At 38.6% G+C, this 72,089-nt stretch overlaps 2 pseudogenes; one reads left to right on the top strand and one right to left on the bottom strand.

Annotated features, from left to right (window-relative positions):
- Positions 1-23,149: 23,149 nt before the first annotated feature.
- Positions 23,150-60,167, bottom strand: LOC149263806 (2-oxoisovalerate dehydrogenase subunit alpha 1, mitochondrial-like; annotated as a pseudogene).
- On the top strand, positions 60,166-61,191 carry LOC149263805 (protein MICRORCHIDIA 6 pseudogene; annotated as a pseudogene).
- Positions 61,192-72,089: the final 10,898 nt, after the last annotated feature.

The following is a 72,089-nucleotide window of genomic DNA, read 5'->3' as shown; positions in this document are numbered from 1 at the left end:
AGGTAACTAGAGGAAGGAGGATGCTACTTTAGGAGAAGTAGTAGAAGCTTCTATGTATAGGCAGCTTGTGGGTTCACTGATGTACTAAATGAACGCACGACCAGATTTTTGCTATATATGGTGAACTAGCTGAGTCAAGCTATGGTTCAATCTACCAAGTTGTTTTGGAAGGCAGCTAAGCATGTTTTGAGATACCTCAGAGGCACATCTCAGTTTGGATTATGGTATAGATGGTTAGAGGGACTGAAGCTACAGGGATTCACAGATGCAAATTGGGTAGGGAGTCCATCAAATCGGAAGAGAACATTAGGAGGAATTTTCAACCTTGGTTCAGCTGCAGTTTCTTGGTACAACAGGAAATAGAGGTCAGTTGCACTCAACGTAGCAGAGGCTGAATACATGGCTACAAGTCAGAAAACATGTGAGACGATTTGGATGTGGAAAATTCTAGTTGGCTTGTTTGATCAAAGGATGGATCCAACTGTGATCTATTGTGATAATCAGAGTTGTATGAAACTTTCTGAGAATCCTGTATTTCATGACAGGTCTAAGCATATCGACATTCAGTATCATCATCTTAGAGACTGTGTGTAGCGGAGGATCATGCTGTTGTCGTATATTTCAACCGAGGAGCAAGATGTTGACATTTTGACTAAGGCATTGTCAAAGTGTGAATTCGAGTTCCATAGAGATAGGATTAGCATGGTAGATAATCCCTTTCTTGTTGATAGGGAGTGTTGAAAATAGCAACAAGAAATGATAAAATTATAAATGCTAAAAATAGCATTGCCACAGATAGAATTTTAGGATATATTCCAATTTTAATTTGTCCTTGAATTAAAATTGAGAATTAAAATTCGAATTTAGTCTCACTAGCTGTTTGAAAAATAATTAATTAATTCATCTTGAGTTAATTAGTTGGAGAAATTCAAACATGAAGTCTTTGTGAAGTCATGCAATAGTTATCCCTTTGATTGAGGAAGTTATCCCTTAATTAAGGAGATAAGGATGAGTTGTACTTGAGTTGAAATTAGTTAGCTCAGTTAACTGAGTTAAGTCCAGTTAAATTAGTTCACAGTTTGAGGAACAAATTATGAGTTCAGTTAGTTAATGCATGCATGCATGCAACTAGTGTACTCTAGATAACTGAATATTATTGGATAAATAACTCAAGCGTGTCAGTTCAGATGAAGAACCAGTTGAGATTTAAGGCAGGGATAGTGTACTATCAGTTGCAATAATTTTCCTATGAGAAAATCTCTTGCATGCAAAAGGAATTCATTCCTCGAGGATTGTGTAGTTTTACAGTGTGTAAGAGTAGTGTTCCACTTGGTTGAAGGTGAATCATCCCGAAGGTACAACGCAAGGAAATAGGAGGTTTGGAGGACAGAGGATAAGGCATATGTGTTGTCTATTCTATCTGTGAACAACAGTGAGGGATTGTACTGAGAGCTGGTGTTATCACTCAGGTTGTGCTTAAGCTCCTTTAAAGGATACGACCGAGGTAACCACAAACCAATCTTTGGATTGCAGGTCCTAGCCTACCTGCAATCAGAGAGGGCTCTCTTTTTATAATGTAGCTTTGTTTTGGGTTGATTTTTAGGCTAGTTATGATTTTCTTGGGTTTTGTTTTGATTTTGATGGGATGGAGGATTCTTTCAAACAGATTTTGGATGCATAGTGTGAGAAGTTCAAACCATTGGGCATGGAGTTGTGGATTAGGCTTGCTGTTGCGTTTTCTTGGTCACAAGAGGAAGACAGAGCCGGATAGCTACACATAAAACAATATCTAGCTAGAATAAAGATGGAACGAAGGTCAGTGAATGAAAGGCAACTAAGTAGCTCTCATTATGCTGACAGAGGGAAGGTGAATGAACATTTATATAGGAGCAATCAAGGATTCCTAAACAACATTCATATATGAAGGAACTAGCGTAAATATGAGCAAATCAGTATTCATATTCAGGACTAATTCAAAGGAAAACATAGATAAATCACAGAAATTGAGAACAGAATACAACTAAGTGAGCTCTGAACTATTCTTACTTTCTGATATTTAGATAGTGAAACAATGATGGCATAAACATATAAACTATAAACACAGATAAGAAACACTTATTGGGCTATGTAGAAGCGTTAGGATTCCATAGTCACTCTTCAGACATTAAAACACAACAGTCAGATCATCTCCCAAACATTCCAGCGATCTTTGATTATAGAGACTCTCAGAAAATACAATGCAAGTCTAGAGGAAGTTATCGACCAACCAACCCTTTTTTCATAATAGAGGGTGGTTTAATTAGAAAAAATATCTACAAACAATAGACCTGAGACAGATCTCATCAAATAAATGCCTTTAACCTAATTTGTACAGAAGTAAATGGCAGAAATATCTATCTAACAGCTGCGCTAGGGCAACTGGCTCAAAAATGGATCAAAATCTGTCCTTATGGCTCTCTGCTGGCTCTTTTACCCATAAGTGTGCTTTAAATTCATTCATCTGCGCTTGCAAGTGGTTCTGCTGCCTTAAGTGGCCAAAACTGTGAGTCGGTGAGTCTTTATGGCTCAGAGCTGCTTTATTGACTTTGCTGGGAGGCTCTTTAATGATTTCCTGCTTCGGGTTCAAAATTTCCATTGAACACCTTCACTGATACACTTTGCCGCATCCTGATACACTTTGGCACTGAATCTAGGCCTTTTCTCACCAGTGATACTCTTTAAATTCTCCCATCGCCCCCTTCTGCCTTTTAATGCACAATATCTGCTGCAAATGCTTCCGTGGCCATTGGAATGCTATCGGCGCTCTGGCCGATCAAAACTAGCTTTAAACTTTGAAAAATGGTGCAAACAGGAGGAAAAAGTGTTGCCAACTGTGCCGAGGCCGATACTGGCCCCCTGGAGCAAAAACAGGGGTTGGAGCGATCCAAAAAGGTTAAGGAAACCATCATTTCCTTTATACCTGGGCAGGCACGGGCGCCGCACAGAAAACATTTAAATGGCCCTTTTATTATAAACAGGCGGAATGCCATAAAAACATGAATTTTCATTAAAAAACGGCCAAATAGCGACACTGTTCATTGAATTAAATCGTGGACGTTGGATTCGGCATGGGCCGATCCAACGGCCCAGATCTTATCGCAATATCGGCGTCGGGCGGACCGCGGGGTGGCACATAAACAATCACCAAAACTGCACGGACCCGATATGCTATAGGCCCTTCCTTTTATTTGGAATCGCATCCGGCACATCGGCGATGTCATATCGGCAGATTTACCAAAATTTGGTTTGCGGACGCGAAATGCTTATATACCATGCTTTAATGTTATTTCAGCTCCGCCATATCGGAGCAGTCCCGCTCAGCTGCACAAAGGGCCTTTCGGACCCGAAATCCCTATATGCCGAGCTATATAATATTTCGGCTCCGCCAGTAGGACATGGGGAAAGCCACGAACAAATCATGACCTTTGATCTGGGAGGGCGATCCGATGGCCGACGCTAAATCGCATCGGGGCGGACCATTGGTCCGAACACATAAAACTTCCGATCGAGCGATATAGCTTGCGGACCCGAAATGCCTTTGTGCCCATTTTTAATGGAGATTGGGTCCGAACCATCGGAACCCATCATATCGGCGGACTTACATTTGAAACGGGTCCAACGGACTCGAAATCCTTTTCAAAACTGCCCTTCATAAATTATCCGCTTCGAAATATCGGAGACCTCCCTTTTAGGTGTGCCCGGGGACCTTACAGACCCAATAGCTTTTATAAGAACCGCCCTTATAATATTTCGGCTCCGCCATATCGGAGCCAAACATAAGGGGTGATCACCGATCAAACATGGGCCGTTGATTTGGTGAAGGCGATGGACGGCAGAGATTGCATCGGCATTTTGCTATCGGCGGGGTCATGGGGCTGCCACATAGAAACGCCGAAACCCATCGGACCCGAAATATATTTATGCCGTGCTTTATTACTTTTCGGCTCCGCTGGTCGGAGCCATATGGGAGTGATGCGATTACATATGGGCCATTGATTTGGTGCCCATAAATGGATGGCTGTGATTATTTCGAGACTTCGACAATCGGCGGGGTGGAGGGCACAGCCTTTACACATTGCGATCGCCGAAACGCCGAGGGCCGTTTGATTTGGGCGGAAAGATGGACGGCTTAGATTTGGTCGACACTTTAGCTGTCGGAGCCATTATTTGCACAAAAATGCAAGGCAAATGAATTCGGAGGGGTATTCTTTATGCTTTTGAATGGTTTATAAGCCATCGGAAGGGGTCTGATGGCCCAAAAATGAGGAATTCATGCCTTGGAAGGATTCCAAAGGCACTTGGGAGGATTTCAATGGACTTGGGACAGATTTTTAGGCCTTTAAAAGGGTTTGTGCCTTGGGAAAGGTAGAAACAAGGCCAAAAGATGGTTTTTTATACATATGAAGGGAATTTATGCTTTGTGAAGGAATCAAAAAGCATTAGAGGGGTTTTATGGAGTGATGAAGGGCTTTATGCATCGGAAGGAGTCTGAAATGCATATGGAAGATGGTTAGAGGGGGGCAGTGTGGGTTCTTCCTGAGTTTCTGATAAACTTAGCAATTCCCGAGGATGTATATGGTTATCTTTCAACCAGAGGGAGGGGATAAGTATATAGGGGAGTTATATACATAGTTTAGTAGGGGAAAGGGAAATAGATAGGGAGCTACATAATAAAGTTAGTAGTTAACATGAAAAGTGATAGGAAACGCTAAGTATGTGAATCTTAGGCTATTAAGAGGGAAAATGACTCATAGAAGCAGTATGGACCTTCCTTGACTGAAGCAGACCTTCACCAAGGCAAATGATATGGAGAATGATGAAACTAAGAGGTATCAAGCAGATCTTGACCTCTTTGGGGGAAGTTAGTGAGTGATTTGGGGGAGAGGAAGAAGGGGGAAGTTAGACATGCATTTCTTGAAGTCCTCCAACTGAAAAACCGCCTTCAACTTGTGATATGATAGATATAACACTTGACAATATGAAATGGATCACAAGCCATGATTCTGCAACCACAAAGCTACCTACCCGACCTACTCACCTAGCATTTTCTCTTATTTTTTGGTTTGGGTACACTTGAACTAGCATACCCAGCTTTTCACTCTTTCTTCTTGCTGTGCTCCTATCTACTTCTACACTTATTTCAGCCAGGGGCTTAGATTAAACTGTTGAGCAGCCTTGTTTCTCTACCTATCTACAAATCTGCCAAGATTAAGCTGTTTGGACAGATATTTATTCTCTATATTCTACAACAAGAAATTGAAACCTAGGGAGGCCAAGATTAAGCTGCAAAGCCTACCCTTAACTGAAAACTGATCAAAATGGATTACCTATCAAAACTGGAACAAAGCAGTAGCATTAAAACTGGCACACCTTCATGGATACTTCTCTGGTCATCTGTAGCAAATATGGAGCATTGCAGCATGCATAGTACGACATATTTGGCATGTAAAAATGTCGATCATGAAAGATGATTAACCTGCTACAGCAGGAGGCTAACAATGGCTCCACTTGGGGATGGATTTTCCTTGTGACAAGCCAAGAACAGCAGGTCAGAATGCCTTGATCCTCTGTAGTTGCTGTTAATTGAAAATCTCTTCCGTGCTAACTGCTGAATGACTAGAACTTTAACTCCTGAATGTAGCACTCCTCCTTATCTGAAACACTATGAAAAATAAAGCATCACCTGCTTTCTTCTGCGTGCTTGATATTGCATACACTTTTGCTTGAGCACTACCTTGTAAAGTAAACACAAAAGGGAACCAACTGGAGCAACTCCTCTTAATTTTGTCTTTGAATAGGCTGTAGATGTAACACTAAAAGCAAACGTTCCTCTGTTTTGTTACTACTGACTGAAGAGCTGGAAGCATGAATGTAGCATTTCTATTTGCACCCGCTGTTATAAATAACAGCACTGCCCCTTTTACCATTGAGAGCATTTAAAGTATATCAAAACCTGCCTTGTGCACCCTTCGAAGTAAGTTCATAGCCGGGGGCAAAAATTGATGTGCTTCTCTTTGAACTTCACTTCAAAAGAACAGAGGCTTCGAATGTCACGTTCCTTTGGGTCTTTTCTTCGGGACTGCGCTCTTTTCCCAAAATCAATTCAAAGAGAGAGCTTTGAAATGGGGGACTTACGCTGCTCTGCCTCCATAACTTCGTTGCTTGGTTCCAAGCAATCGGATTGCTTATAAAAACATAAAAGAAAACGCTTATATGTACACGCATTAATATATAAATATATACATCAGAACCCTGTATCCCTTAGATCACTGGATCAAGGTAATGCTTCAGCATGCGTCCATTCACAGGGCCCTCTTCAGCTGCGCAGGCATCTAGAGTTTTGAGAAAATATGTATTGTTGCCTTGAATAGCGCTGATGACAAATGGGCCTTTCCACAGAAAGTCAAACTTTGCATGCTTTCCCTTGTCTTCTCTTCGTGAGTCCCACTTTAGAACCTTGTCGCCAATAAAGAAATCCTCAGCCTTAGTCCTCTTATCAAACATCCTTTTGAGCTTATCTTGCATAATTTGAGCTTTGTCATAGACCTGCTCTCTTTTCTGTTGCAAATGAATTGTTTGGTTTATCCTCCTTTGTAAATCATTTGGCTCAGCTTGAATTTCTTGCAGCATCTTGATAATAGGAATGCCCAGTGATGAAGGAAATCTAGCCTCCATGCCATATACTAGCTCATAAGGGCTCATCCCAATGGATTTCTTGGTTGATAATCTGTCTGCCCATAGGGCATTTGTGAGCTTTCTATGCCAGTTCTTCTTGCTTTCTTCCAAGGTCTTCTTAATGATACTGATCATGCTCTTATTGGATGACTCGGCTAAGCCATTACCTTGAGGGTAATAGACTGTGGAATGGCCTAAAGTGATATGGAATTTATGGCAAAAATTGATCATCTTTTTGGATTTGAAAGCAGCGGCATTATCAGTGATGATCTTCTCAGGGCAGCCAAATCTAGAAAGGATATTGCACTCAAGGAATTGGATAATGGTGGTGTCATTGGCTTGCCTACATGGGATGGCCTCAATCCATTTAGTGAAATAGTCGGTAGCTGTTAAGATCCACTTATGCTGGCCTGAGGAAGAGGGATGGATTTCTCCAATGAAGTCAAGACCCCATTGTTGAAAAGGCTTTTCGGTTGAGATGGGCTTAAGAGGCAAGGGCAACAGCTTTCTTTTGCCCTCAAAGATTTGGCATTTGTGACATGAGATAGCAAACTTCTTTACATCTGCAAACAAAGAGGGCCAATAGAAACTAGCCCTTAAAATTTTATCAGCAGTGGACTTCCAATATAGATGTCCTCCACAATCCCCTGCATGGAATTCTTTCATGACATTATTAGTTTCATTCATGGTCAAACAATTAAGCAATATGCCTTCATGATTCTTCCAAAATAAAGCACCATCTAAGACACAAAATTTCAAAGCCTTCATTCTTAAAAATCTCTTCTTGGTCCTGGACAATCCTGGGGGAGCACACAGGTTTAACAATACAAAGCAAATATCAACATACAATGGGGATTGTAAAAAGGTGTCACTGATCTGTGGAGTCGCCAGCTCCTGTTCATTGTCCAGTTGGTTGATGTCTAAGGCTTGAAAGTTTGTTTCAGACATCAGTTTAGGTAAACCTTGTCCCTTTATTAGCTTGGTTGGTTTTATTTCTATGTCATACTCAAGAATGTTAGCAATCCACTTGCCTCTTTTGCCTTCTAACCCCTCTTGGGTTAATATGTCTTTTACAATAGCATTTGGCACATAAGCAATCACATGTGAATATAAAATACAAATTCGGAATTCCTTGATTGCTTTAACAAGGGCATAGGCTTGCTTCTCCATGATTGGGTATTTCAGGGGTGCATCTCTTAAGGCTCGGCTGAAAAATGCAATTGGCTTTTCAGTTCCTTGATCATCCTTTTGCAAAAGGACAGAAGCTATAGTATTATCAGATGCAAATGAAAATATGATAAAGTCCCTATCAAATTTTGGACTTGTGAGGACTGGGGCTTGAGTTAAGGTTGATTTAATATCCTCAAATGCTTGCTTGGCCTCTAGAGACCACTTTACCTTGGCGTATTTCTTGAGCATGTTGTTTAGCATTCTTATTAGCTCAGCCAAGTTTGGAATAAACCTCCTTAGGAAATTGATTTTCCAAAGGAATGCTTGCAATTCTTTTATATTTCTAGGATATGGGATTTGCAATATGGCTTGGATCCTTTCCGGATCAACTCTAATACCATCCTTTGAGATGATATGTCCAAGTAATTTTCCTTCTTCAAGGCCAAAGAGAGACTTCTTGGGATTCAAGGAAATGCCATATTTCCTACATGGGATGAATATTTGCCTTAGGTGTTTGAGGTGCTCTTTATCAGATTTGGAGAAAGGGGTTAAGTCATCAAGGTAGACAACTAGGAAATCATGGATTTCCTTGGTGAATGCAATGTCCATTGCCCTTTGAAAGGCGGCACCAGCGTTCTTTAGGCCGAAAGGAATTTTAACATACTTGAATGTTCCCCACGGTGTGGTAAATGTTGTCTTGTCTTGGTCATCCGGGTGAACAAGTATTTGGTTGAAACCTGAAAAGCCATCGAGCAGGGAAATTCATGATGACCCCACTACTCTCTGTAGAATGTGATCCATTTTGGGCAAAGGATAGTGGTCCTTTAGGGAGACTTGATTTAGATTTTTGAGATCTACACAAAGTCTGATCTCATTTGTTTTCTTTCTTGTGGGAACTAAGTTTGACACCAATTCGGAAAATCTGATTGGTGCTATGATTCCTGCCTCATACATCCTCTTTACCTCCTTCTCAACCAAGGGAAGGAGCACGGGGTTGATTCTTCTAAGTTTTTGTTTGAAAGGCTTTTGATTTGGTTTTAAGGGAATGGTGTGTTGGATTACTGAGGTATCATAGGACTTCAAGTCCTCATAACACCAATCAAAGACATCTTGGAATTCTTTGAACAAATCCACATACTTTGGTTTTTGATCAGGAGGCAAAGATTTAGGCAGTTTGATCTTTTTGGGCTTCTCTGTTGTTCCAATGTTGTATTCTTCTATGGCAGTGTTTATAGGTTGCATTTTTGGCTTTTTGGGCACATCATTTGTATCAAACATGTCTTCTAGTGGAGTGAGGCCAACCGGGAGAAAATTGTCCTTATGATCAATAATCTCGGCCTCTTTTTTATCTATTTCCTCCAAATGCATTTGTTTCAGCTCTTCAATGTTTGCATTGTCAAAGACTATTGGGCTTAGGATCTGTCTAGCTATTATAGCTGTTATAGCTTGCTGATTTGCGTTTAATGCTTGTTGTTGTGGGTCCTCCATGGTATCCTCATCAATGTTTAGGCCTGCAAATTCATGCTGTAAGGTAAGAAAATTGTTTATTTGAGCATCATCCTCGAACACTTGCCAGTCTTTAATGTTATTTGGGACAGTAGGCCTATGTTTTATTTCAGCAGTGAAATGGTGATTTGGCTCAAAGGGAAGCTTGCATGTACTAGCGAAAGTGGCTAGGCTGTGAGCATGCATGTTATTGCTTCTAGAAATCTTAGCAAGTTTGGATTCAGTGAAGGTATCAAGTATTGCAGTGGCAGCAGTCCTATAAGCTATTAGCCTTCTATCATTGGTAACGAAGTTGCCCTTCATTTGTTGTATGATTAAATCAGAGTCACCTAGAATGGACACCTTTGCAGCTCCTAGAGCTTTGAGTAGTTTAAGGCCTAAAAGGAGAGCTTCATACTCTGTCATGTTGTTGGTACATCTGAAGTTAAGTCTGTAAGCATGACCCTCTACATGGCTATTATGTGTATTGTGAATCCATATTCCTGCCCCTGCTCCTAGCTTATTAACAGAACCATCAAACTCTAAATACCATGTGATTTCTTGCTTGTGGTTAACATTAAGAGTTTCAGTCATTTTAGGATTGGGCAGACCTAGGTTTTGTGCTTCATGTGGTTCTTCTTGTATGCTGGTTGCCCTGACTGTTTTGATAGTTTCCTGGGTATGGGCAACCGATTCTTGATTGATGCATGTTTCTTGTTCTAAAGGCAAAGGCCTCTGATTAGTTGGAAGACTTGTTTCATCATTAAACAAAATAAAAGAATCCATATCAGAATGGATTGAATAGATAGGGAAATTCTGGGGCTTTTCCTCATTACTTACCACATACTTCATCAATGTTTCTCTATACAGTCTCTTTGGTTTCCCAAAGACTGAAATAGTGGCATAGGAGAGGTCTAATTGGAGAGATCCTTGGAGTTTTGCCCCCCAAGATCTTGAAAATAGCATGCCATACTTTGGTGCAATGTCAGCAACCACCACATCCATGAGGATTGTCTTGTTTGGGTATTGGACTAAGGAGACACACAAGTCTTTGATGAGACCTAAACATTTGACCTGACTTGAGTCAAAGGAGAATAGATATTTGTAGGGTCTTGTTACATCAAGGTTTAGCTTCTCCATTACAGCTTTGGGCATAAGGTTGTGTGAGGCACCTGAGTCAAACATTGCATTATGTAAAACTTTATCATGTATGCGCAGACTGACATAAAACGGTAGAACAGCTCCATGTGCTGATTTGCCATCAACTTCTGGACCAAAAAGCAACTCACGTGTATCATCTAAAACATTCACATCATCCCTTTTCTCTGGCATTTGCAGTGATCTTTGGATTTGTTGCCTATACACATCATGCTTTGCAAGTTCTGAGAGGGGGATGGATATTTTAAGTTTTCCAATCTCTGCCTATAAATTAAATGGCTTTTCCAATGGAGTCTTGGTGTTGATGATGGCAGTTTTTTCTTTTTCATTTGAATTATCAGCGATTTGCTCTTGTATATCAACGTTATGTGAATTGATTGCTTGCGGTTTTTCAGTTTTAAGAGGGATTTTTGGAATGCTGTTCAAGTTCTCTTTTGAGGAAGAAGGTGGCAGAGGCTGATCAACAGAAGGTTGTATGTCTGTTATGTCCTCTATAGTCACTTGGTGTGGGTTTGGGACAATTATATCAGCTGTTTCTGTTATAATAGCCTTGCCTCTAATCTGGTTGGGCTGTTTGCCCTCCTTTGGTTTGGCATTTTCGGGCACATCTATGGTTCTTGTCCTCAGCTTATACTATTTGTGGACTTCATAAATAGCTGAATCATAACCTTGTTTAAAGTCAAAAGACTCACCAGAGTTAGTCTGAAATTGATTTATCTCATGGTCATCTTGATCTTGTTGAGTTAGGAAAATTTGTTGCTCACCCTTCAAATCCACCAAGTTCATGTGAGTGTCCTCTATGGCATCACTAGATGTGGATGCTTCTGTATAATTTTCTTGGAAAGGAGGCCTTATATCACGGTCTGGGCTAGATCTACCAGCGTTTGAGTTTTGAGTTTTCCTGAAATTTGGGTTCCTTATGGTATTGGGCTGTTGCCCTTCCTATGATGATTTCCTCTCAACACTCTCTACTCTGTCTCCCAGCCTGTGCATGCCATTGATAATAGCATCTAGCTTTTGATCTAAGGCCGAGGGCTCTTCCTTGAAGGTGGTTCTTCTCTCAGTTCTAGCTTTGTTTCTTTTGGCAATTAAATTTGCCTCCACAGTGACAGCCACGTTTTGCATGTCTGCAAGGCTGTTAGGGGCTCTTTCTTTTAACTGGTAGGCCACATCTAGGTCGAATCCATCAGGGAATTTATATAAGGCAAGGTCAGGTGGGGGTCTTAAGTTTTGTGGGATAGCATTATAAATGCTATTGAACCTTGCACAATAGTCCAATACTGTTTCTTGTGGACCTCTTTTGATTGTATCGTATTCAGCTAGTATGTGCAAGGGATCTTTCTTTTTCTCCCATCTGTTGATAAATGACTGGTATAAGGCTTCTGGGCCTGCTATGGAAATGGCTGGGAGTGCTCTAAACCAAGTCCTGACATCGCTTGTCAAACTTTGGACAAAAATCTTCATTCTCACACCATCATCGTCAATCTCATAGCTTTCAAAGTAATCCTGCATTTTCTTTGTATGCTGAAGGGTCGTGCAAGCACTTGTGCCATCAAAATATGTGATTTTAGTTTGGTAATCCTGAGGCATAGCCCCGGGATTTGCAGGCAGTTGTAAAGGTGCATATCTATTCGCCATGTTGGCAGGGATAAATGGAACAACGGGGATAAACGGAACATCTAGAACAACTGGGATAATAGGAGTAGTAGTGGTAGTATGTGTAGTGAATGGAGGTGTGGAAGGAGTGCTTTGACAGGTGGATGAAGAACAAGGGGAACTAGGGGTTGAACGAAATAAAACTTTGACAGGGGCTGGGCCACATCATGGGTGAACTGCTTCAGGACTATTATCAGCAAAATCCTCTCTTCGCTCTAGCTTCCTGAGGTTCCTTGGGATTATATTGGGATTTTCAAAAGCTGCTGGGAGATTTGGATCTGGATTTGACCTTGTATAACGTGAATTCTTTTTGGGAACCAGCTTCTAGCTTCTTTTTTGGGGATTTTTCTAAGAATATAAGGGTTATAAAGAAACTTTTGAAGGTCTGGTTCCTTCCCAGTGGAGCTTTCCACCTTGATTTGTGAAATTATCTGAGGATGTTCCCCAGTGGAGTCGCCATTATGTTATCACTTAGGTTGTCCTTAAGCTCCTTTAAAGGATACGGCCGAGGTAACCACAAACCAATCTTTGGATTGTAGGTCCTAGCCTACCTGGAATCAGAGAGGGCTCTCTCTTTATAATTTAGCTTTGTTTTGGGTTGATTTTTAGGCTAGTTATGATTTTCTTGGGTTTTGTTTTGATTTTGATGGGATGGAGGATTCTTTCAAACAGAGTTGGGATGCATAGTGTGAGAAGTTCAAACCATTGGGCATGGAGTCGTGGATTAGGCTTGCTGTTGTGTTTTCTTGGTCACAACAGGAATACAGAGCAGGATAGCTACACATAAAACAATATCTAGCTAGAATAAAGATGGAATGAAGGTCAGTGAATGAAAGGCAACTAAGTAGCTCTCATTATGCTAACATAGGGAAGGTGAATGAACATTTATATAGGAGCAATCAAGGATTCCTAAACAACATTCATATATGAAGGAACTAGTGTAAATATGAGCAAATCAGTATTCATATTTAGGACTAATTCAGAGGAAAACATAGATAAGTCACAGAAATTGAGAACTGAATACAACTAAGTGAGCTCTGAACTATTCTTTCTTTCTGATATTTAGATAGTGAAACAATGATGGCATAAACATATAAACTGTAAACAGAGATAAGAAACACTTATTGGGCTATGTAGAAGTGTTAGGATTCCATAGTCACTCTTCAGACATTAAAACACAACAGTCAGTTCATCTCCCAAACATTCCAGTGATCTTTGATTATAGAGACTCTCAGAAAATACAATGCAAGTCTAGAGGAAGTTATCGACCAACCAACCCTTTTTTCATAATAGAGGGTGGTTTAAATAGAAAAAGTATCTACAAACAACAAATTTGAGACAGATCTCATCAAATAAATGCCTTTAACCTAATTTGTATAGAAGTAAATGGCATAAATATCTATCTAACAGCTGTGCTAGGGCAACTGGCTCAAAAATGGATCAAAATCTGTCCTTATGGCTCTGTGCTGGCTCTTTTAGCCATAAGTGTGCTTTAAATTCATTCATCTGCGCCTACAAGTGGTTCTACTAACTTAAGTGGCCAAAACTGTGAGTCGGTGAGTCTTTATGGCTCAGAGCTACTTTATTGACTTTGCTGGGAGGCTCTTTAATGATTTCCTGCTTCGGGTTCAAAGTTTCCATTGAACACCTTCACTGATACACTTTGCCGCATCCTGATACACTTTCGCACTGAATCTGGGCCTTTCCTCACCGCTGATACTCTTTAAACTATCCCATTGCCCCCTTCTGCATTTTAATGCACAATAACTGCTGCAAATGCTTCCGTGGCCATTGGAATGCTATCAACGCTCTGGCCGATCAAAACTAGCTTTAAACTTTGAAAAATGGTGCAAACAGGAGGAAAAAGTGTTGCCGATTGTGCCGAGGCCGATACTGGCCCCCTGGAGCAAAAACAAGGCTTGGAGCGATCCAAAATGGTTAAGGAAACCATCATTTCCTTTATACCTGGGCGGGCACGGGCGCCGCACAGAAAACATTTAAATGGCCCTTTTATTATAAATAGGCGGAATGCCACAAAAACATGAATTTTCATTAAAAAACGGCCAAATAGTGACACTGTTCATTGAATTAAATCATGGCCGTTGGATTCGGCATGGGCCGATCCAACGGCCCAGATCTTATCGCAATATCGGCGTCGGGCGGACCGGGGGGTGGCACATAAACAATCGCCGAAACTGCGTGGACCCGATATGCTATAGGCCCTTCCTTTTATTTGGAATCGCGTCCGGCCCATCAACGATGTCATATCGACGGATTTACAAAAATTTGGTTTGTGGACTCGAAATGCTGATATACCATGCTTTAATGTTATTTCGGCTCCGCCATATCGGAGCAGTCCCGCTCAGCTGCACAAAGGGCCTTTCGGACCCGAAATCCCTATATGCCAAGCTATATAATATTTCGGCTCCGCCAGTAGGACATGGGGAAAGCCGCGAACAAATCATGACCGTTGATCTGGGAGGGCGATTCGATGGCCGGTGCTAAATCGCATCGGGGTGGACCATTGGTCCCAACACATAAAACTTCCGATGGAGCAATGTAGCTTGCGGACTTGAAATGCCTTTGTGCCCATTTTTAATGGATATCGGGTCCGAACCAACAGAACCCATCATATCAGTGGATTTACATTTGAGACGGGTCCAACGGACTCGAAATCCCTTTCAAAACTGCCCTTTATAAATTATCGGCTCCGGAATATCAGAGACCTCCCTTTTCGCTGTGCTCGGGGACCTTACGGACCCGATAGCTTTTATAAGACCCGCCCTTATAATATTTCGGCTCTGCCATATCGGAGCCAAACATAAGGGGTGATCGCCGATCAAACATGGGCCATTGATTTGGTGAAGGCGATGGACGACAGAGATTACGTCGGCATTTCGCTATCGGTGGGGTCATGGGGCTGCCACATAGAAATGCCGAAACCCATCGGACCCGAAATATATTTATGCCGCGCTTTATTACTTTTCGGCTCCGTTGGTCGGAGCCATATGGGAGCGATGCAATTACATATGGGCCGTTGATTTGGTGCCAAAAAATGGATGGCTGTGATTATTTCGGGACTTCGGCAATCAGCGGGGTGGAGGGCACAGCCTTTACACATTGCGATCGCCGAAACGCCGAGGGCCATTTGATTTGGGCAGAAAGATGGACGGCTTAGATTTGGTCGGCACTTTCGCTGTCGGAGCCATTATTTGCACAAAAATGCAAGGCAAATGAATTCGGAGGGGTATTCTTTATGCTTTTGAATGGTTTATAAGCCATCGGAAGGGGTCTGATGGCCCAAAAAGGAGGAATTCATGCCTTGGAAGGATTCCAAAGACACTTGGGAGGATTTCAATGGACTTGAGACAGATTTTTAGGCCTTTAAAAGGGTTTGTGCCTTGGGAAAGGTAGAAACAAGGCCAAAAGATGGTTTTTTATACATATGAAGGGAATTTATACTTTGTGAAGGAATCAAAAAGCATTAGAGGGGTTTTATGGAGTGATGAAGGGCTTTATGCATCGGAAGGAGACCTAAATGCATATGGAAGATGGTTAGAGGGGGGCAGTGTGGGTTCTTGCTGAGTTTCTGATAAACTTAGCAATTCCCGAGGATGTATATGGTTATCTTTCAACCAGAGGGAGGGGATAAGTATATAGGGGAGTTATATACATAGTTTAGTAGGGGAAAGGGAAATAGATAAGGAGCTACATAGTAAATTTAGTAGTTAACATGAAAATTGATAAGAAAGTGCTAAGTATGTGAATCTTAGGCTATTAAGAGGGAAAATGACTCATAGAAGCAGTATGGACCTTCCTTGACTGAAGCAGACCTTCACCAAGGCAAATGATATGGAGAATGATGAAACTAAGAGGTATCAAGCAGATCTTGACCTCTTTGGGGGAAGTTAGTGAGTGATTTGGGGGAGAGGAAGAAGGGGGAAGTTAGACATGCATTTCTTGAAGTACTCCAATTAAAAAACCGCCTTCAACTTGTGATATGATAGATATAACACTTGACAATATGAAATGGATCAGAAGCCATGATTCTGCAACCACAAAGCTACCTACCCGACCTACCCGACCTACTCACCTAGCATTTACTCTTCTTTTTTGGTTTGGGTGCACTTGAACTAGCATACCCAACTTTTCACTCTTTCTTCTTGCTGTGCTCCTATCTACTTCTACACTTATTTCAGCCAGGGGCTCAGATTAAACTGTTGAGCACCATTTTTTCTCTACCTATCTACAAATCTGCCAAGATGAAGTTGTTTGGACAGATATTTATTCTCTATATTCTACAACAAGAAATTGAAACCTAGGGAGGCCAAGATTAAGTTATTTGGCCTACCCTTAACTAAAAACTAATCAAAATGGATTACTTATCAAAACTGGAACAAAGCAGTAGCAATCAAACCGGCACACCTTCATGGATACTTCTCTGGTCATCTGTAGCAAATATGAAGCATTGCAGCATGCATAGTACGACATATTTGGCATGTAAAAATGTCGATCATGAAAGATGATTAACCTGCTGCAGCAGGAGGCTAACAACTGGATAGCTTGAAAGCTAAAGCTTTGTGTAATCCTGAGATATTTCCACTTGTATGATAATACAGATAGTGGGGTTTTTAGTTGAGGATTTTCCAAGAGTATTCTTTTGTGTTTCATGTGTGATTGATTCTTCTTCTCTATTATATGTGTTTTGTTTGATCTTGCTCAAAATCAATTAAGCTTTCACAAGTTTGATTGTAGAAGTAGATTAAGTATTTTGCTTTAGTACATTGCATAGTGAGATCAATCTACAGTGAGAATTTCTATAGTTAAGCCAATATGCCCTTACAACTTTTACCATAAAAACCAAATATTGTCATAATCAAGGTGTAGTCCTGATCAAGGCATCCTTAATAGTCAACAACAAATAATACAAAAGCTCATTCAATTCATACTTTTCATAATTATATCAAAACATATATGCGATTGTCATAAAAGGGATATGTGTACATTTCTCATGGAGAGCACTAGCATATAGCTCTCAAATCTTCAACAAGTTAATCAAGATTCTAAATGTCAAGCCAACAAATTTGTAACACCCTCCTCCCACATCTACCCAAATAATCCTCCAAGCAGGGTAAACATGTGATGAGAAGCTACTATGATACTATTTGACCTCCTAAGTCACCTTAAATAAGTGGAATCGAAGAAAACACACCATATAGATCTTCCACATTAGCAAAAGGGCTCATAGGAACCATCCCAACCTCTTAGGTAACCAACCCCTGGGTCCCACTGAGATTTTATACCATTTAACCCCAGACAGTCCCTTGATATGGGCATGCATGTGTTCAAGAGGCTTTGGATGCTCCCAGTGTCTGGGGACGTTTTTGTCCATTATTGTGCCTGTGTCCTTGGGATTTGAGCCACTTTTTCAGGCCCAGAGCCCAGGTTTCTTCCCATAACTAAAGAAGCCTTCAAAAAAAGAGAGGAAGATAATCATGTAATAATGATACAAATGCAATCACTTGAACAAGGGCTTCACTTGACCCCTACTAGCCATGATAGGGATTTTGTCAAACATGTCATGTGCAGATATGTAATCTATAGGTTTAAACAACATATATGAGCATAGGGGTCTTGTAATCATCTAAGAGTCACTAAGAAGCATTAATGACTCAATGCATTAGTTTTGGTTTCATCCATTAGACCATAGATACATTGTTAATTCATTTATAAGTAAAAACATGATGAGAGCCATACATAGCTACTTTTATAATACATGCTCATAACCAATGTAATAACAATAGAAATGACAAGGAAATTACAACCATATAATCCACATATAAACCATTACCATACTCACTACAACAAAAAATGACATAGGTGAGGGTCGCAAAATGTCACCATAAGCTCATTGTTGACGGTCAAAATATCCTTCGTCACCAAAAAATGAATGTCATGAAAGGTGGCATCGCCAAAAGTATAGGTGCTCTGGTGACATTCAAGGTCTATCACCAATAATTTTTTATAATCATGGATAGTGACCATCACCATTTCATATGAGCTATGGTGATGGACCTTAGCCTCCATCACCAATATACTGAATGTCACCAAAAGTTGCATCGCCAAAAGTATAAGTGTTGTGGTGACATTCAAGGCTTGTCACGAATAATGATTATAATGACAAATAGTGACCATCACCATTTCATATGAATAAAATTGATTTATAGTGATGGACCTTTCATGGCTGTCACTATTCATGCATATATATGGTGGCATTCATTGATTGTCACCATTTCATATTTTGGTGAGGGTCAAAAAACATCACCATAAGTTCATTGGTGATGGTCAAAAGAGCCTCCATCCATAAAAAATAATCATCCTCATTCCATATGAATATCAGGGCATGATGGAAGTGAACCACCAGCCTCCTGCTTGTAAAGAAGGTCCTCTTCCATTGAGCTAACACCTTTTCAATAATTAGCCTTTAAAAAATTATATATTGAAACTTTAGAAATTGTAAATTCAACAGCTTCTAATAAATTATAAAACGTTGTAAATTCTTGGAAAATATTTTACTAAACAGGCAAAATAACATCGAAGTTGCGAGTCCCTACCTAATGGTTATGGAAGTTATGAAAAGTGGATGGAGGAAAAAATGGTTATGTATAAGATACTCAATATGTTTAGTTGAATGCTCAATTATAAGTAAAACTTTGAAGACATTTATAGCCTATAAATTACCTGTAATTATCAAACCTAAGATCCACGATTACACCAAAGGTTGATTTATCACATTCTGAATCATGTAAATATATTGTGACAACATAAAAATATGCATCTAAAAGACTGATTTTCATTCCAAAAAGTAAAAAATAGTGAGTATATATGATGAAATTATGAATAATGAGCTACGTGCTTGAATCCCACTAGATATGGGGTCTAGAAAACTAATTGGGAGTGATTCTCATTATTAATTCAAAATGTCAAAATATAACAATCAATAATAATGATCTTAAAATGTAACCACAAAATAGAGGTTAAAATTGTAAGCACAAAGTTTGGGTAATATATATTACACCAACAAAATATCCAAGGGGCATTCAAAAAATTCCAAATCCAAACTAAGCATGAGTATCCAAATATGAAATTGCATGGATACAAGGAAGGCACTCACTACCTCTCAATGATAACTATTTCCTCCCATGAGTACTTCAACTAGCAAAAGGGGTGTGAAGACAAGAACCTCAAAGAAAAGAAAACTACAGAATACAAAAATACACTTCATCCCCAGTCCCCACCCACTTCTATATTTATAGAATAGATATAGGAGACTAACAAAAATATCCATAGGTAATAGGATTAGAGTGGAAAAAATAAATATGATAAGCAAAAAAATAACCATCGACAAAATTGGCTAATTTGAACATGTGTGCACATGTTCTCAAAGATTAAAGGAAATAAAAGAACCCAACATGATTGATTATGCACTTGATAAAATGGAATTTACTTCTTTAGTAAAAATGAAAAAACCATTGCCACTTTTCTATTGGCCTCTAAAATAAATCCTCTATGTATGGCATTGGGGTTTTGTGCTACACTCTATGCTTACTCTCCCACATTAAAATAAGAATTCCCAAATATGCTTCTACATATTTCTAATTCATTTGATTTTGGGCCAAATCTAATCATATCTTGTCAAGTTCGACCAAGATGCAATGAGCTTAATTATGTTTGCCTAAGCTATTCAAACATAACTAACCTTGACCATTTGGATAAGTCAAACTTTATTTTCCAATAAATATATATTATCCCTTTGATGAAGTCAGATATGATCACCATTCCTCTCATCCATTAGTAATGAAAGAAGTAATTTGCAGCCCTCAACATTAATTTCTTTTAGAATGTCAAAGACAATAGTCCCCCTCTCGGGTCTTAATCATTAAGAGACAAGTTCCCAAACCGTTAAGTACCCTATTATGGAATATGTCAACTTGGAGTTTGGAAAAGTCAAACTAGATCACTAATCTCATGCTTGGAGGTCCTTGGAATGAAAAATTTGAAATTTTATCCCCTATGAAGATTTTTTTCCATGGCATGTCTGAGGAGAAACCTATTGATATTTCTCACCAACATCATCTCCTACATTCACTTACACTCCCATGGGCCAAAATATAGTTTCTATAAGACGAACTTTTCTTTCTACCTATTATTTTCATAGTGCTAAAATGTCCACCTTCATTAAAAAATTCATGCTATGTACATAAATTGAAAACTTGATGGATGATAAGGAAAAGGGGTTATCATATATGCCATGAAACATCATATTCCATACTTATAATGCACCTCAAAGTGTCAAAATTGCATTTCTTAGGTTAAAATTTTCATTGCAATCTAACTTGATTACACACAACCTATTGCAGATGTACCTATAGAGAAGTCATAAAATACAGTGCTATATTACTTCTCCTTGTGAATCTCTCTACACTTCCATAATTCTAATTTACAACTTCAAGTGAGGGTACTAATCTACCAAAACAATTTGACTGATTTCATCTTTTTCTATGTGCAAGTAGTCTTTAGTTACATGCATGTCGAGGGCTCACTAAAGATCAAAGTTTGTGATTTTAAAATTTCTATGCAGTTCTTATAAAATTATTGATCTTTTTATGTCATTACAGTTTCACTTCCAATCGAAGAAGTTAGTGTGTAAAAATACTGTGAAACTTCCAAATTACACAACATGACAAACCATGCAAGGATGCCTTCAGAATTTTATATGCTACGACATACATGAGAACTTATGGTGAAATATAGAGTTTGATAGCTAGAGTATCATATGGTCTACAACCCTACACAATCAAATTCCCAAGAACAATTTCCAACTATTAGTTATTAAACATCAACCATAGCAATTTGTTTGGTTTGGGACTTTTCTCCATCTCAAGAAACAGACGTCGACTTAAAATAAATTGCATACCCTATTCTGATTAAAAATCCAAATGCCAATTATTGAAGTCTATGGTCTGCTCAAGAAACTAAACACAAATAAAAGAGGAAGATTTACATGGAATAAAAGGTATGAGAATTAATTATCTTATTTGCAATCATGGCATTACCTCAACAACAAAGAGTGCCCAAATCTTTTCACTGTGAGCTTTCATGATTGCCTTTAAAATCATAAGCCCCAAGTGTCGAATGGTGTCATATATTTCAAAGAAGAGCCTCCATTCCTTACAAAGCATCTACAATATTGTTGAAAACAAGCACAACGTAACATGACAATGTTAAACCACATTTCAAAATAACAAGAATGAGTTATTGAGTGCATATAAAAACCTTGTTAATGTAAGAATTTATCTAACCTCCCTAAGCAATTGTCGGGGATGACTCATGTTGTCGACTATGATAGGGAACTTGATGGTTTGACCACCCAATTCCACTTCCCACCTTGCACCACTTTGTAGGTTACCTTTTGAAAGAAAGCTACCATCCTTATCAAGAACCTACATAGTTTCCAAGGAAATAAATAATTATACTTGACTAACAATTTTACAGTGATATATTTTTTTAACTATTGGAAGAAGCAATTTATTAGCTAGAGAAAAGCAATCACTACATAGATGGATAATACATAAAGAAACATAAATGTAAATCCTGAGTATATCAGAATGGAAATGTAATACTTTAAAGCACTAGTAAACACCAAGAATGGAGATGAAATACTAGTGAGTATTTATCTCAAGGACTAGTAGGAAAATGCAAAATGTTTAGCTTATGCAATCCCTTAAAGCTAGATCCTTTTGGAAATAAAACAAAAAATATTAAGATTGAAGGAAGATATTATCCTACAATACTGTTGGAAGAGAAAATGAGAAATAAGATTAACACTTATGTTCTTATAAATGTTCATCTTAGTTTCTGCCAACCTGCATTGAGGAAAATGCAGAATACTCACTAAGGTGTTAGAGCTTAGGGGGTTTGTGGATGTTAGGTTAGTAAACAAGATTATGTGGATGATTGGCTATAGTTTAGTAGAATTTGTTTGTGATTATATTTGTGGATATTTATAAGTATGTAATTTCTTGTTGAATCATCCTATGTTATAAATGGTTTCTTGTGGAATCAACCGATTGCTTAAATTATTTACTATACTACTTATGTATCGAATAAGATCATATTTGTTTCATATATTAACGAGTACCGTAATAATGCTATAAAATAAAATTATTCCATGTGTTCATTGAAAACCCTAGCTCTGGATTGCACCCCAAGGTCAATCTCCCCAAAAGAGACATGACATATTCATTATGGAGGAGAGGGGGTACGAGGTGCATGAACATACCATCTGTAATATATTTCATGTTTTATATGTTATTATATTGATAACATATTCGTTCTAAATCATCGCTTTGGATTAATTAGTTTTGGATGCACAAGTATATTGCAAAGTTCCCTGAGATAGAAGGGGCATGCATGCATGAAGTTTCCCAGCTTCATGAAAGACACAAATCTCTAGGAGAGCATACTCCCATTTTGAATTTATTTTCTCTACAATTGGGTGCATTAGGATTAGGATTTCTTACAACCAGTAGAGGTGACTCTGTGCATTTATCTAGATTAATTGTACCTGTTTTCTTCCTAGTTTACAAAGCAAAATCAAGGTGCACAATTTTGAGGTTAAAGAATGAGTTTGGAGTTGTTTCTTTCAATTTCTATTTTCATATTTAATAGAAAAGTAAAGATGCTATTTTACGTGTTCAGAAGTCCATGTTTTTTGTTTTATTTTAGCAGGAGTATGTGTTTGTTGGTTAGGGCACCCTTAACATAAATTTTTATGGGTGTTTTTCAGCTTTAATGATCTATAGTTACTATATGAGTTTATAGTACACAATCTCCTCATCATGGTCTGATTTTGAAATTTTATTCAACTATGGTAGATTATTTAAGCATTTCATGATACCATTATCTAAGGGAAAGGATAATGGTTTGTAGAGTACATTGCAAGGGCATCATTCTGGTCTACACAAATTCTTCTTATCCCATAACCTTGTCCTCTAACAACTACACCATCATTTGGAAATTTCCAAAAAATAGGTTAGATAGAAAATCAAATCAGAGGGCTCTTGCAAAAGAGAGAATAATATTAGAAACAAATAGGCATACACAATTATTAAATATGCAGAGTATGTTTGAACTGTTATGAAGATGGGGTAATAATTTCCCATCCATTATTTTTCCAAATAAATATAACTGGAACGTCGATAACTACTTCAAAGTTTAAGGTAGCATGACAATCTACCTGAGACAAAAAGGGAAAAATGCATCAGTTAGAATCAATACACGTTTTGAGTTTACATTAGGAGTTGTGCCGATAAGAAATGCGATGGTTGTGATCTGAGTCTGGCCTCACTCATGCCACCATCACCAAAAAGGTTACTGCATAAGCTTTCCTCTTGTCTATTTTTAGGGAATATGTTGCACCTATTGAATGAGGAAGTTTTGTCCTAGAATATGCATAGGATACATGGAATGCAGTAAGAACTCGCAAACATCCCAAAATATTTTTAACAAAATAAAACCAATGAAAAATATACCTAATATGTAAATTCATAAATATAAAAACCATTCAAGTGGAGGAGACCCTTACACTATAGGAGATGATATATGGAAGTAATTCAATGCATTGAATTGATAATGGATAGGCATCTGCCACTCTTTTCCATAATAAGCATGATTCCCAAAGCCCTAATTTTCAAATTCTTGCATTGTGGAACTGCGTGAAGTAAGGACTCATGGTTCTCGATACTATGCACATTAAAAACAACAGTGCTTTTAGTTAAGCTTACTATAGTATTAAGTATTTTCATAGTACATTCCACCATCTATAAGAGCCTTCTAAAAGAATAAGATAGACCTGAAGGGGCTTGTTAATGAAAAAATTCACAACCCTGGTGGGGTGATGGGATTGGTTTAAAACTAGTATTGTGTTATCTATATGAAAATGTTGTAAAAACACAGTGTATAGGAATTTGGTAGGCTAGCTCTTTATTTAGAACAACCATACAAGTCAAGATTCCATTCTCAGCAAAGGTCTTTAACACTAAAGAAAGAAATTAAGATAATGTCTCAGCCAACATTTTTGTTCTCAAATTATAAACTAATGCATCTTGATCAAAGTATGTACTTGGGAAATGAACACATCATCGATAGTGAAATTTATTGCTGATGCAATATTGATGGCCTCTTCTCAATTACTTGTAAGATAGAAATGGATTCTTCCTTGCCTTTGTGCTTCATAAAATATGTTGTCCATAACTTGAATAGTTGCCATACTCTCATATGTTTTCAATGACAATTCCTTGTTAATATTTCAAACACCATAATTATGGACATTGATGTCACATATAAACTCATGATTACATTAAATAAAATCCCCATTGAAGCAATGGAGCTCATTAAATATTAATAAGAACACAGACCATGTGACTAAAACCATTAATGGAAATTTGACTCCCAACCTCATTCACAAATTTGTAGAAATGTATACGACTATAAGTTTATTTGATGAATCAAATATGAAGTTCATTTCATAATGAGCTCAACTTTCCTTATCGGAATATCTAGAAACTATCAATTAAAAAAAATATTCTGAAATCAAAATTGTGATAGTAATCATTCATTTTCTAGAATTTATATCTGTAGTTCAAAATTATAATCTACATGGCTTTGATTCTCCCTAATTTTCAAACATTTCTTCACTATGTTGATTTCATGACTACATTTGAATAAATTGGTTAAACCTTGAGCTTTCTAAATGCATTTTTGAAGTCTAAGAAGCTTTCGAAATGAATTTTTGAAGTTTGATTCAAAATGTAACAAGGGAAAAAATAAGGAAGTATTTTTACAAAACTAATTTCAAATGAAAATATGTCTAAGATAACGTTGTAATAGATAATATAAGTGTTGATGCTAAATAAGGTTTTGTAAAACCAATCTTCAATTTGAATGAGATTCTGTAGCCATCATGAAGAACTTAAACTGTAAATGTATTGTCTATAAATGAAAATTCAATAATCCCAGCATCACTGGATGTAGACTGAGAGATGAGGTGTAGCCAAATACACAAGGCAATGCACCACAAGGAGGAAACCAAAGATTCTATTGATAAAGAAAGAGAGGTACAAACCAGATTTTAGGCATGGCGAGGTGGCTTCCTAAATCCACATTATTCAGTTTTTTGTCTTCTCTTGGACTTCTACAGGTCCTTGTAATTTAACCAACAACATTCCTTCCTTTTATAGGGGTCAAAAAGGGTCAATCACTGAAGTTGTCACAAAAAAAAATTCGCACAACCTTGCAATTAAAGGTTCTTTCTGCAACCGAGTAACAAAATGCTATTCTTTCCAAAAGGTGTTCAATGGATTCCCTAAGTGTATAATTTATAGAATTTGGGGCTTGGGAGGCCCCTCCATCCTCCATGCAACCTCCTAAGATACCTCCTACCAAAAAGCTTGAAAGGAAGGTATTCTTGTGTGTTATTTGTTGCTTTGGTTGTATACATGTTGCCATGTTGGTTTTGATGCTTGTCCATTCTGGGTCACACTATTTTGGAAGCAAAACTAGTGAGCTTAGTGGTAGTTGGTGGTAGATGAAATTTTTTTAGGCTTGTCTAGTGTGAGTCACTAGTTTGGATGGAAAACTAGTGACGTTTGTGGCAACAAGTGGTAGGTGGAACTGAGGGTATTGACACTGAGGGGGATTAATTCACAGCTTTTGGTCATTTTTTAAAGTTCTAAGTTGTTGGATAGGTTCTAAATCTTCACTGGAAGCAAAAATAATGAACTTGGTGGCAGAAGGTGGTAGTTGAAATGTTTCGATTCTTTTCTAGTGTGGGATACACTGGCTCGGAATCAAAACCAATGATCTTAGTGGCAACTAGTGGTAGGTGAAACTTATGTAATTTACATTGAGGGGGAAAACTTCACTGGTTTCGGTCCTTTTTAAAGGTCTAAGCTAATAGGTCTTGTATCTTCAATGTTTGAGTGATAAGGCACTTGATGGCATCGTTAATTTCATGTAATGGTTGAAACATTAAAAGATGGTATAGGTTAGTTGACATAGTGTTAAGGACAATCTATATCATTGAAGGAGGGATATGATATGTTTCCCACTCACTCACATTATTGGAGGGTATATAAGAAAAGGAAGAGAATTAATAGCAGAAGCTTGAATTGTGTGATTGTAACATTTTCCCTCTTTTTGTGGAAAAGCTTCCCAATAAGCCCTATTAAAGTGATTTATTTGGCTGGTTTGCTTCTTTATTTTCTAAGGACATCAGTTTGTCCTCTCTTTTGTGATAGTTGTTTCACCATCACAACTTTTTTTTTGATATGCCAGGGTTAGTGGAAACTTTTTGGGACAATTTTGAAGTATTTTTTTGAACGTAAAAGATGCAAGACATCCCAGGAATGATTCCAAGGTGGTTTACGGGTTCCAAAAATGTGCTCCATATTGAAGAATGTAACTAGTATTGGTATTCATAATTGTATTTGATTCAATGAAATGTATTTGTCAAAAGGGAAGAAAAAGGAATGTTCAAAAACTGTTAATTCAAAAAAAAACTGACATCAAAATTGTAATAGTAATCATTCATTTTATAGCATTTAAATCAACATTTTAGAATAACAATCAACACAGCTTTGATTCTTCGTAATTTTCATACATGTCTTGACTTTGTTGAATTAATGACTAATTTTGAATAAATTGGTTGCAAATTCAGCCTTCTAAATGCATTTTTGAAGTTTGAGAAACTTTCGAAATGAATTTTTGAAGTCCGAGTAAAGATGCTACAGGGGCATCACATGGAAGTGTTTTTACAGAACTTCTTTCAAATGAAAATATGCTTTATCTCATCAATAGATAATAGAAGTGTTGATTCTAAAGAAGGATTTTTACAACCAATCCTCAATTTGAATAAGACTCAACATACACAATGAGGAGATTCAACTGTAAACAAATTGTCTATAAATGAAAATTCAATAATCCCACCATCACCCAATGTAGGCTGAGGGATGAGGTGCAACCAAATATGTAAGGTAATGCACCACATGGAGGAAAGCAGAGATTCTATTGACAAATAAATAGATGTACAAATCATATTTTACCTATGGAGAGGTGGCTTCAGAAATATGCTTTCTTGATTTTTTGGTATTCTCTTGGACTTCTACAAGTCCTTAACCTTCCACCAACAACAATCCTTACTTTTGCAAGGGTCAAAGAGGGTCAATCACTTATGTTCTCCTAGCAATTTTTATACACAGCCTTGTAGTTAAAGGCTCTTTGTACAACCAAGTAACAAAATATTGCTCAATCCAAAAGGTGTTTAATAGATTCCCTGAGTGTATATTTTATAGATTTTGGGGCTTGGGATGCTCATCATCCTCCATGCAACCTTCTAAGGTGCCTCCTGCCAAAAATATTGAAAGAAAGGTAGCCTTGTGTGTGATTTAATGCTTTGGTTGTCTAAAAACTATCATGTGAGTTTTGATGCTTGTCCAATTTGGGTCACACTATTTTGGAAGCAAAACCAGTGACCTTGGTGGAAACTATTGGTAGGTGAAATTTTTTTAGGCTTGTCTAGTGTGGGTGACAATACTTTGGATGCAAAATCAATGACCTTGTTGGCAGTTGGTGGCAAGTGAAACTTAGGGTATTGACAATAAGTGGACTGAACTTATTGATTTTGGCCATTTTTTAAAGTTCTAAGTTGTTGCATAGTTTATGCATCTTCACTCGAAGCAAAACGAGTGATTTTGGTGGCAACTAGTGGTAGGTGAAACTTAGGGCATTTACACTAGGGGCTGAATTCATTGATTTTGGCCCTTTTCTAAACATATTAGTTGTTTCATAGGTCCTTCATCTTTAATGCTTAAGTGATAAGGGACCCGATGGTGTCCTTAATGCCATGTAATGGTCGAAACATTAAAAGGATGGTATAGGCTAGCTGACTCAGTGTTAAGACTACACTATATTTCTCAAGCAAGGATATGATATGTTTCCCACTGACCCACATTATTAGAGGTTATATGAGCAAAGGAAGATAATTATTAGCAAAAACCTGAATTGTGGGAATGTGAATTTTTTCCTCCTGTTGTGGAAATGTTTCCCAATAAGCGCTGTTAAAGTACTTTATTTGGTTGGTTTTCTTCTATATTGTGTAAGAGCACAAGTTTTTCCTCTCTTTTGTAATAGTTTTTTCACCATCAAGGGTTTTGTTTTGATATGTTAGGGTTAGTGGGAAATTTTTGGGACATTTTTAAAGTATTTTTTTTTAATGTAAAAGATGCACAACATCCTAGAAATTTTTCCAGGGTGGTTTCTGGTTTCCATAAATGCGCTCCAGACCCACCAAAAACCAATTTCAGAGATGCATATAATAAAAGACTACTAAATTGAAAAGTGTTATGTTTTGCATCAAATATTTGGAATTAGAACTTTGATTGACACAATGTTGAGCTATATAAGTGGAGCTTTATAAGTGGCAAGGACACATCAGATGTTTAACTTCCTGATCAAGGTAATAAATCTACTATAAATAAATGAAGAAACATACTTGTATACATATCTATGTTGTTGACATGTGAATGGTTAAGAAAAATATACATTGTTGTTTATTGGTTCAGATAAACTCTCGTAATTCTGAGTGATCTAACTTAAAATGAGAAACATAGGTACTATTTTAGAGAAACTTGTTGCTTAAGTATTTGGGAGTATATACCCTTGAGTGTTCTCTGCACAAAAAAATTATATTTGAGTGGGTGTATCCTATGAACCATTTTACTGATTATGGGTTTGAATTTGGTTGCATTAGGTGATATGTGGAGGTACAAGGTTCCATAATGAGAATTATTTATGTTTTTTCTTTCATGTTTAACCTTTCTTTCCAGGTAATTGGGACTTAAAATCACAAGATGTAGGTTGAGGGAGGAGGTACAAAAAAATACCCAAGGTAATGCACCATAGGTGCCGGAGATAGATATATTCCTTAGCACGTTAGGTAAGATGCCTATAGATGTTTCTTGTCATGGCCTAATGCAAGCTTGTAATAAGAGCTACATTCACTTTAATTACTTAGCCAATACTACCCAGGTAAATGTAATAACTACTTAGAAGTAATCCCATTGTAATAACTACGTAGAAGTAATCCCATTGTAATAAATACGTAGAAGAAATCTCATTAATTCCCCTTATGCAGGAACATAGATAAATAATATTACAATTTTATAACTCTAGCAAATTACAATTATGTTTTGGTTTTAAATTTGAAATAAAATATGTAATAATATGACAAGTGGGCTTTTAAAGCCTCATTACCAATTGGTTTTCTGGAATAGGTGTTGCTTTGAAACATGTTCATTATAGGAGGACCCTTGGGAGGCTCAAGGAAAGCCATGTCCATGACCAAAATTCCTCTGCGATCATGGTTGTTGGTGGGATTTATTAGCATTAAACAAGTCCATGAAATCAACAATGAATTTTTCTGATGTTGAGATAGGAAAGACTAGGCACTAAGGACAACACTCCCGTATATGTGCACATTCTCTAAACTAAACAAAACAAAGGCAAGATGTGAGGAGGTAAAACCTTAAAGAAAAATGTGTAGAACCAAAGATAGGGTAACATCCAATGGAAAACACATTGGACAATGTAAAAGTGTTGACACATATGCCATAGGTATTTACATTTTTACAAAGGAGTATATTGCATTATGGAAAATGATTTCTTAACATAAAAGTTTTTAGAATTAATGCTAAGTCAATGGTAACATTAGTCCAGTCGATGCTGAAATTGTCTTTGTTATTTATATTTATCCTAAGTTTTCCCTTGGTATGAGACCGAAAGGGAAGAAGATATCAATGGTTGGTCAAAGAAAAAGGGTCGATGGTATAAGAATATTTCACTGGTTGGAAACCCTTCTCAGGATAATATGAGGTCAGTTACACATTGTTCCAAGGTCTACTACACGCAGATTTGGGGATTGTTTACTAAGGATTCATTTGTACATTATTTGGCACTACTCACTTAAGCATTGTGGCTATTTGAGTCTTGGCCCTAAGGGCTATTATTTGTCTTATTTGAGACACAAGACTAGCCTTTGTTTGATATTATTTAGCCCTAGAATAGGAGGTTATTCAGATCACCTGAGGCATAAACCTTTATTTTTGTTGTGGTTTAACTCATATACATTCTTCATTAGAGTATTTTTCTCTATCTGAATGGATAATTATTGATCTCTATGGAGTTTTTCTAAGGTTTCTCACACTTCTTCCTGAGGCCCATCTTGGTCCTTCTATGACAGATCACTGTGACATAAATGTGGGCTTTTGATCTCACAATACTCCTACATCCTTGAGACTGAGGATCACTTGAAACAAGACGAGAGTAAGACTCTCTCGAGTGTCATTTCAAGGACTGATCGAGTATTTTTTCATTGCAAACTTTTAGGATAGTTCTAAAGCATGTATGAAAGATTATTAGCACAAGATTATTCTGAAATATTATGGGTGATACAACATCGCTAATGGACTTAGACATGGAAGTCAATGAATTCTTTCAAATCTTGGCAAAGCCCCAACTTGGATTAGCCAAGGAAAAGCTTCCCAAGAAGATACTAATGAGGAACAACAACTAAACATTGGCACACATTCAATGGGTTTCGAATCATTCAACTTCCATATCAATTATGATCCCTATATACACAAAGAGCATTGTGTCCAAAGGTCTAGTCAGATTCTTCTATCTAAAATGCCAGATATCTTTCTATGAGAGAGCCTGAACCTAAATTCATGTGAGTTCTTACAATCATAACAACTAATCGAAACTATCCCAAGTTCATCAAATATTTTTCAGGAGTTGGAAAGTGTGTCAGGCCTTACTGAGTTGGGAACTATGTATCCTCGTGACCTTGAAAGACCCTAATTGATCCGGATTTAAGCAGGAACGCAATAGATTACAGAGATAACCATAAATACAGAGATGCGATAACTATAAAAATAGAGATGCAGCGGAAATAATACTTCATTTCATTAATGGAGAATATTGAAATATGTTTACAAATAGAAATAAACCAGCTAGGGCGATGGTAGCTTATCTCTGAGAGGAGATGTGTCGGCTACATGCCTTTGAACTGTTTCAAACTGTGTTACAATGAGGCTCGAGGGCCTATTTATTGTTGAGAAACAATGGAAAACCCTTCACATTCCAAAACCTAACCCTAGAAGATGAAACGCCAAATTGTGGGCCCCGTTTTTGGGTAAGTTGGTACATCAACTTCCCGGGGTCGCGAATTGGTCGTACTATCTCCGTTTGACGCACATGATAGCCCGTTGGAAAGATCTCTCCGAGGACTACGACGGAAAAGACAATTTTTATTAGAAAAATCACTAGCGATGGATTTCCCAAAAAACGTCGTTTAGGGTCTCAAAACGGCTCCGGAAGTTTAGGACCCGAAAAACTGCTAAAAATAGTAAACTATGCTATAATTAAGGAAACTGAAAAACTGAAAGAGACAGTTGTGGGGGTCCAAATGGGATAGGTGGGTGGCCAACACCATCCACCTGGATCATTCCTCCCCCCATAGGAAGCAATGGTCCCCATTGCGTTGAGTTCCTCCCTGAGACGAGGAAGCTTCTGCTGATCTGGGTCTCTGGTGAGCTGTTCTGCAATCTCTGATGTGTCCAGAAATGGTGGGGAGCATGGTCAGCGACGGTCCACATTGAACACTCGGTGGAAGCGAAGGAATGGAGGAATGTTGTGCTTCAAAGCATTATTTCCCGTAGCCTTCTTACTGGTGTAAGGACCATGTTGAAGTGGTCTGAGTTTCTGATGGGTTCTGGTAAGGTGCTCCCTCTGCAAATGTAACCAAACTTTGTCGTCCACCTGAAACTTGTGAGGTACCCCTCTGGGTAAGGAGAAGTTGTTCCTGTGTTCTGTCACGACTGTATCCCTCTGTTGCTGCTGCTGTGTGGAGGAACCCTTCGCTGGGGTCATGGATGTAGCAGTGATCTTCCCCTTACTTTGGGAGCGAACCAGACAGAAAATAAATTTCCTAGTCTATGAGATGAGCTTGCTGCCTTTCTAAGCAGTAATCAAAGAGGTGGCAGTAGGTGGGGCTACCTCCGGTATCCTGTATAATGAATTATCCAAAGAAATGATGACAGCACGAGGCCTTGACTCATACACAGCATGTCGCCTCCACAAGTATGGCTAGCCTAATAGTACATCACAAACATCCAGAGGTGTAACATCACACAATACCTCGTCTGTGAAGGGCTTGATGCTATAGGGAAGGTGGCACTGCTGGCGAACTTTGAGATCTCGTCCTTCGTGAAGCCAACCGATACTGTACGGCTGTGGGTGTGGTGTAGTTGGTAGGCCCAACCGCTTCACGACCTCTGCTGAAATGAGGTTCTTTTGGCTGCCACTGTCGACAATGAATTGCAGTGGTGAACCCTTCACCCACATCTGTGAGTGGAAAAGACATTCCCCCTCCTCTGGATCTTCGGGCTCATTTTTCTGGATCTTGGCAGTAGCAACAGTGGCGCTGGGATCCGCATCAATGATCTGCTTCCCTTTGTCATTCCCCTTGTCAGGTTCTAACTCAGAGTCGGAACATGCATCTGATTCAGAAGCCTTCAACTCGGCCACCAGCGACTACTTGGTCCGACACTCACTTGTGTTATGAGTGGGACTCTTGTGGAACTCACACCACTTTCCTGTGTCCTTCTTCAGCTTCATGGTGTTGTTCTTTTCTGACGGGTTGTCTCTAGTCACCTCGCCTTGGCTTTGTCCTTTGGGCTTTGGATTTGCAGATCCAAAGTCTCGCTTCTTCTGTTTGAACTTTTGCTCGATTTTGACAGCGTATCGGTATGCTGTGCCGAGTGAGGAGATGTTCAAGAACTCCATCTCTTCCTGGATGTATCTATGTAGGCAGCCGCGGTATTTCAGTACCAGATGCAGCTCAGAATCTTTGATACCCAATTATGTGCGAAGGGTATGAAAAATGTTTGTGAACTCCAGCACATCTTGGTCTCGTCCCTGCCGCAGTGTGGTCCATTTGATGTATTTGTCCTCATAGCTTTTGACATGGTAGTACTGCTCCTTGATTGCATCCCGAAAGTCATTCCAAATGGGTGCGGCTGAAAACAGTGAGCCTGTACTTTCATCCTTCTGTTCGCAGTAGGTTTCCCACCAGTCCTTGACGTGGGGGGCTGCTTTGAGAAGAGCGAAAATGATCTTTTCCCGACTTGAAAATTCATGAACAGAAAAATACCCATCAAGCAGATTTAAACATTTATCTACGGCATCTGCATCTATTTGACCCTCGAAGATGGGGATTTCAAAATTTACTTGTACCTTAAACGGTGTGGCATTTCCAGAGTAACTGTTGGAAGCTGATGCGTCGCCTCTAGGTAGCTGCTGAAGGATTTGGGCAAAGCTGTCCACCATCGCGTTCCTTTGTCGCTCGAGGGCTTCTTCGAGCAATATTCTGATAGGATCTCCTGCCCCCTCATCTTTCTTCTCATCCGCCATGGGAGGTCGTTGAGATTTGCGAGGCTGGTCTTGCAAAGGTTCGACCAATTCAAGCCCTTACTCCTTATATCCAAACCTCGTTGGGGACATGCAAAGAAAAACAGAGAAAAAGCAGACCGCTCTGATACCACTGATCCGGATTTAAGCAGGAATGCAATAGATTACAGAGATAACCATAAATACAGAGATGCAATAACCATAAAAACAGAGATGCAGCGGAAATAATACTTCATTTCATTAATGGAGAATATTGAAATATGTTTACAAATAGAAATAAACCAGCTAGGGCGATGGTAGCTTATCTCTGAGAAGAGATGTGTCGGCTACATGCCTCTGAGCTATTTTGAACTGTGTTAAAATGAGGCTCGAAGGCCTATTTATTGTTGAGAAACAATGGAAAACCCTTCACATTCCAAAACCTAACCCTAGAAGATGAAACGCCAAATTGTGGGACCCGTTTTTTGGGTAAGTTGGTACATCAACTTCCTGGGGTCGCGAATTGGTCGTACTATCTACATTTGATGCGCGTGATAGCCCGTTGGAAAGATCTCTCTAAGGACTACGATGGAAAAGGCGATTTTTATCAAAAAAATCGCTGGCTGATGGATTTCCCAAAAAACGTCGTTTAGGCCCTCAAAACGGCTCCAGAAGTTTAGGACCCGAAAAACTGCTAAAAATAGTAAACTTTACTATAATTAAGGAAACTGAAAAACTGAAAGAGACAGTTGTGGGGGTCCAAATGGGATAGGTGGGTGGCCACCAACATCCACCTGGATCACTAATAGAGAGATGGCTCAGTTTTGGGATTAGACTGGATGCCCCCAACAAACATGGGAAATAATGTTGTCACACATATTTCCACTATGAATTCATTGGATGCTGATAGGGATCATAAAAATATGGTTTTATTGATGATGATCTTCCTATGGTAAATACAAATTTAACTATAAACAATGTCAAGGAATCTATTTCAAGATTGCATTTCCAGGTTTTGGCTACAAGGGAGTTGGTAGACCTCACTCAAATAGAAAACAATGATTTGAGGATGTCGAAAACACCCTTAACTAGTTTTGGATGCACTTCTAAACCAGATAGTGTGAATGATGATGCTCATAGAAAACTTCCTGCCTAGGGTAAAGCATCAAATAAAAACTCTAATGAAAGGTTTATGGAAGATACAATAGAAGAAATCTAACCTTTCAGATTGGGATTCTAAAAAAATGTGCACCAATGCTAATGAAATATGACAAGTTAGGTTGCAATTATAGGGATCATACAGAACTGCATTGGTGGGACAATTTATAGAAGGTAAGTAGAATAGAGGGAATTCTTACGAGTATTCAGAATTTAGGGTTGAGAAGAAACCAAAAGTCATGGTGGAGTTGATGGGTAAAAGTTTTGAATAAAAGCCACAAGGCAGGGAGGAGTGGATGTGTGGGAGTATTGAACGCAATCAACAAATCAAGGAGCAGAGGAAGGGTGGGAGTTTTTAATAGAAACCACAAATCAAGCAGTGGAGCGGTGGGAGTTTTCCTTTTACCTGCAAATCTGGTTTAGTAACTCTTAATGATGAAGTTATTGAGAAACCTAACTTGAATAATATTGCATACTAGAATAGTCATTTAGATACAAAAGACAAGCCTGATTACAATAATACAGGAAGGTAACTTCCTTCTATTATAGGTTGTTGAATATCATTAAATGAAATTGGTCCACATGTGACATCCTAACCAAAGGATGATGGAGCGGTGACACTCATAGCAGTATCTCAATACCAATATCTTCCATCACGGGAAGCTACTCCTAATGATGGTATTATTTTAGTCCCTTTTCTAAAGTACCAGAGGATTTCATTGACTTCGATGATTTTACAAGGGACAACCAACATATATTGTGTTGGTGGTATTCTTGCAGATGATCAAGTGATCCGGATTTAAATAGGAACACAACAAATCACAAATATAACAATAAATACACAAATGCAGTAGAAATAACACTTCATTTCATTACCATCAAATACAAAAATATGTTTACAAACATAATGGAGATAAGACTAGCTCGACCGATGGTAGCTTATCTCCGAGAACAGATGTGAGAGCTATAGGTTGCTGAACTGTGTTAGAATGAGGATCAAAGGCCTATTTATTATTCAAAAACAATGGAAAACCCTAAAAATCCAAAAACCTAACCCTAGGAGATGAAGCGCCAAACTATAGGCCTAGTTTGGGTAAATTGGTACATCAACTTCCTTGGGTCGTAACTTTGGCATACGATCTTCATTTGACGTGCACAATACCTTGCTAGAAACATCCATCTGAGGAATACAACTTTTGAATGAGCAACAATTTCCCCAAAAAATTTCATTTAGCTCCTCAAAACGGCTCTAGAAGTTCACGACCAGAAAATTTTCTAGAAATAATAAATTGTGCTACAAATAAGGAACTGAAAAACTGAAAGAAACAATTGTGGGGCCAAAGTGGAATAGGTGGGTGGCCACTAATATCCACCTGGATCATTTCTCCCCACTTAGGAAGTAGTGGTACCCATTGTGTTGAGTTCCTCCATGAGATGAGGAAACTTCTACTGAACTTAGTCCCTGGTGAGCCACTTGCCCGGGTGAAGGAGTTAGTATGCTTTGACAACTCGATATAGTTGGATACTTTGTTGTCGGGTGTTCTTGATCTATGTGTCCATGATCTAATCAATTGTGGCTTATTCCATGTAATCTGGATTTAACTTTGTAGGTGTGAGTTTTTTTGCAATGTCTGATGTCTCTAGCAATGGTGGGAAGTATGGTCAAACGTGATCCACATTGAACACAAGGTGTAGGAAAAGGAATGAGAGAATGCTGAGCTCAAATGCGTTGTCTCCCACCACCTTCGTAATGGTGTAAGGACCATATCAGAGTGGTCTGAGTTTCTGATAGGCTCCGGTAAGGCGTTTGCTTTGTAAATGCAACCAGACTTTGTCGCCCACCTAAAACTTGTGTGGCACTCGATGTTGATCATGTCGTTGCTTGTACTTGGAATTTGATTTCTCCAGAATGTCGTGGACCTACTGGCATATATGTTGGATGTGCTCAGTGAAATTTTTTTCCTTATTGGCTTCAGACCAGACATGAGCCAAATCTTCCTGAGTAGTTACAAATGGCATGGCCACCTCAATGGAACGTAGTGGCTGTAATCCCAAGCCCACAAGAAAATAACTATTGCCAGTTGAGTTGTGGAGAGTTGGGTTATAGCTATGTTGGACATAAGGGAGGCTCTCATCCCATGTGTGTGGATGCTTGGAGTTGTACATTCACAAAGTGTGTACGATCATCCTATTAACGACCTCTCTCTGGCAATCAGTTTCGGGATGGAAAGTTGCAGACTTAGTGAGCTTGGTGTCCAACATCAACCAGAGATTGACCAAAATGTACTTAGGAATCTACTATCCTCATCTAAGATGATAAACTGTAGGATCCCAAAATGTACCCTCACTCATTCAAAGAAGACTTTAGCAGTGGCTTCTGTTGTGATATTCTTCTTGTAGGCCACCATAATGGCCATCTTCAAGAATCTGTCGATGACCACAAAACACATTCATTCCCATGCTTAGTAGAAGGAAGGCCCGACATGTAAATCCATGGAGATGGATTCCTAAGGTTGACTAGGGGTAGGAAGCGGAGTATAGAGGCCTTGCTTCTTGATGATCAATTTGGAAATGGCATAAGAAGTTGAGGATCAGATGTACTTCTCGACATATTGTCGAAGATTTGGCCAATAGAAATACTTCTCCAGTACTGCCACTATTTTGTCAACCTCAAAATTCCCAGCGTCCCGACTATAGTGTGCTTCCAAAATAATCTTGGCATGCTTGCTTGAAGGAACACAAAACTGTCCTATGTGGCATAACAAGGCATCCTGGAGGTGAAAAACTAGAACTTGCTAACCCTCCAAGAGTGTATGGTATGTGTGGCCAAATTCTTGGTCACTTTTGTAGAGAAGTGGCCAATCATACGTCTTGTTCCCACTAGAGTTGATCATGGTGGTTAACACCATGATTGGTGGTTAGCTGAGCCAGTCTACAACATTATTGGTGTTACCCTTCTTATACTTGATATTCAAGTATTGTTGTAGGTATGTGGACCACTTCTGATGGTGATCATTTTGCAACTTCCCTTGCACCTGTATGAATTGTAGGGGCAGGTGATCTGTGTGGATGACTATTTCCTTCCCCAAAATGTAATGCTTCCATTATCGGTAGGCCTGCACAATGGAATACAACTTTTTGTTATAAGTGGGATACTTCTGTATTGTGTATGAAAGTGTCTCACTATGATATGCCATTGGATTCCTGTGTTGAGTAAGGATGGCCCCTGTCATGCGGAAAGAGACAATTTTGCAGACAAAACTGACCTCCCTAGAAGCTAAGGCTTTCTAGTGACAAACAAGACAATTAAACATTAACTTTCCCTAAATATGCATTTAGAATACAAGTAATCAGGTGTTTATAACACACCTTTAGTCCAACGCTTTGTAGCAGTCCAGCCTCGCCGATCCGGATGAGCTCCTCCTTCTCTTCGAAACCTGCATTCACTAACAAGAAAACGATTACATAGCACCCGAATAACTCATAAAATAAAACATATTCATCATACAGACCAAGGAGTATATGAAACAAATCATGTATAACAACCTGTTGAGAAAAATGAGCTTAATTGTATTAAGTGGAAACAAAAGAAACCATTACAACCTGTGCCTTGGTGTTGTGCAGGTCCCTCCTAGGGTCTAGCAAGAGTTCTCCTTTACTTTGATCAGCTCACCCACTTCCAAATGAAGCTAAGAAAGGATGGGAATCTCTCCTCTCAAGCTCTATAAGGGAGTCCTAATTCCAGCAGCATCTACCCTTAGGAATGTTCAGCTTTCAACCTCCCCTCCCTCTGGCCCAATGCCTATATTTATAGTGCTTTGGAGGAAGTTAATCAGGTCCACCATCAATGGGATAAGCCCCTCTTTGAATGGGATAGCTCCCCTCTTGATGGGATAAGTTCCTCTTTCATAGGGATACATGAACCATCTGGAGGCGCTCAATACACGTCAAACAAACTTCTAGAATGCTCTAGAATCGACCACAAGTAACTTTTTTGAAGTAAAACTCACGTCTTTTAACCTTTACAGGGGTGCGCACCCACCCCTTTACAGACAGAGTGTACAATTACGAAGGGAATATGAACTTCAGGTGCGTACACGTAGGTAAGGCTAAGAGAAACTGCGTACCCAGAGTTATATGGATTTTTAAAGACTTTCTCTCTTTCTTGGAGTTTGACATGAAGAGCAGAGGTATAAGACTTGCCAAGGAGGATAGTATGACAGTTGATGGAGCCATACTAACTGTAAATAGTCATGGTGACAAATTTTAGTGTAACAGATTGCCCCCTAAAGTGCGAAGCCTGTAGTAGATTGGGGTTTCATATCATCTAGGAAGGGTGAAGTACTTTATCATTTCAAGGATTATCTTGTGGAGAGCCCTGTCGAAACCTGCCAATATTAAACACAAAATACATATATAAGATCATATCATCGCTGAGGTAGGCATTCCCATACTCGAATTGAAAACTTTAACTAACAAACTAATTACTGCTCTGATATAGGAATGATTTCGCAATACATCATAATCATAGACTCTTGTAGACACAGTATGTACGCAGCCATCTGTTTATGATTAGTCTACTGTATAATGAATACAAAGCTCCTCATAGCCTGGATGGTGGAAACTAGATCCAGGGTCTTCGTTTCTACTTCCCAAAATGGTACGATTTTATCCATGTGAATAAATGAGTTGATGTCGAACATGGTAGAAACCACTTGATTACCAGTCGATGATGTAAACTGTTAATAAGTGTGAGAGAGACCACCAGTGATGTCAATGGTTCTCAAAGTACCCAGTACGTGAATGAATGAGTTGATGTCGAACATTTCACGGAATCCTTTGATCGAAAATCAATGATGTAAACCGTCGTCAAAGGCGAGAAACCTGCCATTGATGCATGCGGATTTCAAGGTACTGACGATTTCTAGGTCATCTTTCTAGATAATGTGTTGATGTCGATAGAAAGCGACCCGTTGCAGGCAAGCCCACAACACGAAATCATAGATCAAGTTGAAGAAATGTAGCTGTAAGGACTGACTCAGGGATGGTCGAGATGGATGACGGGTATTTTGCAGATGAATGGTTTATTTGCAGTGACCTCTTGAACACATAACGACACGATAGATGGCTTGGTGACAATTGAACCAAAGTTAATACCCAGAACCGGTTGAAGATTTTCAATGTGGTTTGATCAACTGTTAGGCAAAGGATTTCCCAGCCTAGGTGAATGAAAAGTGTCGTGTTCAAGAGTGGTGATAAGGCTTATTCTGAGACAAAGGATAACAAATAGGCTCATATTTCTCTCTTTTCCCCCACCATTTCTGGCAAGTACCTCTTTATTTTTTACAAGCTTGAGGAGGATAACATATGCTTGATTATAAGCTCATCCTTCGGATGAGTCCAACTTAGTTTAGATTCGAACGCTAAGAAGGAATGGTCCATTCCTGTTTGTAATCAAATAGGTCCTTTACTGTGAAATTTTAACGAGTCCAGTATAGGAGAAACTCGGCGTTTTTCAATTTTAGAGAGTCTGAAAAACTTAAGAAGACTCCAGGGTTGAACTTTTTCGTAAATTTGTGTCTCCCAAGCCCAAAAAAGTATAAAATAATAATTGAGAGAACCGCTTGATCTTTTATGACCAAGGAGTACTTTCATGATTAGTGTCTTTGACCTGAAAAGTAAAAAGCGATCAAGGACACGTCGTTTTATTTCCAGTATCGAATTTGAAACGACAAAAATCTAGCAATCTTTTCCTGTTTTTACGGTCAGAAAAGGGCTTAAAAGATGACTCTGATGTTTTTGTTTGTGAAAAATGACAATTTTCCCTGAAAATCCTTTTATCCTGCACAAAAACCAACACATTAATCATACCTGTTTAAGATAGATAAAAATACTTTGAAAAATACCTTTTCATGGTGAAAAATAAACAAATTTAGCATTTATTTACCCAAAAAACCTATAAAAAGGGCTTTTACCATTTCATTTTTACCATTTTACTGTTGAGGAGAGAAAAAGGGCTTTTGGCAAGAAACTCCCCATGGACATTGCGGAGAATCCGACCGTCGAAATCGAACGCCGTCTCATCAGGTATTCTACAACATCCTCCTCTTCATTTCCATCCGTTTAGAATTTATTTTTAGGCCCTAATTTCATTTTTTAGAGGTTTTGGGGTTTCAAGGTCCGCTTTTCGGGGTACGCAAGTGCTCCACAGGTGATCCGCGTACCCCGAAATTTTCTCGGTTGGGAAAATGCCGGGCGTTACCTTGCCTTAAGGGAACCTGCGTACACACACCCTGTTCCTAAAGGCGGGGTGCGTACCCCGCAAAACGCGTTTTCAAACCCTAATTCCTTCAAAAATGGACCAAAATTTTTGATTTCATTGACTCTAACAGATGTTTTTTGGTGTGTAGATTGCCCACCATGCTTGATTGGTGCGAGAGAGAGCACGAAGATGTTGATTTGGCCGCCATTAATCATCAACCGTCCATTGATGCTTTAAAGGCATGCGGCCTCTACAAATACTGGGCCATACTTGGCATGAGGGCCCAGGTGCGCTTTCTAGAGTGGCTGGTAGAGAGATGGAACGTCCAGGACCAGTGCTTTTACATTGGAGGGCACCAGCTCGAGATAGAGCCCTCAGATATTTACTTTCTCACTGGTTTGCCCAAGAGGGGCGAACAATTGACTCTGTCCGGGACTAGGCCGGGTGGCCAGTCCATTGCTAGTCTCCGACTAGAGTGGTGCAACATGCAAAACCAGGAGAAGGGGATAGAGATCAAAACTATATCCCATCCTGAACTTATGGTCATTGCTTTTACAGTTACCAGACTTTGCGGGGCTGCTGCTTTGCACATTGCCACTGGATCCCAGATGCGGATGGCGATTGATTGCTATCGAGGCACCATTTTCAACTGGTGTGATGCTGTGTTGGCTAACTTAAAAAGCCAAATGACTAGAACCAAAAACGACAGTTGAAGACCTTTGTTTATGGGGCTTTAGTTGTCAGTTTTGCTTTAGAGAGGGTTCCGATGCTGATCCCACAGCATCTCACTGTTGAGGCTGGGCATCCCCGAGAGCCCAAATTGACGCGATGGGTTGCGGTTATGGCCCGTCATCCTGACGAGGGCACGGAGGTTGTCCGATTTAGACCGGAGTATTTTCACTGGTTGGAGGACCAGATCTTCTCGATACAGGATTTTCCTTATGCCGGAGTTGATTTTCGTGGAGATCCGGACATGGTTCTTCCACCGGGAGAACAATGGGATGACACAGGTACTTCATTTTTCACAAGTTTTTAATTTATATATATATATATATATATATATATATATATATATATATATATATATATATATATATATATATATATATATATATTATATATATATATATATATATATTTATTTATTTATTTATTTATTTTTTCTTTTTTTTTTATATCGTCTCAAAACTGACAGTAATAATTTTCAAAATGCAGATGTAGGCCCACGTCGTCCAGTCAATCTCTGGCCTTTCGAGAGGAGACAACCAGTTTCACCGGCACCGGCCCCATAGGACGTGGCCGCAGAGACCTTAGCTGAGTTGGAACAAGACCTAGAGCGTCTTACGGCAGATATACCAGAGACTACTATAGACGATATTCCTATCAGGCTTCAGCGCTATGTAGTCGCAGTCCCAGGACCTTTTAGGAGGTTCTTGTGTAGGGTGGCTCGTGCAGTGGTGTCGTATAGAGAGCATCACCAATGATTGGATGGTCTTTTTTGTAGACACATGTGACATTTTGGTTTTTGTACTTATCATTTTTTCCGACCATAAGGTGTTTTTCAACCTATGATCGAAGACGATGTATTTTTTTGACACACTCCTATATATATATCATTATTACCGGCTTATCTTGTTAAACATGCGTGATTAAATGTTTTTAAATTTACATGTATGATTATCGCAAATGTCTGCCTAACATTCGAGAAGCAATTGCATCTGCTAATGTATTTAAAGACCTTGGAATATGTTGATATTCAATGTAATCAAATTCACGTTCCAAGAGACGCACTCTCAAAAATAACCTTAATAACACTGGATTTCTAATGGCATACACTCTATTAAGCTGTAATACAACGAGTTCAGAATCTAACCTCACTATCAAACTCCGAATCCCAAATGAAATAGATTCAGACAATAACTCAATCACTGCACTGTATTCTGCAATGTTGTTTGTTGTTTGACCGAGGCTCACCCCATGCATAGAAACTAACTCGTCAGAGGGCGAAGAAATAACCCAAGCTGCGGAAGAGATATTCCGTGTACTACGACAAGCAGCATCAGCAAATCCAATGTATGTTTGGAGATGCCTCGACATCTGCAAACATCAAGCGTAAAACCAAGATAAGCAGAATAACGACGAAAAACGTACTTTCTAAGCTAAGCACACTGTCTAAACTAACAAACACACCAGCTAGAAAGAAAAAACCTAACCTAACTAAAATCTCCATACCCATCATTTAAGCATAATACCTCTTTAGGTAAAGTCCATTTATGGGTTTACCCAAAGAGTCCCCGTAAAAATCTACCAGCTCATAGGCCCCTTTTGCTAGCTTTCGCTTGACAATGTAGGGCCCATGCCACATAGGAACAAATTTTCCAGCACCTAATTTATCGTTAGCTTGATCATATAATAGCATTAGGTCTCCTTCCAAAAAATTTCAAGGGGTCACATTTCGATCATACTGAGCTTTCATACGTTTTGCGTGAGTCTCGATTGCCAATGCAGCATCACGTCGAGTCTCATCTAATTGAGCTAAGTATAATAAACACTTCTCCTCTTCGGAAGTAGCTGGAAGTAATTCGACAGCCATTTGAAGTGACGGGATTTCGCATTCAATGGGCAGCACAGCTTCCAAACCATAAACTAGTTGGAAAGGAGTGAACCCTGTTGATGTTTTCACTGAGGTTCGGTACGCCCAAAGCACGGAAAATAACATGTTGTGCCAATTCGACCGATGAATTCCAATGATTTGTCGGATCATGATAACTAAAACTTTGTTGATGGACTCAACCAGACCGTTCGCTTATGGATAATAAGGAGTTGAGCTATTGCGACGCAAACCAAGCTGGCCTGTAAGTTCTGTCATCATAATGTTTCGAAAATGGCACCCATGGTCAGTGATTATCGGTTGTGGGACACCAAACCTAGCAATAATGTGATTGAATATGAAAATTTCAGCTGTCTTGCCGTCTGCCTCGAATGTAGGCATCGCCTCGGCCCACTTAGTAAAGTAATCAACCGCAAGGATGATATACGCATGCCCCCGGCCGAGTGAGGATTACATGTAATAAAATCGATACCCCATTTGACAAAAGGACCAACGACAATTATAAGGTGGAGAGAAGCAGGTGGAGCGCGCATCTTGTGATCAAACACTTGACAATTGTGGCATTTCCGTACCGCCGTGATACAGTCTTTAAACAAGGACGGCCAGAAGTAGCCAGCGCGCAATATCTTTTGGGCTATGGCATACCCAGACATATGACCGCCACACGCTCCAGAGTGACAGTCATTCAGAACCCTTTCAGCTTCCTCGTGAGTTAAACAACGTCGAAAAACCAAGTCCGCCCCACGGCGATAAAGAGTATCTCCAATAATTTTGTACTGTTGGGACTGGAACCGAATTTTTTGGCGTTCCGACTTTGAAACTTCAGGCCGAAAGGATTGGGTCTGGAGATAGACAATTATATCCCCATACCACGGATCTAAACTGCTGATGAGAAACAAAGATTCTTCCGCAATGGGTTCCTCTGCCACAGTTTCTGTGTCAGCACGTGGGAAGTCACACATTAACTCTGCAAAAACTAAGGATTTCTTAGACTTAGATTTTTCAAACTCCAAGTCGAACTCTTGCAGGATAACGATCCATTTAGAGTACTTTCCCCCTAGCAATTGTTTAGTCAAAATGTAAATCATAGGGTTGCAATCTGAAATAACTGTAGTTTTACGAAGTAGAATGTAGTGATGAAAACGTTGGACAGCTTGAACGGCTGCCAATGCCAATTTCTCCACATGTGAGTATTTGAGCTCAGTTGGATTTAATGTCCGACTAAGGTATTATATCACATGTTCCGTTCTGAATTCGTCTTCCTATACTAAGACCATTCCAATGGTGGAATGAGCGGCGGCGAGGTACAAAAAGTAATCCTGGTTGTAGTTGGGAGGATGCAACAACGGTGCATGGGTTAACGCGTGCTTGAGTGCATCAAAAGATTTCTGAGCTATCTCATCCCAAGAGAATTGTGTGTTCTGTTTCAACAACCGGGTAAAACCCTTGGTAATCTATAGTTAGGAATGAATCGGCATAAAAAGTTTGCTTTCCCCTGCAAACTTTGGAGTTGGCGAAGACTCGAAGGAGGAGGCAATTTGATGATAGCTTCTACCTTCGAGGGATCGACGCGGATGCCGGCTTTTGAAACTAAAAATCCCAGCAATCGTCCCACTTCTATACGGAAGACACATTTGTGTGGGTTCAACCGAATCCGATAATGCCTACACCTCATGAATATTGCTCGTAAATGGACAAGGTGATCAGCTCGATGTAATGAGTGAGCGGGCAAATCATCGAGATACGGTTGCACAATGTGTTTGATGTCATGAAACGCATAAGACATCGCCCTTTGAAAAGTGGCTCCGGCATTCTTAAGTCCAAAAGGTAATTTTCAATAAGCAAATGTCCCCCATGGAAAAATGAAAGCCGTTTTTGGTTGATCGGCAGGTAGAATATTGATTTGGTTGTAACTGGAAAAACCGTCCATAAAGGAAAATATTTCACTGCCGACACAATCATCAATTATTTGATCGATATAGGGTGTTGGGTAGTTGTCCTTGGGACAAGCACGATTAATATCCCTATAGTCGATACATATTCTTATTGTTCCTTGTTTTTTGTTAACCGGAACAATATTTGATACCCAATCTGTTAACGGGATCGGATAAATGAAACCTGCTTTCAACAGCTTCTCAACTTCTGCTTTAATCGCAGCCGCTTTTCGTGGGTAAATCTAACGCAAACGTTTCCGGACGGGTTTAGCATCCGGGTAAGTCTTGATCTCATGGACAACAATCGCGGGATCAATTCCTGGCATTTCCTCATAGGACCAGGCAAACACGTTGTGGAATTCTTGAAATAGGGCCTTGTATGTTTGAATTTCGTCATCTGAACACGAGGCACCTATATGAATGTGCTCAACAATTCCGGGCTTGACTAAAATGTCAATTGGAATAGTGCGAGAAATGTTTCCCAAATTTAGCTCTGAATCAGGATGTTTCATTGGATTCTGAGCTTCGTTGACATATTCAGCTGTAAATATTGATGAGAAATCATTTTCAAAACGATCATCCTCAGGTAGAAATGAAGATCTATGATGGAGATTTTCCCATGGTAAATCGTCTACACACAGGACTTCACAAAGTTGTTCGTCAGATGACATAACTTCGGGAAACGTTATTAACTCCGAGGTTGACGTGAAAAGTGATTTTTCACAGACCACATTCATTTGGTCGATTCTGGTTGAACTCGGGTCGGTAAAAGACTGCACGGCTTCATACGAAATTTCGTATGGACTCAAAGGCATTGCATCAACAAATGAGTCTATCTCAGATTCAGAATGAACGATCCAAGGATCATCATAAACAATGGTGTCTGAAGTAATCATATGAATAGATGCAAATGAAGACAAGGCGTTGATTGGAGGAAAAGGAAAAGTTCCCAGTAAACCGACATCTTTAACTAATCATACTCCAACATCCTTATAAGGGATAGTCATTTTACCGACATGCTGGATACTCTCTGAAGAGGCTGGGTCGGATGAAAAGTAAGCCAGCTGGTCTATGGTTACGATCTTGCCATTATGTGGAAACTTTATTACTCTGAAGACCGATGAAACGACCGCTGTCATAGCGTAAGACCAACTTCGACCCAAGAGAAGGTTGTAGTCTAGAGGGGCATCAACCACCTCCACATCTAGACTAACGGTTTTTCCTTCAACCCCTATAGGCACATCCTGTAGAATGCCAAATGGATGGAACCCACGGACATCAAAGGCCTTAAGAATGGTCGGGGATTGATTTAGTGATGGAGAACCAAGCGATCTCCAGCACTGTATCGACATAATACACGTGGAAGCTCCCTCATCAATTACAATCCGATGAATAGGCTTGTTTTTGACTATCACTGGGATCTGGAAAGCCATTTGATGGGGTAAATGCGGTGTACTATTTTCTAGATCAAAGATTATTAGGTTTGGGTCCTGAACATCAACAGCTCCTATAGCCGACAAAAGTAATTTGCGTTGCGCTGGGCATGATTGCAGCACTTCCAAAGCCGACATTGTTGAGGGTGAAACAGCTAAATCCTCAACAATGTTGTAATTCTGGGCCGCTCTCGCATGTGGATTAAAAACAGACCTTCGAAGTACACCCTTGGCGGGTGGTTTGATTACTAAGTCTGGGTTAGGCTTCTCGATCTATAGTGGATCGGAACCGGGAGCTGAGGTTGATGGATTAGAATGAGAAGATTTTGCTTCTTTGCCATCAACAGGACTTTTACTACCATAATCTTGCGATCGAGTCGCAATCCTTACATGAGACATCATTAATATGGGTTCTTCACTGGCACTCGAGGAAGAACCTATCATCTTACTCTCCTACTTTGGAAATGGATCTTTCAAAACAGCAGCAGTTGGGGAACCTTTGACAATTTTCACAACCTCGGCCCGATGAGGGCAATCTCTTGTAAAATGATCCTCTTCACAAATAAGACAAGGATATCGAGGTTTGCGCTTTTCGTCATTGGTTTCCGACTTTTATATTTTTTCCTTTGGAGCTTTGTTTGCTTTATTCTTCTTCTTACCTTTATTTTTCCCACCGGATTTTGATTTAGCCGTAGATGACTCTACAGCATGAATATCAGCGGAAACTTCAGCAGAAGATTCTCTTGTCGGGGAGTCTGGTAAGGTTATAATAGGAGAATAATTCTTTGAGGATTTCTTCTTGCTTTTAGTATTTACCGTACCAATCATGCCATCAGCGGCATGAGACCCCGAAGGAGCAGCAGCGATTTGATTCGACTTAGCAAGATCTGGGATCTTTTCGTGTAACGTATCTGACTGAGTATAAACTAAGTCAAGGTACTACGCTTGAGAAATCACTTGCTCCTCAGTAACTACTCCGGCCTTAGCTACGTCTTTAGTAATCTTCGGTAATAATGATTTAACAAACCATTCAGCTAAGATTTGGTCCGGGATAAAAACTTTCACTAATCCCCTTCGACGTGTCCATTCATGAATATGATCGGAAATGTAAGTGGACGTCGATTGTTTTAATGAATTTAGTAATTTCGTGCCATTATCATATCTGACCGGCAACTGAAAATGAGTTAAGAACGAGGTAGCTAATTGGCTAAAATTATAAAAAGAGGCCCATGGAAACTCAATGTACCACTTGGCCGCGAGACCAATGAGAGTATGCTGGAAAAGACGTAAGCGGATCGAATCATCCGAGATGGAATTAGAGGCACACCAGAGGTGGTAAGTCATCACATGATTCGACGGGTCCTCTCCAGACTTACCTTCGAACTTGGGTATGTCACTCGACAACTTATTTGGCATTGGCGGCCAAAACGGAAGATAATTTATTGGATCGTTCGTTAGGCGCAACAAGTCTGGTAAATCCAAAGTTGCGATAAACGGTAATTTCCAATTAGGATCCCTAAAGCTCTGGGTCACAAGACTAGTCCCAGGAGGAGGATATCCAGGATAACTTGGAATAGGAATCGCGTTCGGGATATTGTATCCTCCCGGAAAACCAGGATTAACCGGACCGTACTGGGGTTGTTGAGGTTGTTGATAAGTGTACCCAGGATACGGCTGATACTGGTAAACTGGCTGCTGGACAGCAGGCCCGTATTGGTACTGCCCCTGGTACGGTTGATAAGTGAATTGTGGTTGATTAGTGACAACCGTACTTAAACCAGGTTGTCCTACAGGCATCTGAACCGTAGTTTGAATCGTAGATCCAGACAATGGTAAAGATGTCTGAGGCGTAGTTGCAGAGACAGTAGAAACCGGAGCTGTCGATACTCCAGAAGTAAGTGTGGTAGACTGAACAGATGTTGCGGTAGTTGCAGCAGTCGTTTGAGATGGAGTACTAGGGACAATAGGCCTAGACTGAGAAACTACCGAAGGTATAGAAGTTTGAACATTAGACTGGACTGGTTGTTGGGGTGAACCAAAAACTAAGGGTTGTCCAGTTTGAGATGACAACTGTACACTTGGCTGCAATACCTATTGAACTTGCGATGGATCCCACATCTAGGGCGTCAAACCATACACAAACAGTAGCCTTCCGGACCGAAAACACTAGTTGGTGATGAAGCCCAACATCGTCGAATTCAGTACAGAAGTGGCGGGTGGAACAGTTACCCCGACAACCTGCTTAATGAATAGACCGGCACAAGTTCCTCCACTTTAACCGTCTCAAGTGAAGTGAACTCCCCGGAAAATCCAAGTGAGTCTAGCCGACGTCTGCTCCAGGTATAGTGGGATCTTCCCTCCACCGTCACCTTGGGTAGAACCCTAAAGATAATGGTCACTAAGGTCACCAACAGCAACAAATACACTTGGGGGAACAGTCTACGACCCGATAGCATGCAAGGGAAGAGTAACAAGCTCAATCCCCTTGTCGGCTCCTTGACAATAATCGAAGGTTTACCGACAAGTGACCCCAGGCTCCTCGACAATAATCCGAGGTTTATCGTTTGTAGTATGTGCGTATCTGGCGTCTTTCCCAATGAAGGAGGATTGATCCCCTCACTGGTTCGGACACGGTCTCGTGCTTCTCCTTTAAGAGGAGCTTTCCTAGAGCATAAATGCAACAGTTGGATTTATCCTACCACAAGATGAGCTACTTGTTTGGCTTTGCTGTCTTGGAGAGTTAATTACTCTCCTACTCCAAGACACTAGCCTGATCTATATTGGTGTTTCAGAGCTCTAGTAAATAAAAGGTTACTAAGTAAATTTTACTTTAAGCGTTAATTTTATGTCTTTTCTTTAGGACAAAAGGTAGTGGAGATGAAACTGATCGTGTGTAGACTTGACTCAAATCCACTAAAAAGATGCACCTAGGATGATTTATAATTTTTTCATTTTTCAATGAATTCCCTAGCTAAGAGAGTTGGAGAATGCAAAATTGATATAAAGACAACTTTCTTGGCAACGAAAATCAAAGAAACAATCTCTTTATCTTTTCCAAAGCATACAGCACATGACCACTAATTATTTCACGAAAATTCCTTTCTCTTTTCAAAGATTTCAAATGCTACTAAAACAAACTTTTCTTCAAAAGAGATTTTTTGTATTGTTTCCTATATTAACAAAGCATGTAAAACTACTTTAACAAAAATCAAGTGTAAAAAATCTATGACAATCAAATCAATTTTACCTAAAAGCAAATCTAAGAGAAATTCACCTAAAAGCAAATCTAATGAGGAAAAAGCCTACCAAGTATAATTCCAGGATGTTTTACTCAGTTACAATTCAACCAAGGACTCATTCATGCAGAATCATAAACCAGTCAAAAACAAAAATCAAAATCTTTTGTTCTTTTTCTTAAGAACGAAATTCACAACTTTAACCAACAAGCTTTCTCGAAATTCCGAAAAGAGACAACACAAAGGTAGGTTTCTCACACAGGTGGATTTTATGAAAGGTCTGACTCCTACGAAGACTGAAAAGACCAGGGAGATCCAAGGTTTTACAACTTCTAAAGCCAAAGTCACTACAGGACCAATGCAAAAATCAAACCCTAGGGCTAGAACTTCTATGAATTTCACTAAAACCCTTGATACTAATGAAACAAGCTTAGATGAAGACTTCTGACAGGTAACCAGTGGATCTGGGCAACAAAAACAAATTAAAAACAAAATCTAAGAGGCAAAAAGGAAAAATTGAAATTTTCTCAACTTTTGACAGGGTACGCAGGCAACCTGTTTGCACAGGTGCGTGTACGCTCTGTGTACAAAGCTGCAGTGCGTACAAGTACGCACTATGCTTAACTCAGAGGCTGCGTACTTCTAGCAAAACCAAGAAAAGTAAAATCTAACTTAACCCTAAACTATTCCACCCAAATTCACAGTCAATCAGCCAAAAACCAGAAAGAAAATGACCTTTCTCAAATCAAAGTATCAATCAAAAGAGAAATCAATCAAATCCATGGATTCCCCAGTATGGTCGCCATTTTGTCATGCAGAAAGAGTCAATTTTGCGGACAAAACCGACCTCCCTAGAAGCTAAGGCTTTCTAGTGACAAACAAGACAATTAAACACTACCTTTCCCTAAATATTCATTTAGAATACAAGTAATCAGGTGTTTATAACATACCTTTAGTCCAACGCTTTGTAGCAATCTAGCCTCGCTGATCCAGAGGAGCTCCTCCTTCTCTTCGAAACCTGCATTCACTAACAAGCAAACGATTACATAGCACCCAAATAACTCATAAAATAAAACATATTCATCATACAGACCAAGGAGTATATGAAACAAATCATGTATAACAACCTGTTGAGAAAAATGAGCTTAATTGTATTAAGTGGAAACAAAAGAAACCATTACAACCTGTGCCTTGGTGTTGTGCAGGTCCCTCCCAGGGTCCAGTAAGAGTTCTCCTTTACTTTGATCAGCTCACCCACTTCCAAATGAAGCTAAGAAAGGATGGGAATCTCTCCTCTCAAGCTCTATAAGGGAGTCCTAATTCCAGCAGCATCTACCCTTAGGAATGTTCAGCTTTCAACCTCCCCTTCCTCTGGCCCAATGTATGTATTTATAGTGCTTTGGAGGAAGTTAATCAGGTCCACCATCAATGCGATAATCCCCTCTTTGAATGGGATAGCTCCCCTCTTGATGGGATAACTTCCTCTTTCATAGGGATACATGAACCATCTAGAGGCGCTCAATACACGTCAAACAAACTTCTAGAATGCTCTAGAATCGACCACAAGTAACTCTTTTGAAGTAAAACTCGTGCCTTTTGACCTTTACAGGGGTACGCACCCACCCCTTTACAGACAGAGCATACAAGTACGCAGGGAATATGAACTTGAGGTGCTGTACACGCAGGTAAGGCTAAGAGAAACTGCGTACCCAGAGTTATATATATTTTTAAAGACTTCCTCTCTTTCCTAGAGTTTGACATGAAGAGCAGAGGTATAAGACTTGCCAAGGAGGATAGTATGACAGTTGATGGAGCCATACTAACTGTAAATAGTCATGGGGACAAATTTTAGTGTAACAGCCCCAATAACATAGTCACAGGAATATTTATTGATCTCAAATGGTTGTTGCAAGTCTGGTTATGTGAGAACTCATGCAGAGAAGAGGAAATGTTTCAACTATGCGAATGCCTTCTGTTGAGATTCAGACCAAAATATTTTTTCTTTCACTCCTCCCTTGGTGACTTGACTCAAAGGCCAAGGGGTGTGAGAGAATCCCAACATGAACCGGCAGTAGAAATTGGCAAGACCCAGAAAGCTGCAGAGCTCTCTCAGAGTGGTTGAGGCTGGCTAATCCTAAATGACTTGGATCGTGGCTAGATCGACATGAACCCCATGTTCATCAATAACGTATCCCAGATACTGAACCTCAGTCATTCCAAAAGTGCATTTCTCCAAATTGGCACACAACTAGTCTTGTTGTAGTGTTTGGAGAGCCTGTCGTATTTGGTGGAGGTGTTCTTCCCAATTTTGGCTGAAGATCAGGATGTCATCCAAGTATACCACTGCAAATGAGTTGGTGAATGGACACAATATTTCATCCATGAGCCTCATGAAGGTTGCACGAGCATTATTCAACCCGAAAGGCATAACCAACCATTTGAAAAGGCCCTCCTTGGGTTTGAAGGCAATATTCCACACATCAGAGGGTTTGATTGGTACATGTTGATATCCAGATTTCAAGTCGATCTTGATGAGATATTTTCCCCCTTGAGTTGGTCCAGAAGGTCGCCAATCCGTGGGATCAAATACCTATTCTCAACAATGATCTTGCTCAGTGCCTGATTGTCAATACCGAGTGTCCAAGTCCCATCCTTCTTCTGTACCAACATGACCGAGCTCCCATAGGGCGATGAACTCGACCGGATGTGACCTTTTTTCAATAAGTCTGTAATCTACCTCTTGATTTGGCAGTGATGCACATGGGTCAGATCGATGGAGTGCTTGACTTGACAGTGCAGAGGTACCCCTATGGGGGAGGTGAAGATGTCCTCGTACTCCTCCACGACCTTGTCCATCTGTTGTTGTTGTGCAAAGGGGTTCAGTCTAGAGGTTGTGGCCACTGTCTTCTTATTTCCCTAAGGGTGTATCATCAGCAAAAACAAATTTCCTAGTTTTGGAAATGAGCTTACTGCATTATTTTGTAGTAACCAAAGAGATGGAGGTAGGCAGTGCTATGTTCAATATTCTGTACAACTTATTTCCCAAAGTATTATTAACATCATGATGCCTTGACTCATACAAAACATGTCACTTGCACAAGTATGGTTGGCCTAATAGTACATCACAAACCTCAAGGGGAGAAACGTCACATAATACCTCATACGTGAAGTGCTTAATGTTATATGGAAGATGACACTGTTGGCTCACACGAAGATCCCATCCTTGGTGAAGCCACCCAATGGTGTATGGTTGTGGGTGTGTTGTGGTCAGTAAGTTCATCTGCTTTAGCTCATCTACTTCACGATCTCTACTGAAATGAGGTTCTTTTGCCTCCTGCTGTTGAGAATGAACTATAGTAGGAAACCCTTTACCCACATTAGGGAGTGGAAGAGGTGCTCCTCCTCCTTTGGATCCTTGGGTTCCTCCTTCTGGATCTTCATGGTGGCAATGGTATCATTGGGATCCACATCAATAATTTTCTTCCCTTTCTCATTCTCCTTATCAGGTTCTGACTCAGAGTGTGAAAATGCATCTGATTCTGAAGCCTTTAGCTTGGCCACTAGTGACTGCTTGGCCCGACACTCACTTGGGTTGTGAGTGGAGCTCTTATGGAACTCACACCACTTTCCCGTTTCCTTCTTTAGATTCGCAGTCTTGTTATTTGCTTGTGGCTTTGGCGGTTTGTCTTGGGCCACCTTGCCTTGGATTTGTCCTTTGTTTTGTAGTTTGGGGGCACCTTTCCCTTGCTTTGGATTCACAAATCCAAAGTTTCACTTCTTCTATTTAAACTTTTGCTCGACATTGATGGCTTATTGGTATATCATGCTAAACGAGGAGATGTCCAGGAACTCCATCTCGTCCTCGATTTACCTGTGTAGTTAGTCGTGGTACTTGAGTACCAAATGTTTCTTAGAATCCTTGATACCTAACATTGTGCAAAGGTATGAAAAAAATTGGTAAACTCCGACACATATTGGTCGCTTCCCTATCACTACATTGTCGGCTTTATGTATTGATCCTCATGGCTCCCAAAACGGTAGTACTACTCCTTGATGACATCCTGGAACCAGTTTCAAGTGGGTACAACTGAAAACAGTGAGGTCATACTTTCATCCTTCTACTCACAGTGGATTTTCCACTAGTCCTTGACGTGGGGGGTGACTTTGAGAAGAGAAAAACTAATCTTTTCATGACTGGAAAAATCATGAATAGAAAAATATCCTTCTAAAATATTTAACCATTTATCTGCGGCGTCTGCATTTATTTGTCCCTCAAATATGGGAATGTCAAAGTTGACTTGTACCTTACAAGGATTGGACCCTCTAGAGTGGTTGCTGGATGTGAATGCACCGTCGGTGGGAAACCGTTGAAGGATCTGGGCAAAGTTATGCATCGCCACGTTACTTTGTCTTTCGAGGGCCTCCTCAAGCAATATTTTGATAGGATCTCCTGCCCCTTTGTCTTTATTTTCTTCCCCCATGGGTGACCATTGGGGTTTGCGAGCCCTAGATCCTTACATCCCAACCTCGTTGGGGACATGCAAAGAAAAGCAGAGAAACAGAAGACCCCTCCGATAACACTAATCCAGATTTAGACAAGAACAAATTATAGACATAACCATAAATACACATACGTAGTAGGTTATAAAAACATATATGTTCACTAATTTAATAGGATCATGAGAGAATCATCAAGAAAGCTCAATTCCCTCTCAATCTAGCTACAACAATAATTGTTAGCCTATTCATTCATCAACTGTTTAATAAATTATCGAAACATGTCAAGAGCCATAGGTAGAACACATCATATAACTAGCATATAAACAACATATAAACAAAATGGAAACCATGAAAACCAACCATAATGTCAACATGATAACCACTACAAGTGCTCATAGATCACAAAAGGAAAATAAATCTTATTAACATATGAAAAATCCAACCAAGCCAAGGACTTCCACGTACCACCTAATCATAAATTGGGCTGACCCAAATCTCTCAACCAATCACCCCTGCACTATATTCCAATCAAGAATGTGTGATTTCATGGACTAAACCAAGACATAACCAACAAGGGCTTCCAAAGGCAAAACCACCTCAACCCTCACCCATAGTGATTCCACCTCCACAGTCGGACATCACTAACCATAACTAGATTAGTATCTGGCCATGTTGTCGAGCGCTCTAGGAACTAGTAACTCAACCCACAGTCTTGCATGGCTCTAGATTGTTTAACCAACTCAAATCTGGGACTAGTAACTCAACCAATCAAGGGCTCAAAAGCATTTGTTCGAATCTAGGGTCCATGACTAGTAACTCAAACCAATTTTTTCAAGGGCTTCCAGACTATTTGTTCCAACGCACAACGATAAGGAACATGAGCACCAATCAGAAAAACAACCAAGTTGAAAAACCCACAACACCATAGCTATCCAATAAATGGAAAGGTAAGGCTCAAATTATCATCACTTTGGAAAATATTCATTCCAATGACAACACATAACCAGATAATCACATGCATATGTCACGCACACAAAATCCAACAAGTAGATCATACATGCAACCTATTAGTTGTAGAGAAATATAGTTGCAGTTTATGTGCCCATTGTCTCCTTCTGTTTCCTTTCTTTCCTTTGCCTTCCTTCTCCAATTCAAATGAATACTAGAGTGCTCTGAGCATGCTCCAAGAATGCTCTAAGTGTGCAAGACTATGAGAGAATGAGAGAATGGAACATAGCTCAAATTTTTTTTGTCAAAATGCTAGCAATTGATCATCAAAAGGCTTTTTTCATTGAGGCATCTATTTTCTTGATTTCCCTCCATTTTTCCTTCAATTTCCTTCTCCTTCAAGTTTGTGTCTCTTCATCTTCCTTTTCTCCCATTTCCCTTTATTTCATAAGTAAATTTTCAATTATTGACACTTTTCCTTCGTGAATTCCTTTCCCAATAACTGATACCCATCAATATGTTTTACCCAACATTCAACTTGCAATACGTGTCCCATCACCTTGGTCTAATTTTATTTACATGGAAAATCAACTAAGGGTTGCTATACATTCTATTCTATATCCTATTGTAGTGAAATTACTAATTTGAATCTTTGAAATAATAGAGAATTAAAAGGAATGCTACGAACACATAGAAAAGCTCCTAGTTTTGAGATTTAAAGGTGAAGTGTACATATATGAGAGGAAGATTGACATCTATTGAAGATTCTATAAATGGTGATTCCTGCTTTTGGTTATGATATTATACCAGTACTTCCATATCCCACAAGATCTTGACTAAGGTCTCATGCTTCTCGTGTAAAGAGTCTAGTTCATCCATCATAGTTTTATATTGCATGTTAACATTTTCCAAGATGATATTATATAATGTCTTTCACAATGATCATTTTTTCAAATATTCATTAACCGTGGAAATGAGTACCTATCTACCTAGAATATTTTGTATCCATAAAGTATGCAACCCTAATATCTAGTATCTAATTCATTAATTTCAAATCAATAGCCTTTGACACACATTATCTCATTTATCCCTTACATTCACCTCAATTCGTTTAAATGTGTCCTTGATTTCTACAGGGAAACTATGGTGGTAGTGAAAAGTAACCTATCTAGATTTATTCTCTAACTTGGACAACTTTCTAGAGAAGGAACCATTGGTACATTTTTTATAAGATTGAGGCCTACCTCTTCTCACTCTCTTAAATAAATTATTTACCCTGGTTTCTTTCCTATCCATAGTGAAATACTAGTTTTGTTCCTTAATCATAGTATATAAATGACTTAGTAAGGGCCAAAAATATCACCTTCAAAATCTATAGAGCCAATGACGTAATGGTTTCTACAAATGGAAAACGTAGTGGTAAGGTGTTGACCTCCTTTTTTGAATAAATCCATAGCAAATTTGCCACCTTTCCACATTATTTATTAGACTCTTGGCCACTAAGCAGTGAGGTTCTCACATCCCTAGGAACTAAATCATTCAGGAATGAATCACTTGAGTCATTATCTATGCTAGTGGTTAGAATAAATAGTAACCATAAGCCCTAGATCATCCCTTCCATGCAAAGTAATCATTTTCAAGATAATATAAGTGATAGGAATAATCACCTTCAAATTATAATATGTAACTATCATGATGAGAAAAAGGAGATTGAAAGTGATACTAATATAGTAAGTGGATGGAGATCCTTCACATAAACCTCACATGCATTATCTCATTCACTAGCCTTGCTACTTCGGTGATGAAGATGCATGCCTCTTGTCTACCATCAACTTTTCTCTAACACTCTATATTGGGTAACATTACTAAATTTTTACTTAAAGGATAAATCAAATATTGCTTTAACATTTTCTACCTAAATTCACATGTTTTACCTAATTCCAAGGATATGTGATGAGTTTATTATATTCCTTCACATAAGTCATTTGACATGTGTTATTCCCATTCGTAAATATTTTTTCAAGTGTCAATGATTAATTTTGACATCAATTATTATTTTGTTCATAAGATTATTCATGTGGAACTTAATCTATATATTTCTTGAATTCTTTAAGGACCTAGTAAGACTTATGCTATTACTTGTGTGAGATTTAGTCAATTTCTTCTAGCACAACTTTTCAAACAGTTATCCAATTTTCTCTTCCACCACTTATAAATCTATTTTAAACTCAAAATTTATGCATGGTGCAACTATTATACAATCCAAAAACATGTGTTGCTAGAAATGAAAGCAATGTTGTAATCTAATGGATTACATGTGATATTTACTAGTAAAACACATACATAACATTATTTACGAAAAGAAATATACAATAACATACAAGCATATATTGAATCTATGGGGATGACTAGGAAATTTTCCAAGATCAAAGAAATGTTTATTAACTCATTTGAATTTTGAATACCAATCTAAGATACATTTTAAATTAGGTCTAATAAGGAGAGGTAAGCAACAATTCCTAAAATGAGTTGTCTTTGAGTGGGAGTATAGTGAGGTATACAACCTATTGGAATGTAGGGATTTTATAAATAAGATTATTAGATATTTTCCATTAGAGGATCTAATTCAGTTTGTTATGTGTCAGACCCAACATAGAAAATCTTTACTTCTTAATCTTTTTTAATATTACTATTGTTATCTAGTTTGAACACTTTAAATGAAAATAAAGTTTTAAATTTGATAATTTGTATAACACCTACATTATTATTGAATAAATTTTTTTCTTTAACTTTGATTTAATAGTTTATGGTAAACTTCATATGACTCCCTTGAATAGTGTCCATTCCACGGTAGTACAATAACAAGTCTCCAATTTTGCTTAATTTAATTGGTTTACATTCTTTATTATTATTTTTTTTAACATTCCTCATTAGTTGAATTATTCACATTCTTATCTTATTCATTCTATTTACAATAAATTATAATGTAACTTCTAATTATATTAATTAGTCAAAGCCTCTAATTTTGCTTAATTTAATTTGTTTACCTTCTTTACTAATTTGCTTTATTAACATTAGTCTTACTTCAATTATGCACTTTCTTATTTTATGCATTCTATTTACAATGAATTATAGTGTAACTTATAATTATATTAATTAATCATACGATTTTGTGAGTTATTTAATTTTCCGTTACTTATTTTTCTAGTGAATGAAGATACTATTGTCATGTTTATCTTTAATGAGTGAACTTAACCTATTTTGTTATTTATTTCCATTATTCATCTTCTTATTTGAATTATTCTATCTTATTGGTAATGATATAAGATATTATTCAAATTGAAGCTCTCTTTGTTAGCACATACCTAGTCAAGTGCTTTACATAAAGTAAGGAAGTTAGTTGTTTGATGCATATCATTCTTCTATTAATTAGATTTTTCACGGTTTGCAACCTTTATAGCTTTTGTCTCTTGTTTGATAATTAAGATGAGTTGTCATTTTTATTACTTTGTTAATATAATTATCTAGCTTAACACAGGAATCACCATGATTTACATCACCTTTTGTACAAGTAACATAGGTATGGTTTGGCTTTACATGTATAATTCAAAGAGAAGTTACACCACAAATAAGGTAAATGACAACAATGTTGGCCTTCCACCCTATCTTGGTCTACATTACATTTGTCACTCAAATAAGTTGACATTTACATGTCACTTGGTTTTAGGTATGTAATCTAAACCTCTAATCAATATAGATTTTTAGTCCAATGCAATTGTGGAGCTATGATCAAATCATTGTGTTGAAAGCTATCAGCTATAAGGAGGTTTGTAATTTCGGAGAATTGTAATTTCGTTTATGTGACTTGTGGCATTTAAATTTATAAACAATAAAAAAATATTTCAATATTAATTATACATAAAATATTACAAAGTCTAAGATGATAAAAAATAAAATGTTATTAATAAAAGGTGGAAATAAATAACGAATTACATAAAACAAGATATTGATGGTAACCTAAATCCTTAATAATTTAGAGTAACAATGTGCACAAAAACACCTCATTCTTACTAGTAAGCCGTAACTAAACTCATAAAACATTTATTGCTTCTTAACATCAAGAGTGCAAATGCTCAATTTTGTATCCATGAATTACAATAATTATTTGTGTGCATAATCATAACACCATGGAACGCATCGAAACTCTCTACCCCCTTTCGGATCCGCTGAGCGCGAAGAGAAACGACCCTTCACATTCCATAGAACAGAGAAATTTTGTTTATAACAAGTACCATGAGAATGGAAGAGCGAAAGCGCTAGATGACCTTTGACCATGGAGGCCGCAGGGAGCGGTCACAGCAATCGGCCAGCAAATACACGGAACTTAGACGCAGAACATGTTTCAGTGCATCCTCAATTGATCAACACCAACGCCACTTGCCATAAATGGGCGTTCGGAGCCATCGCCGAATTGGTGGACAACGCAGTCTCCGAGATCGGCCAGGGCGCCACCTTCATCCACATCAACCGAATCGAGGATCGTCGCAACAATGGCCCTGCATTGCAGGTTACATACAATGGCTTAGGACTGAGTCCCAATGACCTCAACCTGTCCATCACGTTCCCTACAATCGCCGCCACGAGCTTCGACGAATCGGTGCTCGGACACTACCAGAGCGGCTTGAAGACGGCCACCATGCGGTTAGGAGCCGACGCCGTGGTCTTCACCGTTTGCCCTTCATCCTCAACCGCCAGCGTCGGGCTTCTCTCCTACACATTTGCAGCGCAAACCGACCAGAAAGACACCATTGTCCCTATTCTCAATTACAGAGCCACGAAAGCGACATCCGGGAAGCTGACTCTGCAACGGATGCTGAACGAGAGCAATAAAGGTCACTGGAATAATCTTTTAAAGATCATTCTTGAATGGTCGCCGTATTCAACAGAACAAGAATTGCTGGCCGTGCTCGATGAAATCGGAGACCGGGGCACACGGATCATTGTTTACAACTTATGGCGGAATAAAGATGGCGAGACGGAGCTCGATTTCGAATCTCGGGACGACGACATTCAGATCAGAAATTCTCCTGATGAAAACCCTAAACCCAAAAAATTATTCCATTTTCTCCACCAACAACATATTGCAGATCGGTTTCGTTACTCACTCCGAGCCTATCTGTCCATTTTATATCTCCGCTGGCCAAACAAAAGATTTTCCATCAGTCTACGCGGGAAGTCTGTGGAACATTACGATTTGGACAGTGACATGAAGTTTTCTAAATTACAGGTCTGTAATCTGCCTGAAGTAATAGACGGAACGAACAGTAAGCGCTCCGTGACAGCCAGATGGGATTCGTGAAAGAAGCACCGCTTATAAATATCACGGGATTTAATATGTATTACCAGAATCGGCTAATTGTTCCCTTTTGGAGATCAAACATGAGCCCCGCATTGAAGGGCATTGTGGGTTTTGTGGAGGCCGATTGCTTGAAGCCTCTCTCTGGCAAAGAGGAGTTCGAAAGATCTCCTATCTCCTCCTTATTGGAGAGCCGTATCATTCAAATGAGCACCGAATTCTGGAAAAGTAAATCCCACATGGTTACCTTTGAACAAAATGCGGTTCGAGTTGGAGGTACTGCGCCTGAACAAATTCAGCTTGTCATGGAAGAAAATAGGAATCTTAAAGAAAGGCTTCTTGAATGCGGAGAACTTGAGGAAAGATTGAGGAAGATGGGAGAAATAGTTGGAGGTACTGCGCCTGAACAAATTCAGACTATCGTGGACGAAAATATGAATCTGAAAGAAAGGCTTCTTGAATTTGAAGAACTCAAGGAAAAAGTGAGGACGATCGAAGAAAAAGTTGGAGGTGCTGCGCTTGAACGAATTCAGCTTCTCATTGATGAAAATAGGAATCTTGAAGCAAGCCTTGTTGAATATGAACAGCTCAAGGAAAAAATGAGGAAGATCTCAGAATGGACGGAAGGAATATCGAATTTAGCAGGGGCGCAATAAGGAAGGTGACATGTAGTTCATGAATGATCGCTTCGCCTTCTCTTATACGTAGAATGTATTTAAAAACTATAGCCTAATCGAATAAAATGAAGTATTATTTTCTCCATTGTACTCCTTTTACGATCTCTTGCACAAATCCATCCATTTGGCCGAATGAAATAGTTCGGAGATTACTTTTCCCTCTTAACTTTGTTTTGAAGTGCAGGAAAAATTATTATTTTGTTTTGAAGTATAGGAAAAATGATTATTTTTTTTATTTTATTTTTTAGTATTAAGTGGTTTTCGATCCACAAGTAGTTTTTTATCGGTGATCTATAGGGAAGTTTTGGTTACTGGGTGTAAGTCCTCGAAGTGATGATTGACGCTATGTGATTCACTTCAGTAGTTTCAATCCTGCTTCTTCACCCTTGTGGCATCACATGATGCAATGAGTGCCAAGTGAACTATTTAAAAATCATGAGAATTTAGTGAGTTACCACTACCTCTTATGGAAATGGTCATAAATGAATGACTTACTTAAAGCAGAATCCCAAAATGATATCTAATATTTGTATTTTGTTATTCATTTCATTCTTTTCAATAAAATTATCTCTAATTATAAAAATGAATCAAATATATTTATTTTCATATAATTATTTTATCAATAATTTAATGTAAATATTAACACAGTCACACTAATAAATATGGTTGTTTTAAGTAATTAATAATAATAATAATAAATTTATTTATTAATATAAAGATGAATCACTAGCTCATTATAAACACGTCGACAATATTTTCTATTATATGGTTATCATCGAAAGATTTATTTACACATAAATATTGTTAATTGAATATTGCTATTAATATTGTTAATTAATTAAATAATTCATTTTTATTTCATTCATAGTTAATTAATTCATTAAATAATTAATTCCTTTATTATTAAAATTAATTAATTAATAATTAATAATAGTTATAATGATTTTTAAATTATTTTTATTACTTATTAATACTATTTTATTAATATAAATATGGTTTCTGTTTATAATTTATATTAAATATTATTAATTAATTAAATCCATGGATCCAAGTAGTAATATTAAAAACCCTATGAATATGAATCCTTAGATTAATAAACTAAGGAATAGATATTATAAATCCTAGGAAATAATAAACCCATGAAATTTATACTAAAAACACAAGGGATTATAAACCTATGGGATCAATATTATAGACTCAATGTACAAAAACCACGAAATAAATATTATAAACCCTAAAATAAACATGGTTGACCATGTTTTACCATTGTTATTTTTCATATTGAGACAATCTTAGTCACAATGCACCATATGACTATGGTTGACCATGGTTAACCATGATTGATAAATATCATAAACCCTAAAATAAACATGGGTGACCATGGTTGACCATAGTTGATTTTCATATTAACAAAATATTTATCACAATGCAATGCTGGACTATGGTTGACCATGATTCATTTTCATATTGAGATATTCTTTATCACAATGTGGCGTTGGAAAATCGTTGACCATGGTTGATTTTATATTGAGACAATCTTTGTCACAATGCCACGTTGGAACATGGTTGATTTTCACATTGTGGCAATCTTTGTCACAATGCAACATTGGACCACCGTTGACCATAGTTGACCATGATTGATTTTCATATTGAGAAAATTATATGATAAGCCCTAAGATGTATTTTGTAAACCAAGGTATCTAAACCCTATGATAAATATTATAAATTCTAAAATAAACATGGTTGATCATGGTTGATTTACATATCGAGACAATCTTTAGCACAATACGACATTGAACCATTGTTCACCATGGTTGACTATGGGTGATTTTTATATTGAGAAATTTTTTGTCTAAATGTGATGTTGGACCATGGTTGACCATGGATGACCATAGTTGTCACAATATGATGTTGGACCAAGAGATAATTTTTGTCACAATGTGACCATGGTTATTGACTAAGGTTGACCATGATTAAGCATAATCGATTTAAATATTGAGATAATATTTGACACAAGAGGACAATGGAACCTGGTTGATTGTGGTTGATTTTCATATTGAGATAAGACTTGTCACAATATGACATTGGTTGATTTCATACTGAGAAATCTTTGTCACAATGTAATGTTGGACCATAGTTGACCATGACTATAACCCAATGGATTTACATTAGACCCTAATATTAATATTATAAACCCTATGAATACTATTATATGCTAGGAATATGAAACCCTTAAATTAAAAAACCTAAGGGAATAATATCAAACATAAGAGATAAATAGTATAAACCCAAGGTATAGAACCTTAAGATAATTGTTATAAACCCTAAAATCAACATGGTTGACCATGGTTTACCATTGTTGATTTTCATACTGAGACAATATTTGTCACAATGCAACGTTGGACCATGGTTGAACATGGTTGATTTTCATATTAAGACAATCTTTGCATAATGTTGTTGAAGAATCTAAGGCAATTAGGTTAATAAGATTCTTCTCAGAATGATAAATATTGTGAGGTGCTTTTTACTTTTACTAGCATAATCTTCTTTTATTATTAGAGTGTGTTTTCTGACTTCATCAAATAGTTACCAAAAACAAATGAGACAAGAACACAAGATGTTGGCTTACTGTCGAGGCCAAAACTCTCACTCTTTAAGAGGAAAAACCACACAAATTCTTCTTATAGAGATTCCAATTGATGAATACCAAGACCATGACCCTTGACCAATTTGGCCACTCCAAGACCAAGACACGAATCCTCTTCTTCGTCATGGCTGAGATGATCATCACTATTACTGAAGTCATCACTGCTACTACACCAAGGCCATCACTCTTGTACCACTGAGGTCATTACAGTTGTGTCATTGTTGCACCTTCATTGAGAACACACCTGCACCGAGAACATTATTGCACCTCGACTGAGACCATTGTTTCACCTTCAATGAGACCTTCACCATAACAACAAGATCTCTCTCTCTCTCTCAAGATCTTTATCAAGATCATGACTGGGACCACGCTTACAACTATGCCAAGATCATAACTGTGTCTAGAGTGTATGTCGATAGTGTATCACTATGAGATCACCTAGATCCTCATCACAAATATGTTGAGACTGTGACTGCATATAGTATGCCAAGATAGTGATCATCAAGACTATGAGGAGGTTGAGACTTCAACTCTGAGGTACCCATCCGAAAATTATAGAGATGCTTATCTGAATTGTTTTCCTTCTGTGGTGACCCTAGCTACATATATATAGTACTTTGCTTCTACACTTGAGCTGACATGACATGATGAATGGGTGTGTCTCCATAGATGAGCCGACATGACTTCTTTTGTTATTGTTTGGAGGTATAATTCTTCAAGAGGGATTGTGGTTGTCTTTGGACGACTTCTAGACATTTCTATATAATTTTATACATTAAATAGAGGTTGAAGAAGATGTATTCATACATGATTTGGAGCACTCAAGATTTGATTGGGGAGTTTCTTTGATATATTACTATACCTGATTTGGATTAAGACTTGGATTATTGATTTGAAGATTTGATTGGGGTGCTTCTTGTTTTTTTGGTAATGTTGTAAACATCATGTCAGCAAAAATATCACCAAGAACCAAGAAAATAAAATATTGACAACATCAGGAAAATATCACAGAAGATAGGCAAATTTAAAAAATACAAAATTATTCAACGACACAAATAATTGACTTTATGCCCCTCCATCGATGAGTAGGGAAAATAATTTCATGCATCTGATGATAATATCAAGATATTTACAACATTCTCATGCTATTTTCAAGAATGAAAACACTACACAATTTATCAACGATAATATCATTCTGGGGTAAAATTGTGACATTCCAATCATACAAGGGCCATGATAATCACAATTTTTGTAACACTGGTCTTTGGAGCTACTCTTTTGCCGATTCCAGATGTTGATTCAATATATTCTTACAAATGATTTAGATCTGCTCTTGGAATTGATTCAAAGTGAAGACTTGGAACTTGTAAAGGTATTTACAAATATTCTTCAAACCCTATTTCTCTTAAGAGAGTTTGTTTAAAAAATCTAGAAATTAAATGGAAGGCTTTATTTGAAAATTATTTATGTGGTAGAAAAAATGACATGGCTCCCAAACATAAAAAGGATCCTACATGGAACCATTTCCAAATAGTTGGGGATGAAATGGTATGCAACTATTCTCCCATGGAACTTGGTGGGGAAGTGGTTATACATAAACTGAGAGTCGAAACAACACCTAGAAAATATACTAGGGAAAATTCAATATTTATCTAAAAACTTAGCCAAATTATAATCTGACATGCAAGCTGTTGTTGAAAGCCACAACATGAGGCAAAATATATGCAGGAAGAAATAGGAAGAAATGGAAGTGAACATGATAATGAAAACCATAGTTCTGAAGACTCTACCACTCATCCTGCTAGGGATACCTTTAGAATCCCAATCCATCCAAAACATGAGGGTGATTATGGCACAAATAACACAATCCTAATATGAAAAGAGTTGACTCAATCTTTGTATCCAATAGGCAACAACACCCTTCATTCTTAGCCCACCATTGGTAACAAATGGAGGAAGTTGCTTGGTAATGCATTGCTAGATGGTGAAATGATGCAAAGATAAATTACAATATAAATTCAATGGCATACAGATAGGGATCTAGGCATAGATTTGCCAAATTTTTCAAAAGCCAGGATCTAGATATAGTAGGAAAATGGAAAGTACAATAATATTTTGTAATATAAATAGAGACAATTAAAAAAAGTCAATAATCAAAACCATTCAGGGATGACAAGAGTAAAACTACAAGTTTATAACCAAAAGCAAAAAAGAAAATTCTAATGCATGTTACTATTAGCCATCCATGTATTATAACTGATAATTTGATATATCATAACCACTATTGACTATTGATAATTTTGAAGACCATCTCGACATGAGAAAATCACAATTCATAACAATATTTTTGTAAGCAACATCCACATGTCCATATCAATAGTGAAAAAATGGGTGTCTTGAAGACTATGGCAAGACTAAATAACAGTGTTAGTGAAGTGACCAACATCATAGCACATAAGGGTAGAATAAACATTGAGAACAAACCTTTTACATGATGAGATCAAATCTTCTCAAACCTTGACATTCTATAAAACATTAAGTAAGATGATTGGCCTCCAGTTTCTCACCATATCCCTTTCTATTACTTTAAGAATAAACTTGATCATATCTACATTTACCTGCTCCCCCATGTGCCTACTTCCAAGGATTTTCAACACGCCCCAAGGAAACACTTACATGAATTCAAGACACATTTCTAGCCATTGAAATGGTAATTATAACAAAACAACCCAACATCAAAGTGATTCCCTACAACAGAAACTGACATTAACAAGTTAACGAATAAATGCATGCAGAACTTCATATTTAACTTCAATGTCACTACATTTCATTTTTAGGTTAGGTAGATTCTTCTCTTTTAATCAATGCAACAAAGGTAATGAGTTTAAACTTTAAAGGCATACCCTTATATCAAATTATACACAAAAATTGTCACAACAAAGCCCAAATGTTGGCTATAAACATCATCTCAAAACAAAAAACACAGCAATACGAGGAGTTTTGATATCAACAAAATTGTGAATTGTATAATTTGAAAATCCAACACCTATGTATTCACATTAGCCTAGACAAATGCAATTTCTCACCAAGCCAATCAATATATGATAAAAAAGAATTCTTTGCCACTCAATGAAATGCATCTAAACTCCATGTAAACTACTATAACATCAATAAAATATGATACCATCATGATATAGATTCTATAACTAATAAATTCCCATAAAAATGCTAATGATATATCATAATATCTCTATTCCAAGTAGCTCCCATATTATGGAAAACATTAACTCAAACAACTTGAACCAAGCAGAAACATGGGAAAACAATAAAATATGGAGTACAAATACATTAAAGTGTCATAGCAAAGTTAACGATAATTATTCAGATATAGATCAAATAAATATCATATGATACTTACTTAGGGAGCACCACCAAAAAGATCATCTGGAGTAGATGTACACATCAAAACCAAATCAACATCCTCTGGCTTGACTTTCACCATTTCAAGGGCTGTTCAAGATGACTCTACAACAAAACCAATTAGTGTTTCATCACTTGCAAAACAAAGTGAGCTTAATGACGTTTTATTCCATGTAAGTGAGGAGGTTTTGGCAGGCCTTTTTTTAGTATCCACAAAAGAAAATATCAATTTTATACTTTCCTTCATCTATTCCTTCCTTTGAGTACAATTATTCAATCCCCATTCTTGCACAGTAAGCCTTATTTCCTTCCATATGCAATAGTTCCTAATTAAGTGTTCCTTGTAATGATGCTCCCTAATTCCTCACTAAATAAATATCTAGTACTACTTGGAGTCTCAATATGTAGGGAAATATGTTTTCAACTTAGAGAACTTTAAATGGTCATTCCCTCAACAACTTTGTAGTCTTTGTTTGATATAGATTTAAGCAAGAACGTAACAAGTTATAGAGATAACCATAAACACAAAGATGTAGTGGAAATAATACTTAATTTTATTAATGTAAAATACTGAAATATTCTTACAAACATCAACGGAAATAAACCAACTAGGGCAATGGTAGCTTATCTCTGAGAAGAGATGTGGCAGCTACATGCCTCTAAACTGTGTTAAAATGAGGCTCGAAGTCCTATTTATTGTTGAGAAACAATGTAAAACCCTAAACATCTAAAAACCTAACCCTAGAAGATGAAACCCCAAACTGTGGGCCCCGTTTGGGTAAATTGGTACATCAACTTCCCAGGGTCGTAACTTTGGCATATAATCTCCATTTGACACACATAATATCTCGTTAGAAAGATTTATTTGAGAACTAAAACTTTGGGAAGAGCAACATCAATACATGGACCCATGTTGCTCCCAGTGTTCCCAAAAAGCATCGTTTAGGGACTCAAAATGGTTTTGAAAGTTCAGGACCCGAAAAACTACTAAAAATAGTAAATTGTGCTACAATTAAGGAAACTGAAAAGCTGAAACAAACAATGGTGGGGGTCCAAGTGGACTTGGCAGGTGGCCAACAATATCCACCTCGATCATTCCTCCACCCTTAGGAAGCAATGGTCCCCATTGCATTGATTTCCTCCATGAGATGAGGAAACTTCTATTGAACTTGGTCCCTAGTGAGCCACTTGCCCTGAAGAAGGAGTTGGCCTGCTTTGACAACTCAATACAGTTGGATATTCTATTGGCGAGTGTGCTTGATCTGCGTGTCCATGATCCAATCAGTTGCAGCTTGTTCCATGCAATATGGATTTAACTCTGTCGGTGTGAGTTGTTCTGCAATGTCAGATGTGTCTAGTAATGGTAGAAAGTATAGCCGAAGGTGGTCCACATTGAACACTCAGTGCAGGCCAAGGAATGGGGGAATGCTAAGCTCAAATGCATTATCTCCCATAGCCTTGGTAATGGTGTAAGGACCATATCATAGTGTTTTGAGTTTCCGATAGGCTCGGTTAAGGCTTTACTTTTGTAACTGCAACAGATTTTGTAGCCCACATGAAACTTGTGTGGCACCTGATGTTGATCATGTCGCTACTTGTACTTGGCATTTGATTTCTCCAGAATGTCATGGACCTGCTGGCAAATATGTTGGATGCGCTCAACGAAGTTGGTTCCCTTATCTGTTTCGATTTGGACATGAGATGAATCTAATCCATGGAGATGGATTCCCAAGGTCGACTAGGGGTAGGCAGTGGGGTATAGAGGCCTTGCTTCTTGATGGTTGGTTTGGCAATGGCCTAGGTAGTGCGTGATCTGATGTACTTCCAGACATCTTGTCAAAGATTTTGCCAATAGAAATACTTCTTCAGTACTGCCACCATTTTCTCAACCTCGAAATTCCCAGTAGCCTAACTGTAGCATGCTTCCCAAATCATCTTGGCATGCTCGCTTGAAGGAACAAAAAGGTGACCTAGGTGGCATAACAGGACATCCTAGAGGTGAAAATCTAGAACATGTTGACCCTCCAAGGGTGTCTAGTATGTGTGGCTTTTGTAGAGAAGTGGTCAATCAGAGGTCTCGTGCCCATAAGAGTTGAGCACAGTGGTTAACACCATGATCGGTGGTCAACTAAAGCAATCTGCAACATTATTGGTGTTTCCATTCTTATACTTGATATTCAAGTGGAACTGTTGCATGTATCTAGACCACTTATGATGGCGACCACTCTGTAATTTCCCTTGGGTCTGTATGAACTGCAGGGGTTAGTGGTCTGTGTGGATGATCGTTTCCTTCCCCAAAATGTAATGCTTCCATTGTTGGTAGGACTGCACAATGGAATACATCTCTTTTTCATAAGTGGGATACTTCCAGACTGTCTGAAAGTGTCTCACTGTGATATACAACTGGATGCCAGTGTTGAGTAAGGAATGCCCCTATAACATTGTCAGAGGCATCTTTCTTGACCTCAAATTGTTATTGCAAGTCTTGTAATGTGAGTACTAATGCTGTTAGAGGTGATTTTTCAACTTTGTGAATGCCTTCTATTGAGATTCAGACCAAAAGAATTTTGCTTTAACTCCACCCTTGGTGACTTAACTCAAGGGCCAAGTGATATGAGAAAATCCCAACACGAACCTGTGGTAGAGGTTGGAAAGAAATAGAAAGCTGCAGAGCTCTATCAGAGTGGTTGGAGATGGCCAATCCCGAATGACTTGGATCTTGGCTGGATCCACATGCACCCCCTACTCATCAATAATTTATCCCAGATACTGAACCTAGGTCATGCCAAAAGTGCTTTCCTCCAAACTGGAACCTAACTTGTGTTGCCGCAATGTTTGGAGAACCTATCGAATGTGGTGGAGGTGCTCTTGCCAACTCTAGCTGAAGACCAGGATGTCATCCAAGTATACCACTACAAATGAGTTGGTGAATGGTCGTAAGATGTCATCCATTAGCCTCATGAAGGTTGCAAGACCATTCGTCAATCCAAAAGGCATAACCAACCATTCAAAAAGGCCCTCCTTCGCTTTGAAGGCAGTCTTCCACATATCGGAGGGTTCAATTGGTACCTTGTGATATCCTGACTTCAAATTGATCTTGCTGAAATATTTTTCCCCCTTCATTTGGGCCAGGAGGTCATCAATCCATGGGATCCAGTACCTATTATGGGCAATGATCTTGTTCAGTGCCCGATAGTCAATACAGAGTCGCCAAGCCCCATCCTTCTTCTGTACCAACACGATTGGGCTCCCACAGGGCAATGAACTTAGACAGATGAGACCTTTCTATAGTGGCTCCTGAATCTACCTCTTGATTTCATCGTTCTCCAAAATGGAGCACCGATAGATTGGTCCATTGGGCAGTGGTGCACCTGGGGTCAAATCGATGGAGTGCTTAACCTGGCAATGCAGAGGAACCCCTGCGAGGGAGGTGAATATGTCCTCATACTCCTCCATGACCTTGTCCATCTTTAGTTGTTGTGCGAAGGGGCCTTGTCTAGAGGTCGTGGCCACCGTCTTCTTCTTTCCTTAAGGGCGTATCATCAGGAAAACAAATTTCCCGGTTTTGGAAATGAGCTTACTGCATTGTTTTGTAGTAACCAAAGAGATGGCAGTAGGCGGTGCTACCTCCGATATCTTGTACAAAATATTTCCCAAAGTAACAATAATAGCACGGGGCCTTGATTTATACACAACATGTCACTTCCACAAGTATGGTTGTCCTAATAATACATCACAAACTTCAAGGGTGGAAATTTCACACAATACCTCATCTGTGAAGGGCTTGATGTTGTATGGAAGGTGACACTGCTGGCTGACGCGAAGATCCCATCCTAGGTGAAGCCACCCAATGGTGTATGGTTGTGGATGCGCTATGGTCAGTAAGCCCAGCCGCTTCACGATATCTAGCGAAATGAGGTTCTTTTGGCTCCCACTATCAACAATGAACTATAGCGGGGAGCCCTTTACCCACACGAGGGAGAGGAAGAGATTTTACTCCTCCTCTGGATCTTTGGGTTCGTCCTTTTGTACCTTCATGGTGGCAATGGTGGTGTTGGGCTCCACATCGATAATCTAATTCCCTTTGTCATTCCCCTTGTCGGGTTCTGACTTAGAGTCGAAACATGCATCCGATTCTGAAACCTTTAGCTCAGCTA

The sequence above is a fragment of the Pinus tabuliformis genome, chromosome 6 (genome assembly GCF_031772625.1).
Source record: "Pinus tabuliformis cultivar Carrire ecotype Pingquan chromosome 6, CPIR1, whole genome shotgun sequence".
Classification (NCBI taxonomy): domain Eukaryota; kingdom Viridiplantae; phylum Streptophyta; class Pinopsida; order Pinales; family Pinaceae; genus Pinus; species Pinus tabuliformis.
The sequence above is the reverse complement of the archived record's forward strand: the minus strand, read 5'-3'. Positions and strand labels throughout refer to the sequence as shown.